Source organism: Physeter macrocephalus, chromosome 16, assembly GCF_002837175.3.
Source record: "Physeter macrocephalus isolate SW-GA chromosome 16, ASM283717v5, whole genome shotgun sequence".
NCBI classification, from domain to species: domain Eukaryota; kingdom Metazoa; phylum Chordata; class Mammalia; order Artiodactyla; family Physeteridae; genus Physeter; species Physeter macrocephalus.
The window spans coordinates 58,087,604-58,154,549 of NC_041229.1; the positions used below are offsets into that span (position 1 = coordinate 58,087,604).

At 49.6% G+C, this 66,946-nt stretch overlaps 2 protein-coding genes across 4 annotated transcripts in view; one reads left to right on the forward strand and one right to left on the reverse strand.

Annotated features, from left to right (window-relative positions):
- The window catches only part of RNF169 (ring finger protein 169), a 141,602-nt gene extending 136,076 nt beyond the window's left edge, over positions 1 to 5,526 (reverse strand). For both annotated transcript variants that reach the window (XM_028501627.1, XM_024131608.1), the window contains exon 1: positions 5,025 to 5,526. In XM_028501627.1, coding sequence (XP_028357428.1) covers positions 5,025 to 5,526 — 502 coding nt within the window. The remainder of the gene's footprint in view (positions 1 to 5,024) is intronic.
- Positions 5,527 to 20,261: 14,735 nt separating this feature from the next.
- On the forward strand, positions 20,262 to 50,191 carry CHRDL2 (chordin like 2). Of its 2 annotated transcripts, XM_007120970.4 has the most exons (12): positions 20,262 to 20,550; positions 31,007 to 31,119; positions 35,188 to 35,281; positions 37,555 to 37,697; positions 38,304 to 38,397; positions 40,097 to 40,152; positions 42,000 to 42,168; positions 43,105 to 43,299; positions 44,655 to 44,828; positions 45,673 to 45,727; positions 49,202 to 49,294; positions 50,041 to 50,191. In XM_007120970.4, exons 1-12 carry the CDS (start codon positions 20,469 to 20,471, stop codon positions 50,129 to 50,131), a joined length of 1,359 nt encoding a protein of 452 aa, XP_007121032.2. In that variant the 5' UTR covers positions 20,262 to 20,468; the 3' UTR covers positions 50,132 to 50,191. The 2 variants fall into 2 exon arrangements, with proteins under 2 accessions (XP_007121032.2, XP_007121033.2); XM_007120971.4 differs by lacking the exon at positions 45,673 to 45,727.
- Positions 50,192 to 66,946: the final 16,755 nt, after the last annotated feature.

Consider the following 66,946-nt stretch of genomic DNA (forward strand, 5'->3'; position numbering starts at 1 on the left):
GGGCCCGTGAGCCATGGCCGCTGAGCCTGCGCGTCCGGAGCCTGTGCCCCGCAACGGGAGAGGCCACAACAGTGAGAGGCCCGCGTACCGCAAAAGAAAAAAAAAAAAAAAAGACTGTCAGTTATCCCACTGTTCTATTCTTCTTGGCATTATGCATTTACCTCACTTACCACTTTGTATTATTATTTGATAAGGTGTGTTTCCCCAACAAGACTGTGGAATCTTAAAGGACAGGAACCATGTCTTACTCATCTTTTTTTATTGTATTCTCTTACACAAGTGTGTGCCCTAAATGCTCACTGAAATAGTGGAATGACATTTGACAAATATATCCTACAACCTACACTAAAGCAAACTCAGATTCGAATGAATTCAAGGCAGTCAAGTCTTCTAAGATTAAATGGAAGTTAGACAGGGAGTAGAAACATGAATGAAAAACAAATACCACCTAAATTCCTGCTGCTCAATCCCGAATTCTACAGAATGGAGCTATTCTGTCAACGGTAACTAAGGCTTAGTTTATGAGGTAATCTCATCCTGAGTTTTAAAAAACACAAGGCAAATATTTCCACATTAGTAAAACACATAAGGACACTCAAATTCTGGAATATGTGTTACTAGGATAAAAAGTTGAGTCATTTTATACATTTTAAGACAAATTCCTTCAGACAAGGGAAATTCCTGTCCTTTTACACTACAATCACATGATTTCATTATTCATTAGTCCTACATGCAATTTAGGTTTGCACACATAGCAAACATTGTCTGCCAACTGAGTAATAAACCAGAACTACTTGTTTTTCACAGAAAGAAGAAATTTTTTTAATGGATAAATGTCAACCCTAAGTGAACAGGGAGGTTGGGGTGGGATAAAGGGAAGGAATAAATGGGGCACTATTCAATTTTTTTTGAATTATTCAATTTTTGAAATGCACTTTTAACACTACAAATAGAAAAAAAATTAAACTACCAATTTGAAAGATTCATCAGCCTTTGTCTAGCTTTTCTCTTCAATTATTACCCATGGTAAAAGGAAAAAGAACTGTCCTAAAAAGGTCTTGGTTTCAAGTTCAAAGGCAGCATAATTTAGAATGATCATCCTTGATTTCAAATCAAAAGACCAAATGAATTCTTAAAATTAATTATTATCAATGAGGCTTGGGACTTCCCTGGTGGCACAGTGGTTAAGAATCCGCCTGCCAGTGTAGGGGGACACAGGTTCAAGCCCTGGTCCGAGGAGATCCCACATGTGGAGCACCTAAGCCCCTGTGCCATAACTACTGAAGCCAGCATGCCTAGAGCCCGTGCTCAACAACAATAGAAGCCACGGCAGTGAGAAGCCCACGCACCGCAATGAAGAGCAGCCCCTGCTCGCTGCAACTAGAGAAAACCCGCGCGCAGCAACGAAGACCCAACGCCCAAAAATAAGTTAGTTAATTAATTAATTAATTTTAAAAAATGATTATCAATGAGGCTTAAATGTTCTTATATTTGCAAATCTACCTATGTATGTCTGTATGGTAAATCTTCTTTTTTAAAAATCAATGGACCAGGACTGTTTCTAAATTTAGAATATAAGCTCTAAGAGGGAGGGAGGATCTTTGACTATTTCATTCACTGATGTCACCCAAGGATCTAGAACAGTGTCTGGCACAGAGTAGGCACTCATTACATACTTGCTGAATATTGCTCAATATGGTCCAAATACTTAATATGTCAATACATACAATGAGCTGCAGATCCTCAAAGAACATACAGTTGAAGTCTAGGTTCATCTTGAAATGATCACTGACTTAGCCTTCAACACACACTGCTGCACAAATTAACTGATACTGTATCCAGAAGCAAATTGACAGTGTATGTAAGAATAAAATAAAACACTTAATACAGACGTTATTAAGGTTCTGAACTTTAAATCTTGCCAAGAAGCTGACAAAAAACAAAAATATCACCAGCACAACCAAAATTTTCAACACACACAAGCTCTTGCACTTTTTTCAGAAAAAATTCCAAAATTCAATTCGATTCAATTCCAAAAGAGCCATGGGACTTCAAGAAATTTAAAAAAAAAAAAAAAAAAAGTAAGAATTTCACTTAAATACCAGTGAATTTACTACAAAATTTTATTTCCAGTTTTATAAAGCAGGTCTGCCCCTTCTTTTATCAATTGACCTAATTATGCCAAAAGAATACTGCTAAGCAATATACTTCTATATTTACCTAAAATTGCTAATTTTGTTGCTGTTTCCCACTCATAAAAGTGTGATGTAATTATTATGAAACTGGTATTTTTACTCTATTACAAACCATCATGAACATTTAACTGTGAATTAGGTTATGTTTTAGCCCTTATTTAAGGGTTAGCCTTTCAGCCCTTGTTATCTGCTACTAACCCACAATGACCTGGTCACTCTCTTCTCTGTTCTGGGCCTCAGTTCTCTCTTCTGTAGAATAAGGGAACTGGGTTAAAACAAAAGTTCTTAACCTTTTTTTTTTGCAACCCTTGGAGAATCTGGTGAAAGCTACAGGTGAACTATTCATAAAAATGTACATATACATTGTAAAACAATTTTATAAACAATAATTCATAATGGCAAAAGACTGGAAACAACCTAAATATCCACCAATAGATGATTAAGTAAATTATGTTACATCCATTCAATGAAATTCCTTGTAACTATAAGTACAATGAAGAAACCTTCTATGTACTGATATGAAAAGATATCCATCATGTATTGTTATATGAAAAAAAGCACCAGTGCATATAATATATAACCTTTTATGTAAAAAGATCAAAAAATAAAATAAATATATTTGAATTTCCATGTATAAGCGTAACAAAACTGTGGAAGAATTAACATGAATCTTTGGTGAAAATGGGAAATGAAGAAAGGAGTAGGAGGAACCTTTTCATTGTATACTTTCTTATATTTTTGTTTGAATTATGTGAATTGCCTATTAAAGTTTTTTGTTTTTTTTTGTTTTTTTTTGTGGTATGCGGGCCTCCCTCTGCTATGGCCTCTCCCGTTGCGGAGGACAGGCTCCGGACGCGCAGGCTCAGCGGCCATGGCTCACGGGCCCAGCCGCTCCGCGGCATGTGGGATCCTCCCATACCGGGGCGCGAACCCGGTTTCCCTGCATCGGCAGGCGGACGCGCAACCGCTGCGCCACCAGGGAAGCCCCTATTAAAGTTTTAAATTAAAAAATATTGCATATAAACTCAAGAGGTCTAGACAACTTGCTAAAGCTAGAAGATTATTCCCAAACCCTGTTCAGCAATACTCTTCTATAATGTTTTGACTTAACAAGCATGTAATTATATACACTCAATGATCCAACAATAAGAACATTTAAGGAAAAATATTTTTCATGACGGTCCTCATATAAACATATAAAGTAATTGGTGGATATTCAGTGACTCAACAGAGCCTAATTTGAAATCTCATTTTATATTGTTTTTCTTAATCACTGATACACAAATTTCTTCAAGGAAAAAGTCTGCACAAATCATCAAGTCATACACCCTCTCATGGTTCAAATCTCAGACCTGATATTCCACAAGGGAGTACAGGCTTCGGAAATAGAAATTTCTATCCTATGTGACCATATAATCAATAGTACAAGTATGGAGACCAAAGAAATACTGTCTTAATTTTTTTTACCATAATCTCAGAATTAGAAGCAAATTAAATAGCATAGATGATGTTTGGGGAGGCCTTCATCCCTTTTCTGAGCAGGAATCAGGTGGAACTGGGTTTTCATCCTTGGGCAACTTACTTAACCTCTCTTGGCCTCAGTTCCATCTATAAAATGGAAATAAAAGTACCTATCTCATAAGGATGCTATGAAGCTTAAAAGGAATAATAAGGAACACAGAAAGTAAGACAGAAGTAAAAATAAGGTATCCTAGGACAGTGGCAGGTGTCTGACTGCTTGAATCAAAACAGACTGCATTCTGGAACGTGTAGTTTCTAGTGACTGCACTTTCATACACAAGCAATGTCTCCTTTTCCCTACTGAAAATAGCACATGGCAGAATTCCCAACACAAAAGGTGCAAATATCTGTCCTTTCCTAATTATGTTTCTTGAAAAATCTCTTCTTAGGTAAGCTTTTATCAAAGAACTCTAGCTGTTGTGTTGACTGGGTGTGTCTCAAAGAGTCCCAAGTTATAACAGTTTTGCTTTGTGTTTTCAACAGGGCACTTTCTATGTCAAGCTCAGCACCAAAGAGTGGCAGGCTGCCGGGGGGGGGGGGGGGCAGGGGGGGAGGCAAAGAAGTTGAAGACAACAGTCCTTCAACGGACTCCTAATTGCCAGGAAAATAGTAGGAAACCTACACTGCCATCGAGATAGAAGCAGCCCCCGCCAACCAATCTCCGCTTCCAAAACTTTTAAACCCCATCCATCTTTTTTTGCAGAGCACTGCTGGAGCTTATTATTAGTTATTATAAATATAAATAGCCATCATTTATTACGTCTTCTCCACGTGCCAGGCTCTTGCGTTTTTCAAGATTTTGTGAAAACTGCACATATGAGCTCAGACGCTTAAGTCTGAAAAGCTCCCTTCGCATCCTCAAAATCAATCTAATCTGCCCCTCAAACCCCATATATGCCACGCTTCTCACTGACCCATTCAGGCCCAGGGATCACATCTTTACAAGCAATTCAACCCCAAGCTCTTCACCAAACACTAAATCAAGCACTTCTCGGATCCTCCACTGCCCCTACAAAGTTCGGTACCCTCCTCCACTCACCAATTCCAACCTGGCCCTAACTTATTCCAAGAAATGCTATGGCTCCCTCCAAACTTCTGACTCCAAATCCATCGTGCCCGTACTTCATCCAGAAGTTCAAAATTCAGAAACACATACTGCACCTGGGCAGAGCCCGGTTCCAACCCCACGAGAACTCTCGACACCCGCTCGAGCAGGACCAGGGCCTGGGACCCTCCACCCCCTAACCAGGCCAGGCCGGGGCGCGGCGGCCTCGCCCGGGACCCCAAGGGGAGGAGAGGAAGCTCCACCTGGCTCCGCGGGCGCGGCGCGCGTCTCCTGCTCGGGCCTGGGCCCCGCGGCGGACGCGCCCCCGTCACGACGCGGGCGGCAGCGCTCGGGTGGGCCGCGGCGGGCGCGCTCGCCCAGCACCTCCGCGTCGGGCTGCCAGTTGCCGCGGGCCCGACGGCGGGCCCAGCCCGGGCCGCGGGCGCGGCAGCGCGGGCAACCCGGGCCCGCCGCGTCGGCGGCGCGTTGGGCGCAGCCTCGGCATAGCGAGTGGCCGCACGGCAGGGCCGCCGCTTCCCCCGGGGTCTCCAGGCACCCAGCGCAGTCCGACTCCTCCGGCCGCGGCGGTGGCGGCGGCTGCAGCAACGGCGGCGGCAACACCAGCAGCGCGGGGCCAGAGGCCGGGCCCGGGGTGCCAGTCTTGGCTGCCGCCATCTCGTCACAGCGGCCCCGCCGACCCCGTCGATTCAGAGCTGCCGCTGCCGCCGCGGAAGAGGCCCGAGTACTCGGACCTGCCGCCGCCATCTTGTTTCCCGTTTGTAGGGAGAGTCCGTTGCGAGGGAGAAGAGTAGAGGGCGGGGCAGTGCGCGGCGGGCACCGCTATATACATATTCATGAGGGGCGGGGCTCCAGAAGAGGGTCTCTCGGGGCATGGTTGGCGTGAGGTGAAACCTCATTAATATTTATTAGTTATCCTGTATATATCTAGTCTTCGGCCTCGCTTTCTAGTCTTTGCGATTTCCTCTTACTGGGCCAAATTAAGTTGAGGACTGAGGGGATTTATTTGGAAACTGAGCGATATTAAACTTTGTGAAATAGCTACACTTATTTATCCTGCAATACCCTGATAACTGAGGCTAATGTGATTGGGGAGTATGTGAATTACTCAGAACCCTGCCTCTGCTTCATAGCTGTTGTGACTGAGACCAGTCCTACCCTGACCAGCAACTAACTGCCAAAAATAGCAGCTTCTTGTCAGTCCACATCTCAGTATACTCTCTCTCCAGATTCCTTCCTGAAACTTCCCTCCCTTGGCTGGCAAAGCCACACTTTCCTTGGTTTTTTTTTCCCCCTCTCCTTTCTTGAGCTCTCCCCCTCATTTCAGACTTAAATGTGGGTATTCCTCTAGGCTCAGGCCTCAGTCCTCTACTCCTTTCCGTGTATTGCCCTCCCAGCCCATACCCCACCTCACATTTTCTTCCAGCTGAAACTCTCGGATTGATATCTGCAGTCCAGACATCCTGAGTCCAGCCCTGCAGAGTCAACTGCCTGATGGAAGCATCATCTTGGATGTCTGTATCCCTCATGTACCAAACTAAAGTCACTGTCTTCCACCTCCTTTCAAAACAGCTCTTCTTATTTCCCTCATTCCAGTAAAGGTACTATTCTCCCAGTTCCTCAAGCTCCAAACCTGGTAATCTTTACTTCTCCCTCATCTCCCACATCTGTCAGTTTCTTAGTTCTGTCAATTCTCCCACCGAAATGACCATTTTCCTACCATTTCCTATCCTCTCCTCTTCATCCCTTTCCCACTGACCAGTTCAGGCCTCATCATCTCTCACCTAGATTATTGCAGAAGCTTCTATAAATTGTCTCCCTGCCCACAGACTCTCTTCCTCCAATCCATCCTCCAAAGTTCTTAGAGTTACTTCCTAAAGGACAGCTCTGACCACACCATTCCTGCTTGTTTTAGTCACTGAGTGAGGTGCTCAGACTTTGGTGCCAGTCCCCTTTCTGGATGCAGAGGATACAAGAGAAACAATGGCTTCCCTCTGACAGACAGAAGGTTCTGCTACAGCAATTCTCCCACCCTTTGCTTTTTTTTGCACTAAAGTAGATTTGGAGCAGGAAGGCATTCAGCAAATGGCATTTCCTCTTGGGAATCTTTATAAGAAAGCACAAGTTTTGTAAGGAGAGCAAATTTTTAAAAAAAAGTAACATAATGTAATGGAACGCATCAGAGGCCCTGGGTTTCCATGAGATTGGCTGGAAACGGTACCTGAGCTGATAGTAAACCAGTCCAAGGCAGAGTGATTGGTGGAAGTCAGCAGAGCAAAGAAAGAAGTGGATTCCCAAAATGAGAACCAGATGGCTAAAGGACAGTGAAGAATTGAAGAAGGGTCAATGAGTAATCGAAACAAGGGCTTGTGTGCACAGAGGCCCAGACAGTCAGAATCCTGACAAACTCAGAAGTATGACTTCATCCAGGCTGTCCTTCCAAAGGTCCTCTTCATTTCACTTCCCACTTGAGGTTCTTGAGGATGCTTTGCCCAGATTCTGAAAGGAAGGCCTGTGGTCCAGAGATCAAGCCAATTACTCTTAGAGACGGGGCCCTTGGTATGGGCTGTTCACTCTTGACAGTTGGGGGCTCTCAATCTGAAGTCTACTTTCTATTGGAGAAGCTGAACCATAGCAGTGTAGCATGCTTTCTCGAATACAAATAAAGACAGGAAATTTCTTTTTGCAGAGGGAAAAAGCAAGAATTCTGAGTAATACTAGACCAAAAGCCAGGAGATCTAGGATTGGTCATGACCGCTTTCTCCATTTCATTAATTTGCATTATTTCAAACAGATAAATTCCCTCTGGACCTTAGTCACCTCATCTTTAAAACAAGTGTACTGGAATTCAGCAGTTCTCAACCTGGGATACACTTCAGAAAGACACACACATGCGCACACATGAACACACACATATATACACATATGCCAACGTCCCTTTTCAGATCTACTGAACCCAAAAACTGAGGATGGGATGCCAGCATGTAAATTTTTATAATGCCATAGGAATTCTAATGAATACTCCTAGATAAGACCACTATAATGCATAAATTCAAAGGTCCTTTCTAGCTCTAACATTCTAGAAGTCTGACTCCCAATTTCCAGTCTCTTCTCTCCTCTATGCTGTTGCCAAAGTAATCTTACTAAAGCAGTGTCTGTGACAGAAGGCAAGTCAAATCTAAGAAATTTGGAGAGTTATTCACTATGTGGGAAAATGAGGGCGATGAGGATGGTTTTAAAGTGTCAGGCCTGGGAAGCCTGAGATTATGATCGCAAATCACAACCAACAAAAGAGAGTAACTGGGAAGGAAAAGAAGTCTGAAAGATGAGGGCATGGTAGACATTTTGCTTTAGTTAGTTACCATCAGCATCCAAAACTTCCTCCTGTTTGGGAGAATGACCCATTCTGTGTAGTTTTGCTGAGACTAGGGAAGCTGAATCAGGGAGATAGCCTTCTCCCTGCCCCGGGGCAGCCAGAACATGAAATATGACCTAGGCTCGGCCACGTGGCCACTCCTCTCTGAACTTTGAATCTTCAGGGGATGACACAAAGGCATATTGACAAGTTTAGAATTACTCACAGGAACAGAGACAGTACGTGTCCAACCACAGTGGGTCCCTTGGGGGTTGGGGTAGAGGGGGGAGTGTCCCTACCGTGGTGATGGTGGCCATGCCAGATTGTTCCTGAGGCATGAACTTGGCCATAGTGCCTGCTGCCTGGCCTTCCTAGGTTACAACCCATTTTCCACAATCCAGCTTGCCAGCCTTCCTGTCAACTCTCTATATCCTTTGAGTAAATGTCTTTTTTTTCCTTAAATTACTCACAATTTCTGTTGTTTGTAACAAAGTACTCTGACTGAGACACTGGTTTGTTGTTTTTAAAATGTCACCTGAAGGGACTTCCCTGGTGGTGCAGTGGTTGAGAATCCACCTGCCAGTGCAGGGGACAGGGGTTCGATCCCTGATCCAGGAAGATCCCACATGCCACGGAGCAGCTAAGCCCGAGTGCCACATCTACTGAGGCTGCACTCTAGAGCCCGTGAGCCACAACTAATGAGTCCATGTGCCACAACTACTGAAGCCCGCAGGCTCTAGCGCCCACGTGCCTCAACTCCTGAGCCAACGTGCTGCAACTACTGAAGCCCGTGCGCCTAGAGCCCATGCTCCGCAACAAGAGAAGCCACTGCAATGAGAAGCCTGTGCACCACAACGAAGGGTAGCCCCTGCTCACCACAACTAGAGAAAGCCTGCGTGCAGCAACGAAGACCCAATATGAAACCATCTGAGAAGCTTAGTCTGACAGCCTAGAGTAGAAGAAGCCCAAGTTGCATGTGTTGCTTTTTCCCGAAGCCCCCACCTGTACCACAGCCCACCTAGGGAAGAAGGACTTACAGGCTTACTCGAATGCAGTCATTGAGGATGCCAACTGGAACAGGTCATGGTGCAGCCACACCTACAGTGCTTCCTCTCCAGCTGTCTTTTCTCTGCCACTCCTGCCATACTTTCTGACGATTGCATCACTGCCAAAATGCCCTGCCATCCTTCTCATAGTGTGTCCCTAACTAGCACTCCATGGTCCATACCACCGCCATCACTTTAGCTCTCCTCATCCACATCACTGCAAAGCTACCCTCTTCCCTCCAGCTACTTCCTGCTGGACTGAAAGACTCCAATGTGAAGCAAAGCTACTTGGCTTCGTTCCAGGTGGAGACAGGCTGTTCCTCCCTGTGGGCCCCCAAACCCCTTTTTGCCAGCTCAGGCACTGAGTCCCTCCTGAGGCCTCAAACATCTAGGAAGGAGAAGGCTCAGTTCTTCAGACCCCACCAGCCCCACCTCTCCTTTGCCCTGCTCTTCTCTCCTGGTGGCCTCTTCTTCCTGTACTCTTCCTCCCTCAAGCCAGATTTCCCCTTGTGATTTTGCCCCCTTCCCTTTTGCTTTAAAGGTTCTTGCTACATTCTTACTGTCACTCATCTTCAGTTCCTTCCCTTTTGTTTCAGGGGAAGAAGTAGTTCTTTTTGCAAAGCTCATCCTTCTACCTGCCATCTTTCCAGCCTCCTCCAGATTCTTTCCAAATGCTCTACAAATACACATAAGACTTGGTTCCTGCCCCCCTCAAGGTCACAGCCTAACAGAGAGGCAAAACTATACATAAATAATTATCACAGAAAAAAAGAGACAATTATAACAGAATTACAAGTTCTAAAGCTGAGACACGTACAAGGTGCTATGGAAGCAGAGAGCAAAGTTGGTGGGGAGGGGGCAGTAGGAAAAGTTTCCCAGAGGAGGAGCCATGTGAGCTGTTTTGGACGGTGAGGAAGAGTTCACTAGGTAGACACAGGAAAGGCATTCCAGGCAGAGGGGAAACAAGAGCAGAAGCACAAACGTATGAAAGTTCAGGATCTGTGTGGAACTAAAGAGGAATTTGATGTGGCTAGAACACTGGGTTGGACATGAGGCTAGAAAATTGGAGAAGAAAAGGAACTAGAATTTATTGAGCAACTACCACGTGCTAGGCACATGCCCAGCAGTAATCCGTCTATCTCATTTAAACCTAAAGTAACCCTGTGAGCTGAGTACATTATTATCTCCATATTACAGAGAAATAAATTCAGGCTGTTGGGGGACCATTGAAAAGTTTAATATTTGGACCAACGGAGTGTTAGGTATAGATTTGTATTTTATAAGGATACCTCTCGATCGTATAATTACCAGTGAGGAATAAAAATAATCTAAGCAGACTTCATCCCACCTCCATGGAGTTGAGATGTCATTGGAGAAAGTACAGTGCACTTAACATTCATATATTCAACACGTATCTAGAGAGCACCTACTATGTGGTAGGATAATATAGGTGCTGAGAATTCAGCAGTGAACAAGGCAGGCAAGGTGTGGATGCTGGGCCAGCTTTGGTGGGACCAGCTTTAGGTACAGTATTTGGCACATTTTAGATGCTGTGGAATGAATGAATGTTATACCCTTAGTTATGTCTTTAGTGTTTAGCAAGGTTCAAAGAGCAGTGCATTGCCAGAAAAGAAAAAAATCTGTTTAACCAACAAGCAGGTTGGTGGAGAAAAATAATTCTTTAATTTCTTTAAACTCCCCCCTCTAGATACCTATAAATGCACCTAAAATCCACAGCTGGTTTCACTCTCTCTCTTTCGCTCTCTGCACCTCCCTCCCATCCCCTTGGTCCTGCTTCCTCTCTTCCCTACCCTCAGGCTCTGGCTCAAGATTCCAAGCAAAGAATTCCCTCTTTTATTTGGTTGTTCTTCTCTTAAGGGAATAGAGGTGGCTCTAAGAAATCCTTCAGGTTCAACATATAGAGAATAAGGAAATAAATGGCCTTTCTTAACTCCACTTCAGAGTGAGACACCTAAAAGGCAAAACTTTGGGGTCCATTGGGAGCCCACATAGGTCAAACTTCTGGGACACAGAACAGGTGGAGCAGTGTGGAGAGAATATCTGGAGAGGCAAACAGAAAATATACAGCACATTTTCCATCTAGTCCTGCCTTCTTCTATTTTCTATCTTGCAGCCAGAATGAATAATCTTTCTAAAGTATGAATCTGGGGGGCATGGAGGTGGAGGCGGAATTAGATGAAGGTGATCAAAAAGTATAAACTTCTAGTTATAAGGTAAATAAGTACTAGGGATGTAATGTACTACTTGATTAATGTAATTAACACTGCTGTATATTACATATGAAAGTTGTTCAAGAGAGTAAACCCTAAGAGTTCTTACCACAGAAAAAAATTTCTTTTTTTAACATTTGGTATCTATATGAGATAAGGGATGTTCCCTGAACTTATCGTGGTAATCATTTCACGTTGTATGTAAGTCAAATCACTATGCTGCACACCTGAAACTTATACAGTGTTGTATATGAATTCAATCTCAATAAAACTGGAAGAAAAATATAAAGCATGAATCTAAAAAATAATGATAGTAAAAGACAAACTTTTCTCTGCTATTATTGATTACCTCTTACAGTATAATGACATGTCTTACTCTAGTCTGTCTTTCTCATCTCATCAAAGAAATCCTTCTGCTACCTTCACTTTTTCTGGACCAAGTGCCCCAGAAGGAGGGGCTCATGGCCCTAGTCCAGGAAAAGAGTGGGAAGGAGCAAAAACCCTCATTTTGTCATAAGTAAATGGGTGGATAGTAATTCTGACCAGAATGAAAAATTTGCCTCTGCTTTGTTCTGGATGTTCAGTTGCTCTCCTGTAAAATATGTATCAGAAAGCCCAAGGGGGAGGGGTAGAGTTGGAGGACACTGGGGTTCAGGACTACAACTTCCAATTCATCTGTCCTTAGACTCGAATTTGGCCAAGAAGGACAATGGATTATGTACTCCTATCACTGTCCAATCCTTCTGAACCCAAACTAGCTGGAGACAAGAGGCGGTGCTCTAAGGATCGGTTTCTTTCCATGTGAAATAAGAACAAAGAGAGAATGGAGGAGTACAATTCCTCAATTATTCTGAAAATAGAAAAAAAAAATTGCCTCAGAGAGAGTATTGTGATGGGGGCAGAAGAAAAAGTCAGGGGGGCTACAAAAGGGCCTCTAAAGATTGACTTCCGCCAGTTTGAATGGAAACAGATATGAGATGGATTTAGCTGGAGGCCGAGAACAGAGAGCCTGATCTCCCAAGTTCCTTCGTCCTGAAGAAGGATAGGATTCTATACCAATCCACCAGTGACCAGCTGATTGGTTCTTTTCTAGAATGGTCATTGTTCCACAGTTCTTTGTTTACTAGGCTCTGGGCTCTGCTATCTCCATCCGGGAGAAAAGCCAGGTCTCCCAGGATTGTGATGTCGCTGAGCGACCACCAGGGGGCAAACCAAGACTACTGAGCTCTCCCCGCCATCTCTTCCACCCAGTTTCCATGGAGCCAAACTCGGAATGTCAGAGCTGGAATCCGCTTTAGAAACCATCCAAGGCTTCTGATCAAACATCTTTCTTTACAGGGAAGAAAACCAAGGCCTAAAGAAAAGAAATCATTTGTCAAGGCCACATAGTGAATTAATGGTAAAGTCGGAACCAGAAACTAAGTCTACTGGCTATTCCAGTCCTATACGTGTTCTACCACACCAAGCTTTCTCCTGTCTCATATTGAATTCTAGAATACACTGGTTTTTAATAACATCCTTACCATAAAAAGGACTTGTCTCTCTAATTAGATTGTAAATCCTTGGGGCCAGGGACCATGTTTTGCCCAACATTGTACATCTTCTCCTTCAGAACCTAGCATATGGCACTGTAGGCAGCCTATGCCCCTGTAGGCAGCCTATGCCCAATACCAGATGCAGGATTTCAACAGATATTGTGAAACTGCTAAGTGGTAGGCCCAGCAATGGTTCCTGAGAACACAGAGATGAAAATATATTGTCCCTGTCCACAAGGAGCTCACTATCTAGAGGAGAAGGCAGATATGTCAACAAATGACTATAATTCAGGAGATGAGTTTTTAACAGTGGTGTAGACAAAGTGAAGCACAAGAAGAGGAAGTGACTAACTACCTGGATGGGATACAAAATTGGGTCCTAAGGAAGAATGAGAACTCATCAAAGACAGGGAATGGGAATTCTAAATAGAAGGAATAGTAGAATAAGCCAACACACAGAGACATGAAGATATGGTGTGTCAGGTGAAAACGATTGGTTTTGAGTAACTGGAGCTTAGTATATATAAGAAGCTGGACTGGGGATGGAGTAGCAAATAAGACTAGGAATGAAGTTTGAGGTCAGCTGTAAAGTTGATATCTATTCATTCACTCATTCCCTCTACAGAAAGTAAGTACCCCCATGTGCCATGTGGCATTGTTGTAGGTTGTGAGATGATAATAAAAGTAAGAGCAGTAATAATAATGATGAAAATGCAAGCGTGGTTGAATTCCGAGGATTTGGAGTCTTGAGTTCAGGGTCCATTCCTCACAGGAATCAGATAATCCAGATAAGTATTCTATCCTCCATTTATTTTCATTTATTAAAAAAATATTCAGTAAGCCCCTTCTATGTGCTAGGCACTGTTCTACCAACTAGGAATAAAACAGAGATCAAGAATTAGGGTCCATGGGACTTCCCTGGTGGTGCAGTGGTTAAGAATCTGCCTGCCAATTCAGGGGACATGGGTTCGAGCCCTGGTCCATGAAGATCCCACACGCCGCAGAGCACTTAAGCCCCTGTGCCACAAGTACTCAGCCTGCGCTCTAGAGCCCGCGAACCACAACTACTGAAGCCCGCGTGCCTAGAGCTCATGCTCCGCAACAAGAGAAGCTGCTGCAATGAGAAGCCCGGGTACCACAATGAAAAGTAGCCCCTGCTCGCTGCAACTAGAGAAAGCCCGCGCAGCAACAAAGACCCAACACAGCCCCAAAAATTAATTAATTAATTAATTTTTTTTAAAAAAAAGAATTACTGTCCAGGCTGTTATAGAGCTTTCATTGCTCATGGCAGAGGCAGATAATATAATAATGAAGAAATACATTGCAGATAATGATGTGACACAACGGAAATAAAATAAGGCAATATGATAGAAAATGACGGGAAGGGACATCATTAGACAGGTTGCACAAAGGAAACCTCACTGAGGAAGTGACATCTGAGTTGAATATAGTGTCATCTGGGGAAAAAAAAGCTGAGGGAAGAGCTTTCCAAGCAGGAGAAACTTCCAGGCCAAAGACCCTGCCAAGGGTCCAGGCAGCTTGGTGTACCCAGGGACAGAAAGAAAGCCAATGTACTAGAACCTTGCAGGCCCCGGCAGGATGGTCTACAGTTAGAGGACAGGCAGACGCCAGGTCATGGAGGGGTTTTCAAAATATGACAAAGGGTTTAGATTTTATTCTAAGTGCAATGGAGAGGTTTTAAGCAAGAAGGTGACACTGAATGATTTACATTTTTAAAAGATAACTCTGGTGGTTCCTCACTCTACCTTTGGGTGGATACAGTGCCTGCCACTGTCTGGCTATAGAACCCAAGTCGTGTGGCACTGTTTACTGGTGCTCTAGCTACATCTTCACAGACCTATGGAAAGAAGTCTCTGAGGACAAACTGCTTTTCAAAAGTCCCCCTGAGCTTGGAGGAGGTAGGAACAGAAGATCCATTCTCCTTGGTGCTTGGTTAGTGATGACGCCAGCAGTGGAGGAGGCCTCTGGTCGGTTGCAAAGCTTAGGACCTGGATGAAGGATGCTCCCACTCCATGTCTTCCATTGAAGACACTTTGTCCCCACTCAGTATCCCTCATGAGGGCTCTGTGAAATTAAGGGCTATGTGTTCCCCCATCCTGCTTTCCTGATACCTCCTCCATCAGAATCTCTGTGTGCAGGCTGTCCTGGGAAGAGATGGCCCACTGACGGAGGAAAAAAAGGACTTAAGAATATTCACATAGCCACGTAAGTACCCATACAAATAAATATGGGTGAGCCTCACGTTCATTCTACAAACATTTATTTAGGCCGACTACATGCACAGTATCTGGAGATCCAAATGAACATGTCCTAAAATAACAGTAGGTCTTAAATAAATATTTTTTACATGGATGAATAACTCTGACCTGGCTGAAGAGTAGAAGTGGAGTGGGGACTGTTCACTTTACAAATAACATCAACTTTAACAGCTCCTATAAATAAGACTCTCCTCTTAATGTATCTAAATTGGACACAACTTTCAAGAGTCAATTTGTTCACCCTTTTCAGGGCATCACATAAAGGCAATGTACTAGAGTTGGCTTATAAGGGCTTGGGAGAGCCCAGTGGTAAATTTTCAGGAACTTTGCAAGCTGATTGTTAAACTCGATCGTTACTAAACAGTAACTTATATAAATTTACAGTTAAATAATTTATATTTAAAACATTCAAATTATTGCCTCCTAATTATTTTACTACATTTTACTATCAATGTTCTTGAAGTTATTTACATTTATTGTATCTGCATGATAGAAGCACTGCATAATGGTGTCCTACTGTGCATCTCAACTCCGCATCCAATGATGCCCATCAGTAGCCTGAAATTGGCCCTGATGGGAATATTTACACCATGGAAATTGGCAAATGCTATAAACCAGGACTTTTTTCCCTTGGAGAACTGGTTGTTAAACATTTATCAGCATACCACTGTTGTAGTATGTATTATGTAGTCCTCTTATGTTGATTCTTATATGGTAAATCTGCTTTTAGAATCTTACTTACAGAACTAAGTTGACTGAGTTAAGAAAACTTTCCTTGACTCTGAACTCTATGGTCCTTATTGCTATATTAATTTTACATAATCAAGCAGCCTGCAGTCCAGGAGGAGGCCTGTTGGCCACAAATAACAAGTCACAAAAGGACTGTTTGAAAGAACAAGAATTCTGTTCAACAAACCTTTATTTAGCAGCTACTATGTACAAAACTGTGTGCTGAAAGCTAGGGAGGATATTAAACAAATAACAGTGAACGTTCTCACTTTAGAGGAGGTGACATAAAACCTTTGGTGATACAGTACGACAAGGGCTATAATGGAGATACAGAAGCATGGAGGAAGGAAGGCCATTAGAGAGACTTCAGCAAGAACCTGGACTATAAGCATCAGTGTCTGTCTTGTTCTCCACTGTGTCCCTAGCACCTAGCACTGTGCCCAGCGCAGGGTTGGCTCTCAATAACTATTGGATGAATGAAGGAGGTTACCTTGATCCTGGAAAAATAAGCCAGACAGATAAGAGTGGGTAGAGGGAGGTGTTAGAAAAAAACATACTGTGCAGAGGTGTAGGAAGAAAAGAGCTCAGCACATCTGAAGAGAGAGAAAATTTAATGCAGCATGAGGGGTCCAGGGGTCAGAACTGGTAACGATGAGCGTACGGAAGAGTTCTCTGCCTCACATCTCTGTAGAGATCTCAAAAGACCAAAGGACTTGGCTTGTTCTGTGCAGCCCTGAGGGCAGAGCTAAGAGCAATGAGGGGAATCTCAGAGAATCAGATTTCAGTTAAAGAGCTTTCTAACAGAGCTGTCCAACAGTGCAATGGGCCACCTAGGAAGGCTGTGAGCAAGTTCCCTAAGGCAGAAGCAAGCAGGTGCCAGACAAACTTGGTGCAACATATTGCTATGGGTAATTTTTTTTCCTGACTAGATTTTGGAAAAATTTATCAAATCTCCTTTTTAAAAGGATATTAGATAATATATGGACAGCCATCCTCAACAGCATTTCTACAGATGACACAGAAACTTTCCTCAAGAGCTTGTTTCTTATGTCAATAACTGATTAAAGCGGAGGGCAATAGGGGTGCTGAAGGCTCTCGCATGAGAGAATAATATCACTGAGGTCTTCATTCCTTCATGAAGCAATTATTTACCCAGTACCTTTGTGTATCAGGGACTTTGCTAAATTCTGGAAATATAGATATAAATGAAAACAAACAAACAAACCCTGCCCTCAGAGTGCAGGGTAGAAATGAAAACATTTACACTTCAACAGTTAAAATACAAATTGCTACCAAAAATTCACTTTGCCTGGGGGACTCAGAGAAGGCCTGAGAGAGAAATGACTCAGAGTTGACTTTTGAAAAGTAAAACAAAATTCACTAGATGAAGGAGGAGAAAGATAGTCCAGGCAGAAGGAAAACATACACAAAGCTATGGAGGTATGAAAATGCACGGCCAGTTTGGGAGGTGAGTGGCTGGTGAAAGTATAGGGTAGGTGGCAATGGTGAGTAGGAGCCAAAATATGTGTGGTCTTGAGTCCAATGCTAACGATTTTGGATTATAATCCATAAATGATAGGAAGTCAATAATGTTTTATACTGTTATATATTTAATAAACTTTTTATTTTGGAAGCGTTTTAGATTGACAGAAAAGTTGCAAAGATAGTACAGAGTTTTTATCGAAGAACCATAGATCTTTCACCCTGTTTCCCCCAATGTTATCATCTTACATAGGCATGGCACATTTGTCAAGACTAAGAAACCAATGTTGGTACATTACTATAAACTAAAGTATGGACTTTATTCACCAGTTTTCCCACTAATGTCCTTTTACTGCCCCAGAATCCAATCCAGGATATCACAGTGCACTTAATGTTATATATTTTTTATTTCCAGTAATGGGTTTTAAGTGGGAAAATGATGTGATCAGATTTGTCAGTAGAAATGATCAACATAATCCTTATGGCAGGTGTGAAGAAAATAGATTGGAGGGACCACGCTAGGGGCAGAAGACTTGCTAAGAGGCTGTTAAGAAAGTCCAGTAGGCGATGAAGATGGCCTGAACCCTGAGGACAATAAGGATGGAGAGGAGTGTTGAGACCTTTTTTGTCTCATGGTAGAGACCTTTCCTGAAGTAGAATGGACAGGATGTAGGGGAGGCCAATCTCAATCCACCTCTTTTACCTAAGACATGAATATATGTGTATAGCAGACTTTAAACAAAGATGGAGAAAGGAAAAGAGCTCTGTCCCAAGTCCTTGGGATGAGGTTATTTCTGCAGTTAAACACTAAAATGGGAATTCCCTGGAGGTCCAGTGGTAGAACTCGGCACTTTCACTGCCAAGGGCGAGGGTTCAATCTCTGGTCAGGGAACTAAGATCCCACAAGCCGAGCGCAGAGTGGCCAAAAAAAGGGGCGGGGGGGGGAGGGAGGATGCAATTAAACACTAAATTTAACTCTGAGTTCCCTGAAAGCCTAAGCAAAAAGGGAAACTCAAGGGAGAGGAAGTGGCTGGCCATGTTGGAGAAGGAGAAATTAAGCTTGAAGGGCACCAGGGCACCCAGGGGCAGATCATGTTTGTCTCTATTTCGGAGAGCCCTGGGGAAGCTCTGCTTCTGGGATCACTGGTTCCTCCAGTGCTCTCTGTTCTTGGAGAGCATGGAGGCAACACAGTAGATGGGGAGCACAGCCATAGCCCAGGAAGTTATCTTTACAGACACAGTCGGAAGCGTTTCAACCTGGAAATGTGATTCCCTACCAGAGTGGGATGTGATTCAAGATCCCATCTTATCTCTTACTCCTCGCAGTCTTCTCCCCTCCAACATTCACTGGAGTTTCCAGCAGCTCTACAAGAGAAGCTGGGCAGGAAGCTGAGGTCCAAATTGGCGGTGGATGAACTTACACAAGATGTCCAAGCTAGGGAGACAGCCAGGACAAGGGCCCTGCCCTTTTGAGTTCAGATTTTGAGTGTTTCTTATCTGGACAGAGCTGGTGGTTCTCTTCATAGGTCCTATTAATTCATACACTCATTCAACACGAGGTATGGAGCACCGACCATGGGCTGGGGTGGGGATCTCTAGGCTTTGCTCTCCCAGAACTCACCTTCTGGTAAGAAAGACAACACTTTGACAAAAAGCTCTTACTCAAGAGGACTGAGTATGACAAACACTCTCAGAGAGGTGCAGGCCTCACCTGCAGAGGCAAAGGAGAGATTGTGTCCTGCTTCAGGACTGGGAGGGGGAAGCAGAGGAAGACTCCCAGAGTAAGGACCAAGGATCCCTCTGGGCTGGATTTCAGCTTGGGCATGGTGTCTGTGGGTTGGGGTGGGGGGTAACTGGTAAGAGCATTCCAGGCTCCTGGAATTAGGACCCCTTCCTTTTGAGATCTGAGTGCTTTGATGTTCACTATCTCATTTCATGTTCGAATTGTGGGAAGACATTAAAATATCAAAAGATACTGAAGATACTAAGATCCCAATTTTAGTATCGGGATCTGGGAAACAGACTCAGGTGGAGTGGCCAAGTCCACAAACAGAATTAAGAACAGCAAGTGTCCCGATTTCATCCAGAGGCGGAGTTCCGTGCACGCACCGCCGAGTTCCCTAACCTGAGCGCCTCTCGGTTCCTCAGCCCGCTTCCCCTCCCCGACTCGACATCTCGTCCTTCCCCACCCCCACGTCCCACCTGAAGCCTAACTGGGTTCGGTCCTCCTGCACTCTGGGCGCCGCGGGGAGTCAGGGGTTAAAACCCGTGGCCCGGGTGGCTCCTTCCCCCTCCCCAGCCCCCTCGCCTCCTCTCGGCGCCGCGCCTGGAGCGTCTGTCCCAGAGACCGGCACTAGAGAGGAGGGGGAAAAGTGGGCCTGTTTCTCGGGTGGCCAATCCACCGAGCCCGCGGTGCCCCAGAGGAGGCGCCAGCGCTAGGCCAGCGCCAGGCCGGGGCTGCCTGCTTCCCGCGGCAAAGTACAAATGCGCCCGAGCGCGGCGCCTGGCGCCCTTGGCGTGCACAGCCGGCCCGCGCGCAGCCTCCCCCCGCGGCCGCCGCGCCATCGCCGCCGCCGGTACCGCCGCCCCGCCGGGCCCCAGGACCCCGCGGCCCGACCCCGAGCCCAGCGAGCAGAGGGCGCCGGCCGCTTCTAGCCCGCACGCCCGGAACAGCCCGCCGGTCCCGCGCGCCTCGCCCAGCGCTGCGCGCTCGGTGGACCCCTGTCCTCTCCTGTCTTTCTTCTCCACCCCTCCCTCTCACCTTCTCCTTTGCTTTAATCGCTTTCCCCTCTTGCATACCTTCCTCTATCCCTCCATCTCTTTCCACCTTCCTCTTATTCCCACCTTGGACCTCCCTTTTTGTCCTCACCACCTTCTTCTCGACTCTTCTCTGAATCTCCACTGTAGCAGCCGCCCTCCCTGGGTCCGTGCATTGCTTTGTGGCCCTGTGCCTCAGTGACCCCCTCATCTCACTTTCTCCCGACTCCCCCTCCCGGCTCAGCGCCTGGGGGCCTGGCCCTGGGGAAGGAAGGATGGTTCCCGAGGTAAGGGTCCTCTCCTCCTTGCTGGGACTCGCGCTGCTCTGGTTCCCCTTGGACTCCCACGCACGAGCCCGTAAGTAGCGGGTGGGTGTGCTGGATGGCAGAAGAGGGATGGGACAGCCGGGATGCGCGGGAAAGTGCCAGGACTTGGGACCCCAGACTGTTCTGACAGCCATCCAGGGAGCACCTGTACCGGGAGGGTGGAGACTTCTCTGCGGACCGGTATGGGCTCATGAGTCTGGGAGACTGGAGGGAACTTGGCAAGACTCAGAGCCAAGGGGGCTGCAGCCATGGACCCGAGGAGGAGGGAACTGAGAGCAGTGGGAGAGAGGGCAGGGCACTGTGCTTTTTGTGGGGGAGGGGGTATGCTTATTCCTAGTAGGGAGTCTGGTATGTTTGGCTGCAAGGGTGTGATGAAGACGTAGAGGCTATTGCATTTAAAGAGAGCCAGTGGAAAGAAAAAAGATCTAACTAGGAAAACTTTCCCATTACTTTTCTCTTTTGATGCTCACAACACTCCCATGAGGTGGGTATTATCATTTGCATTTTACAGATGAGAAAACTTAGGCTGAGAGAAGAAACGCGCTCAAGTTTACAGAGGTAGTGAGCTATCCAAAGCCAGGACTCTCCAGTTCCAAATCCTATGCCTTTTCCCCCGTGTCCCACAGCATGTGGAAGGAACCCTGATTTGGAGTTGTGAGCCACTGGGAGGTAGCAGGGCACAGTGAGATAGACCAGGGTCTTCACTATCCCAGACCTGTTGAATACCAGCTGGTAGGAGGCAGGCATGGAGGGCATGTCTCGGAGCCTCAGTTTGCTAATCTATAAAATGGGAGTGAAAAATCCTAGGACTGTTCTGAGGATTAAATTCAAGAAAACATGGAAAGCAACCAGCACCAGCAGCTAGCTGGTCCATGGTAGGTTCTTGAAAAACATGTTCCCTAATTCATGCTTTTCCACTTAGACACAGCGTAACCGCAAACAGTTTATATAATCTCTCTGAACCTCAGTTTCCTCACTGTTTCCACAATAGGCTGGTGGACCTCCTCCCCATCTTCTGCCAATCTCTTGGAATGCTGTGAGGATGGAAAACAAAACCAAATATTCTCTTATAAAAAAGGAAGGAGCTTAGTTCAAACCCTGACATACCCAATAAAGAAACCGAGGCCCAGGGCAGTGGTCTGCTCCAGGTTACACAGGGCGGAGCCTAGGATGAAACCCCAGTTTCCCAGCCTAGAGCTCTTTCCTCTCCACAGCTCAGCTCCCCCATCTCTGCCTTCTTTTGCACGTGACTTTCTGGAGCCGGCAGTGCTGGATTTTGTTTCATTCTTGTCTCTGATCATGAGGGCAGGCTGCATGTCTGGTTGTCTCTGGGCTGCCAGCAGCATGAGACTCATAGAAGTCCTTAGTAACAAGTCCTGAAAAGAGCCCAGGGTTGGTTCAAGTCCTGGCTCTACCTCTTAGTAGCTGTGTGACTTTTCATAAGTGACAACTTCTCTGAGCCTCAATTTCTGCATCTGTCTAAGACCCATACTCACCTGGAACCTGAACATTTCATGGGAGGATTAAAGGAGGTGACTGTGTTAAATGCCCAGCACAATGCCTACTACTCAGTCAATGTCTCCTCCCCCTCCTGGATCCCTGGAGGTTTCCTCCTAGTACCTTCCTGTTGCTTCTTAAAAGAGACTTAGCACAGGATGCCCTCCATGCCTGCCTCCCTTCCACTTGGCATATGGCTCTTAACCCCCAAGGCTTTTCTCCAAATTTCGTTGCCCTGGATGTGTCTTAGAAAGATGTCCTAGAATCAGATTGCTCATGCAGATTGCTCATGTCCTACCCACACCTCTCCTCCTTGCCTCCCACAGTTTGTCAGCCCTCTACAGCCTTGCTTAGGTCACACCTCTTCCAGCAAACTCTCCCTGCCGCCTGATGCACTCTGATCTCCCCTCCTCTGTGCCTCCACTGGCCTTTGGGCCATGTTTCTCACTAGGTGCTGCCAGTATTCCATCTCCCCTAGTCTGGAGCCTAGTTCCCGACATGCAAGAAAAACCTCAGAGCAGAACTGTTGAGTTAATGTGAGGTGGACTGGTAGTCAGAGGGATGTAAGATTCCAGGATGTCAAAGCCAGAAGAACCTTTGAAAATCTTCTACCCCTCGATGTACCAATCCTTATAGTTAAACTGAAGCCCAGAAAGGGGGAGTGACTTGCCCAAAGTCACACAGCAAACTTATTAAAGCAAAGAACAGAGACCTGGATCCTAGTCCCCGATTTGTCACTTACTGGTTGTGTGAATTAGGACAAATCACTTTCCTTCTCTGAGCCTCATTCTGTGTAGTGCTAACAACCTATGAATCTAGAAACAATCCTATAGTCATTTGCCGAGGTCTTATTTGAAGATCTCCTATGAAGACCCTCGTCTTAGTTTAGTAAGTTTAGTTAGTAAGATCTCGGGCCTGTTATAGGTAAGAAATCTCCTGGTGACATCTTAGGTGCTTTCAGAAGTGATACCAACAGATGGAAATTCTCAAGCCCGTGTGGTGTCTGACTCCTGAGGTGGCCCAGTCCTGCAGAATGCCTAGGTCCTGTGAACATGCGTGGCAGCTTGCTCCTTATTTAAAGCACAAGGGTATTCAAACAAAGGTTATTCTATCCTTGGCTCTATTTCCAGCCACAGATTGAGCCTTGATCCTAGCCCAAACTGAATCTCAACTCCAGCCACAGGCTGAGGCCTAATCCTCAAACACTACCACAGATCAAACCCCTATTCCATTCCCAGCTAGAACCCTTAGCCAGGGTGGGGTCCCTGACCTGGTCACTGACCAGTACTGTTGCCAGTCCCAGGCTGAGCCACGTGCATACATGATGTCAGTCGCTTTGGGAACCCATCCCTCCCTTTTGTCTGTGGAACCTGCCTAGTACCTTGACTCCCTTTCCAGTGCTCTTTCTCCTATGTCAGCTCCTCTTCTTTGTGCTCTTTCCTTACTAATTGTGCCCTCCCCACCCCCCTTTAAGGTGTCCAGCACACTTCTGCTTTCTCATCTCTCCCTCCAGCCAATCCTGACTTCAGGAGAGAGTCAGTTATCAGGTAAAAACATCGGCCCCTCTATTCTATCTCCAAGGGTTATATATACTATGGGAATCAAAGTTTTTGTTCCCAGGTGACAAAACCCCAGACCCCATAGGCAGAGATTGGGCAGGAAGGGAGCTCCCATGGTATGATATGGTACAGAGGGCAGACTTGGAGTCAGAAGGTCAGGGCTCCAGCCCTGGCTCTGCCACCAATTCCAACTGTGACCCAGGGCAAGTAGCCTTTCTCTGCCCCTGAGATTTCCCCAGCTGTAAAGTGAGATGGTTGGAGTCAAATAGATAATCACTGAGGACCATTCCAGCTTTAACATCCCATGAATCTAAGACTCTAAGACCCAAAGATGCTGTTGCCATGGTTCTGAGTCTGCTCTGACCTTTGGAAAAGGGAGTTGGGAGAGTGTGGGTCTGCAGCCTGGTACTCCTGCCCTGCCAGGGAGGAGTGGATAGACAGACTGATTCTCAGACACCAAGAGAAAGTGACTAGGGGGCCTGGCACAGTGAGTACAGAAGGCTGACATCTGGCTCCAGTCAGGCCCCTCTCTGGGTCTGTCTAGGAGGTTCTGCACCTCCTCTCTCCCACCAGTAGAGGTCTCTGTCTCACTCACTGGCTTGCATGCTGCCGAGCCGAGCAGGGCAGCAGCTGTGCAGTTGCTCCAGCTGTTGCACCTGTTCCAGGACTGGCCTCTCAAGTTCCCCCAGCCGCTGGCCACGGTGCCAGGCTCTGGGAGAGGGACCTTGAATCCCTTGGACTCCCAAAGAAGAGGACTGGCATATGGGAGCAGTGCTGCTGGGAGGTGCAATGCAGAGATCATTGCAGGCATCCCCCTGCCTCTGGGCAGGATCCCATCCCAGAGAAGGCTGTTCCACACTCTTCTGTTGCAGTCAGGATTCTTCCTTGTGTCTCAGCTAAATCCTTTTGTTTGCAATTTAAAGCCATTTCTTCTGATCCTGTCCCTTAGGGTATGGGTTTTCCTATAATCAGCCTCCACCTACCCAGATCTGAAGACTGGCATTGGAGTTCATGCTGGCAAAAATCAATGATCTTAGACAAGTCCCAATCCCTTTCTGGGACTCAGTGTCCACATCTGTAAAATAGGGGATTGGACATCATCTCTCAATCCCTAACTTTCTAAGATTCTGTAAATCTATAAATGTATATGTCCAAGGCAGAATGGAATGTAAATAGGGTCTTCTATGCCCCCTGACCTTTGCCAGGCAACAGAGCTGCCTTTCCTGGTTTGATGACTCTCTCCTTTGAGGTCCGTCTATGCTCCTGAACATCTGCCATGTGCCAGATACGAATTCAGCTTCAGGGAAGTGAGGGCCCTTTCCCTAGGTTGCACAACTCAGCCACTGAGGAGCGAGGTTTTTACTTCTGATTCCCTTAGGAGACCTCCCCCATCGAGTGCCAGTGCCCAGAGCAGAGCTTATGTCTCAGAGGGGAGCAAGTTTGTGTGAAAAGGGAACTATATATAAATAAAGTATGGCTGATGGGGCGTGAGGGAAAAGATGTGAACGTTCTCACATTCCCTCGCAGGCTGGCTCTCTCTAAGGTTTCCTGAGTTCTCTCAGGCTGGGGACAGGCCAGCCACAGTTCCAGCCCCAGCTCCACCTGGTGCCATTTTTGTGGTCTTATCCAGCCTCTCCTGCAGCCCAGAAGTTTCTTTCTTGTCTTTTCTGTCTCTTTTTGGAAGAATTCCCAGCCACACTACCCACTCCTGACTACTCCATAAGAGACCTTTATCGTAGCATGAGGGTTTCAAGGCAGAATGTGCATTGACCTTGGATGGGGCAGTTTGGGAATTTTGACTTACACGTGAAGATCATGGAATCGCTCAGCCGCGTACCTCCCCAGGCTCCTGGCCTTTTTGTACATGGTGCTTGGTTTGGTGGGCAATTTGGGAGTTCAGATGATGGGAGATGGAAAGGGGAGGTCAAAGGCTAATTCCCGTTAGGTGGCAAGATCAAAGTGCCTAAAGAGATTTGGCTCTCCTGTCACATCATGAATTTCCCTTTTTGTTAAAGCAAGAGGTTTCCAGGATTAAGGACCAGCAATCACCTCCTCTTCCAGAACCTCCTTCAACTCCATTCTTTCATCATGCATTCATTTATCAAGTGCCAACTCTATGTAGCCTCTGCACAGAACGCTGGAGATACAAAAATGAATGAGATCTGGTCCTTGCTCTCAAGAAACTCACAGTTTAGTAAGGAAGAGCAATCCATTCAATAAGTATTTCTAATCTAGTATGATGAAAATTGTGACAGAGGGCTGAACTCAGTTCTGTGGGACCCCACAGGAAGGACTGGCCAGTGGCCCGGAAGGTTTGGGTGACTTCACGGGGTGGCATCTAAACAGGCTTTGGAAGAATGAGGAGTTGGTCAAACGTTGGAGATGGGGGATCACATTCCAGGTGGAAGAAACAGCGTGTGTAAAGGCACAGAAGCCTGAAGGAGTGTGGGTGGGGGCTGGATGGGGGGAGTGAGAAATTTAGCAAGAGGAGGTGAGGCTTGAAAAAGGGCCACCACCAAGAGTTCTGCTGGAAAAGCAGGTGGGAGCCTGCTCGTGACAGGCTGGGGTGACGTGATAACATTGTGACAGATACCAGAGTCTGTCTGATAAATGTTGCTACCCTGAATTCAGATTAGGTCAACCCGTCTCTACCTTGTTAACTCCTTCAAGGTCCAGGTCAGGCACCTTCTCAAGGAAGCCTTCCCTCAAGCCCCCATGCTTCCACTATTTTAGAACTTGTCAACTGTATGTATCATATCTATCTGTCTTCTTCATTAGGCTGTAAGCTCCTTGAGGGTGGGGAGGGTGTCTTATTTAGTTATGTACCAGGCCCATGGACATGTATGACTTGATATACAAAATGCTCAATCAGTGAATGAATAGAAGGAACTAATGTTACTATTACTAATGATAAAAATACATCAAAAATAAGGACAATAACATTTACTGCCTGTTGTGCTAAGAACCCCACATTCACCTGGTTATTTAGGCCTGAAACCTCAATCCCATCCTTGACTGCTCTTTCACCCTCTCCACCCACATCAAGTCTGTCTGAAAGCCTACCTACTGTACCTACTTAGTGTTCCTCAAATCTGTACATTTGCCAATCAGCACTGCTCCTGCCTTGGTCCAGGCCAGCATTATCTCAAAACAGATTACTGTAACAGCCTCTCCCTGGTCTCTCTGCCTCCAGTCTTGCTCTCCAATCCATTCTCCATTCCTGCAGCCGCAGTGATGATTCTAAAATGAAAACCTGACCATGGGCACACCCCAGTTTAAGGCCTTTCTGTGGCTTTCCTTTGCCCTCAGGGGTCTCAAGGCCCTTCGTGAGCCTCTGCCTCTTTCTCCAGCCTGATCTCTGGCCTCTCATCCCTGCCCTCCCATTTTCTCCTCCAACCTTTCTGACCACTTTCATGGCTGTATCCCAGCCCAGATCTGTGTAGACAGAGGTGGTATTGAGGGAGTCTGGCTTGTGAGTGGGGCTAGGAGAGTGCAGGGAACCACAGGAAGCAAGGTTGGTGAGGTTGAGACCTGGGAGATTTGACTTTAATGGCAGGTACCATGATGTTCATGCCCTAATAGAATTCTGGGAGTAGAAGGAATACCATGAGAAATGGACTGTTAGGGAAGTTTGGGGTCAGCACCCAGGTCTGCTTTTTGTCTGTTTGTTTTTAACCTACCATTTAATTGAGCATCTAATATGTGCCAGGCATTAGGCATATTACACATATTATTTGATTTAATTCTGCAATAACCCCCAAAGATTATTACTCATCTCATTAAACAGATATGGAAACTGAGGCCTGGAATGTTTAAATCGCTTGTCTAAATGCAGGCTGCAGATAAAAGCCAAATCCAGTTTGAACCCCAGCCTATTGGACTCTGAAGCCAGAGTTTGGAAACTACATACACACTGGGTGAGGGGTTTTGAAGGGTGTGAGACCTGTCCCACTTTAATTCTTCTTTGTCTCTCTAAAGCCTGGAACAGGGCCAATCGTCCTCCTCAAACAAAAACTTGCTCCACTAATGTCTTTTTCCTGGGTTAGACATCACTGGAGGGGCACATTAACTCCGAAAGTCCCCCGAGGGAAAACACAGTTGGTGGAGAGAAGAAGCAGGGCAGGCCTCAGGCCAGGGCTGGAGCGGGAAGGCCACAGAGGACCAACAGAGAGTGGATGGGAAGGGAGGGGATATGAGAAACAGACTTTGCCTCCTTCTCCATGTCATCAGGATCGGCTGCACTGACTGCCTGAGCCTCATCCCAGCCCCCCTTGGAGCCCCTGAGAGCCTAGGTGTATGGGACCATCAACACATCCAAAATCATGGAAGCTTGAAATGATCGAATCTTAGAAGCACAACATCCTACAACTCTAGAAGCTTTGTGTTCTAATGAAACGTAGAATCTTAGAAACCTAGAACCTTGGAATCTTAGAATTTTGAAATCATGGATTCAGAAACTATCTGTACAGTAAACCCATGAAGATCCAAGTTCACCCCCACCCCTTATTTTGCAGATGGGAAACTGAGGCTCAGAGAAGGAAAGAAAGAGTCTTCCTCAACATCACACAGTGATATCGTGGCATAAGGAGCTAGAGCCCCTTCTACCCGCCACGTGCAAGGATGGGGCGAGTGCCAGGACTGCGGGGACGCAGGCAGCCTGAGGTCTTGACAGTTCTTCCTCCTGCCTGGTTTTGGCGTGGCCTTGGGCACTCACCTCCCTAGAAGAAGAGGGAGCTCTGGGCAGTGCTTCTCACCTTGGAGGGCGTGGTGGGCCTGGGGCTCCTGGGGTTGGGGGACGGCTTGCCAGGCCTCCACATTCTTAGCTGCTGCCAGGTCCGTCTGTGGGGGGAAGGGACCTCCTGGCCTGGGCATGGGCTGAGACATTCTCTCTGTCTTCATGCTCTGAGCCGGCGGGGAGGGGGAGGGGTTGCCAACTGGCACAGGGGCCGGGCTACAGGGCCACCCCAGAGAAGGTGGGACAGGTTTTCTTCAGCAGCAAGGCCTTAGCGGTGTTGCAATCGCTCCCTTCTCTGGTGGGGGAGGGACTGAGGAAGAAAGACATTATTCAATCCTCGGAGCATTGGGCTGGCTCTGCCGAGCACCCCAGCTGGGTCTGTGTCCTGCCCTCTCTGCCAGCAGCGGCTGAGAGATGAACACAGCTCATTTGATACGGGCCAGCCGGGGCCTTGCTGGGAACGGGATCTGCTGTCTGATCCCCCCCTCTACCATGCGGGGCTGGAGAGTGGGTGGGGAGCAAACCAAGCCTTGGCCGCCCCAGTGGCCACTGAAGCACAGACTCTGAGGGCATCACGACCGCGGCCTCAAATCCTTGTTTTGGGGAGGGCAAGAGGCAGGGCAGAAGCAGTGCAGAGAGCCAGGGAGGCTGATCTCAGCTTCTCACAAGGGAAACTTTCTAAAGGTTCGCAGAGGCCCTTAGCTTCTGTCCCCTGCTCCAGGCCACCCCCAGCACGGAGAGGGGATTCTGGCCTCGCGGGTGAGCTGCCCTTGCTACTGTACTGCTTTCGATGCTCTGTGATTCTGTGAGCTTAAACATCTAAGAGAATGATTCAGAAAGTGTGAGACTCTAGAAAGTGTGCAGGAGGAGGCATGAAAGGCAATCTCTAGATTCTAGACCAATAGGGGACCAAGAGAAAACAATAGCGAATGGGGGATGGCGGCCTGCGGGACCAAGAGAATAAACCTCTAGGCCCTGAGTTTGAGCAAAAAGCCATGGCAGGTGAGGTGAACTAAAGGGATCTCCGCTTGGGAACCTGCGGTCCTGGGTTCAAATCAATAGGTGGGTGGCCTCAGGCAAGTCACTCAGTCTTTGTGATCCTCAGTTTTCTCATCTAGTTTTCTTATAATCATGGTAAGGATCCCAATGACCCTGCAAAACTAACCTTATCCTCTTGAATCTCGAACAGATGATAATGTCCATCTTGCAGGGTCATTGTTACCGTAATTATCATAATAATAGCATTCAACTAAGTGTCAGGAACGGGCTAAGTAAGCACTTTCCAAGCATTATTCAATTTAATTCTCAAAACATTGATGTTAATAAGATAATTAAGTAATTTACATAAATAGAATATCATCAACAAATGTTGGTTTCTTTCTCCAAATTTCAATCTCATTTAATTCAACACGTCTTTATGGATACTTAGCTTGTGCTGGGCCTCCCAGTTTCCCCCTGAAAGAGCTTAGATTATTCTTTGGATAATGGAGAGGTTTTTGTAGGAATGATAGCATCCCTTCTGGGTTGTAAAAATCATCAGGTACCTGTATGGAAGAGGGTTGGCAGGGATAGGGCCAGAGGCAGAGGAACACAGCAAGGGGCCCTCAACGCCTGACCAGGAGCCCTGCCCTGGGGCTAGGTGCTGAGCTGGTGAGAGGTGAGAACATGAGTGTTCTAGACAGAGCTCGAAAGACTGGGCAATTGATGGACTGTGGGAGGAGAGAAGGGGTGGAGGTCTCAAGAAAGAAGGATTGCAGGAGAGATATCTAACCCACATAAGGAAATAAACTATTTTAGTCATTCTTAGAAGCATTCATCTACATATTGACGACTGATACGCAGATTACAAAAGTAATCAGGTGATGTGCAGTCACAGTACCAATGACTATTTTTAAGGATACTTAAAAGTCAGTTTTCTAACAACCTTTCACTAGGCAGCACTTTGTTTTCCCAATTCAAGCACTTTCCATCAGAGCTTAGTGAGATATAGGGACACAGTAGAGTATGAAAGCAAGAAAGCTGCTGTCAGTGGCTTTATTAGAAAGATAGGTCACATGGCCCAGAGAAGGGGTGTGTGTGTGTGTGTGTGTGTGTGTGGAAGGGGTGTGTGTGTGTGTGTGTGTGTGTGTGTGTGTGTGTGCGCGCGTGTGTAGGCAGGGGAGCAGCAGAGGGCAAGGGAGGGGAGGGTGCAGAGATGTAGCAAATAAATAAGCAAAATGGGACAAAGGAAAAGGAAGCAAGTGTAATTATGAGGGCAGAAGGAGCACTGCATTGTGAGTCAGGAGACTTTGGCTGTCATCCCTGCTTGATTACTGACTTACTGTGTGTTTTTCGAGGTGTAGTTTGGCCTCTCTGGGCCTCAGATTATTCATCTAATTATAATAACTAACATTTACACAACAATTTAAATCTGTAAAGCATGTTCACTGCTTAATCCCCTAACCACGCTGTGAGAGAAGTGTTAAGGTTCAGAGAGGGACAGTGACATGCCCAAAGTCACACGGCAAGTATGTGGTCAAGCTGATATTCAAACTCAGACATTCTGGCCCTCTGACTAGGAGAGCACGTCCCGTGGATTCTCTTTCACTTGAGTGGTCCAGATGACATCCTTCCTAGAGCCAGAAAGAAGGAGGGATGAGGCAGGGACTTCAGGCTGGAGCCTCCCGGGACTGATAAAGCACTGGTTGGTTTGCCAGGCCCAGACATGTTCTGCCTTTTCCACGGGAAGAGGTACTCCCCTGGCGAGAGCTGGCACCCCTACCTGGAGCCCCAGGGCCTGATGTACTGCCTGCGCTGTACTTGCTCCGAGGTAGGTTCCTCTGGCCACCTGTGACAGGTATGTCTGGGAGACCTCCAGTGAAGGCACCCTGGAGGGAGGGAGGACAGCCTGACTCTGAGGGTTAGGGGCACTCTGGAACTGGGCCCCCTAGAATCGTGCTCTGTCAGCAGCAACTGAGGGACTTGAGGCCACACCACTTCACTACTGGGTATCTAATACATAGGCATAGATGCCTACTGTGCGCCTCCCAGAGATAAATCACACAGTGGGTCAGTAGCTGGGCTGGGATGAGGACCCAGGCCTCCCATCTCTCATCCAGCCTTCTTTCCTGCTGGTGCCAGCCTCCCTGTGCCCATGCAGCAGAAGACAGCCTTCCTGACCTGACCTCCTAATCCTTCATTTCCTCGGGCTATCTCCTCCAGCCACCTCTCTGGCCGCCCTACCTTAGGATGCGTTCTCCCAACACCACTGGTCCAAGTATTTATTCTTTGCAGCTTCACCCAAATGCCACCTCCACCAGGAACCTTACTTGATCCCTCACCTGGAAGTATTTTCTTCTGGGAGCCCACATAAGTTTCTCTGTCGCTTTCTCCTGACCACTGTTGGCAAGTAAAATGGTTGTCTGTGTCTGTTAGTTACTGCCTCGCCTAGATGGAGCCCTGGGAGCAGGTCTTCCTAGGCATTCACTCATGCCCATTTCGGGGTCTTGCAGAAGGCTATACCAACTGGGGCAGAGACCAGATCTTCTGTTAACCTCTGTCTCCCCCCAGCCCACCCCAACCCAGCACCCTCCAGAGGCCCTTGTACAGTCAACTGGGTGGAATAAATGAGACCCCCATGTGGTCCAGAATTCCCAGGCCAGGTATGGGGTTAGAGGATGGCGAAGGAGGGAGTGATTTAGAACAGGGGTCCGCAACCCACGGTACCGGTCCGCGGCCTGTTAGGAACTGGGCCACACAGCAGGAGGTGAGCGGTGGGCGAGTGAAGCCTCATCTGCCACGATTCCCCATCGCTCGCATTACCGCCTGAACCATCCCCCCCATTGCTCGCATTACCACCTGAATTAATATTCCCGCCCCCACCCTGCCCGTCAATAGAAAACTTGTCTTCCACGAAACCGGTCCCTGGCACCAAAAAGGTTGGGGACCGCTGATTTAGGAGGCTTGAACCCCCTCGGCCCTGGCTCAGCTGCCGGTGGCCCAGTCTCATTGGTGTGAAGTCTGCAGCTCTCTCTGTCCAGGCGAGGGTGCTGGGGGCAGGGAGTACCTAGCTCCCAGCTGGAGCCACAGCCCCTTAGCTCCTCTTTTTCCCTGCACAGCCAAGGCTGTGAGAGCCTCCCTTGTTAAAACAATCCTCAGGGTGGGAGCAGAGAAGAGCTTCTGAGGAAACACTGGGACATGGATGGGGGGTGGGCCAGCCCCTCTCCTGACTCTGACCACTGGGGTCTCACTCCTCCTGGGGTCTTTCCCTCTGATCCCCCACTGCTTCTACCATGCTGGCCCCTGGTCGAACCTGATGCCAGTGGGAGCACAACCCCCCATCCCTGCTTCCCCTTGGTTTTCCTTAGCACATCTGAGGCCAATCAGCTTTTTCAAAAAGAACTTTGTGAAATATAGCCAAAAAACAGGAAGGAAACCATAACAGAAAATTCCAGACATATCATGTGGTCCAGTTGACAAAGTCCAAGTTTTGTGATCCAGTGGAGTTAATTCATTTCTCCCTCCCCAGAGTTCACACATACACAGTTTCCTCACCCCAAGGGGCTGTAGCCGGCATCCCCCCAATACACCCTGAATCCCTTCCTTCTCTCCATCATCACTGCTCCCCCCTAATCTAAGCCACCTTCCTCTCTCACCTAGGCTGCTATGTGAGCATCCCATGAGGTCTCTCTGTACCCCTTTCTAATCTGTCCTCCGCACAGCAGCTAGAAGGATCTTTTCTGAACAAAAAACTAATCATGTCATTCAAAAGCTCTTAAAACCCTCCAATAGCTTCTCGCTGCACCTAAAGTAAAATTCAAATTGCCTGCTGTGGGCGCTACGTGATATGACTCTGCCTTATTCTCCAACCTCATTTCCTACCTGCACCAACACTTCAACTCATTCCGACTTGTTCCTCCACCTGGAATGTTCTTCCCCCAGATCTTCCCAGGAATGGTTCCTTCTCATCTTGCAGTTTATAACATAAAGTTGCCTCCTTATGAGGCTTTCTCTGTGGCTGTTTCTAAAATAGCCTAACCTTGTTAATGCAATCACATTACACTGTTTTATTCCTGTTATAAATTTAACATCTGACATGATCTTGTTCCTACTTATTTATTTTTTATAGTCTGTCTCCCCCTGCTAGGGGGGAGCTCCGTGAGAGCACAACTCTTGTCTCTCACTCACTGCTATGCCCCTAGTGCTCAGGAGAGGATGTGGCGCCCAGCTGTCATGCAGTAAACATTGAGTGAATGAATCAGTCCACACGCCCCCTCCACCAGAGGCACTTTCATGGAAAGTGCACAGACCCTACACAGTGCTCACCTGCTGTGTGTCTTAGGCAACTTGACCTCTCAGAGGCTCTTTTCTCGTTTTGAAATGGTGGATAATAAATAGTATCTCCCTCTAGGGTTGTTGAGAGGATGAAGTGAGAGAATGCATTTCTATATAACATAATGCCCGCACCTAGTAGCCACTCAATAAATGGTAGTTATGACTTTCCTGAGAGGCACCCTTTGGCTGCAAGGCCTCCTGCCTTGCCCCTGCCCTTTTGCCCCCCCCAGCCTGTCTCTGCCTTACTTCCTGCTGCATGTCGCTCATCATCTCCACCCCTTGGTTCCTTCAAGGCCAGAATCAAGAGAGAGATTCTAACTCTTCAGACAACACAGTTCCTCATACTCTACCCTGGTTTCTCACCTGAGGGGCTCCGTTCACCCTCTGGACATTTATCAAACACCCCCGTGTGCCAGGCCTCTAGAAGGCCCCTTCTGGAGCTCAGACCAATCCTGTGGACTCTAGGATGTCCCTTAGCACTGATTAGTCCTTGTGATCGCCTCTGGCCATCACAAGGGAAGCAGTGAGCCCAGAGAGACTAAGGCCTGCTCCAGGGTTCTCCATGGGGCAGGAGGCTGCCTTGGGAGAAGTGTTTCGGGGGCACTCAGCTGGGGCTGGAAACACACTTGCCAACTCCAAGGCTTAAACAAAGCTGGCTCTATTTGACTAAGGGAGAGACCTCCTTCCCCTCCTGGCTCTCATTCATTCACTTATTCGTTCATTCGAACTTCAGCGGGCACTTGTTTGGAGCAAGGCCCTGTGCCCACAACTCACAGATGAATAGAGTGAGGCTTGGCCCTTGTTCTTGGGAATTCGCGGTTGGATAGAAGAGACAGATGTGATGGTTTGTTACAACACAGGGCAACGCCCTTACAGCAGAGGGAGAGGAAAGTGTGGGGCGTCTGTGACAGGCTGACAGACTGCCTGGGAAAATCTCCAGTGGTGGCCCCCCGCTCCAGTTCTGTTTTTGCTCATCTCTGTGAATGCTTCTCTGCCCCTTCTCTCTCGTTTGCTGTATATGAAAAAGTCCAAGATTTCAGGCCCTTCCTCTGGTACCAATCCCAAGGCTTTGTGTGGGATCAACCACACCTCCCAGAGATTTAGAGAGCAGATCACAAAGCCCTGAGTCTTCTCCACATGCTGTTTCTAGCTGTGTCCCCCATCCCTGTCACCTCCCTTTGTGTGTCACACTCCTCTCTTAGCCCAGAGGCTCAGGTCCAGAGGTAAAAGAACAAAGCCCTGGAGTTAAAAAAGCACAGTCAAGATCAATGTTAGAATAACCCAGTCTTTTACTTGTATTTCTCAAATACCACAAAGGGACACAAAAGATCTGTGCAAACCCAGGCACACGGTGCCCTCCTCCGTGGTGGGGAGGGACACGGATGGGCGAACCACACAAATGAGCAGGGGAAGGAGAGAGACTGGACACACAGAGTTTATCACTTTTATCCCGTCGCAGGCTTAAAACGAGTACAGTGCCCTGCAGTTGGGAGGGGGTTTGGGGAGAGGATGGTGGGAGACAGTGGCTCCTTGGAACTAGGACTGATCCCTGTGTCCCCTTCAGAGTGCCCATGTGAACTGTTACCGCCTCCACTGCCCACCTGTCCACTGCCCCCAGCCTGTGACAGAGCCACAGCAGTGCTGTCCCCGGTGTGTGGGTAAGTAGCCGCGCTCCTGCCCTCGTGCCAGCCTCCCGCTTGCCCACTGACCCTCGACCCACTCCTGACACAGGCCTCCAGCTGAAGGAGACCCCTGGAATGAGAGGGGCAGTCTGCAGACACCAGAACTGTGGAGACACCAACGTGCTCAGGGGAAGACATCCTCCATGGATCCCCAAGGAGGGCTGGGGTAGCCACAAACTTCTCGTGCTTAAGTGGCTGTGTTTGGCAGGAAGACAGAGAGAATGTGGCAAATAGCTGAAGGAAAATGGGCATGCTTGGCCTGTTGACGACACACATGGTCTCCTATCACTCTTGCGCTGGCCAGAGCCCGAGTGAGTGGACGTGCCTTGTGTAAGTGCAAGTGAGTGAGCTGGGGCTGGGAGGCCCTGCAGGGTCACCCCAGGATCACCCCAGGATTACCACCAGGGGCTGGGACTGGCCGAAGGAGTTGAAGTACATGTACTCTGAGATTCCTCCCAGGGCTGGGGTTTAGGGATGCTGTGTGCCATGATGCTCAATGTCCGTGATTTTAAGAATCTGCTATAGGAGCCTCTGAGACTCGGATTCTAGGAAGCAGAGGTAAGAGAGAGGAGAGGAGAGGTGGTGAGAGAAGAAACTGGCATAACCAAGTGGCAAATGAGGAACAGCCAGTGGGGAGGCCAACTCCGAAGGCAGGGACACGTTGAGAGGAGCATCCATGTTTAGTAGCATTAAGGTGATGCATATAGCTGATTCACTTTGTTGTACAGCAGGAACTAACGCAACATTGTAAAGCAATTATATTTCAATAAAGGTGTTAAAAGAAAAAAGTTCAGGGTGAGAAAAAAAAAAAAAGAAGATGATGAAGGGAGGGAGGCTCCAGATTGTAGCCTCAGCTCCAGACTCGGGAATCACGGCTCTCCTGGGGAGCTGGGGACCGGTATGGAGTATGTATGTAGAGGGGCTCCTTTTCCAAGTGGGACCCCAGTAGGGATCTGACCATGACTCCAGCTTGGGTCATAGTTTCCTGATTCTGGTTTCCCTAGGGGAGCAGAGGCTTTGTGCTTCATCCTGCCCAGTGAGGGGGCATCACGCCTCCTCCCCGGCTGAGGCTGACCCCGGGAGTCCTGACCACGCCTTGAGGACTGTGCCTTGGCCCAGACCCCTTCTTTGTCACAGGCTCCTCCCTCCCTCTCTCTTTCCCAGCCTTGCCCCTTTCCCTGCCTGGTCTGCGTGTTCCTCAAGACTCAGCTCAGCCATCAGCCCCTTCAGGAAGCCTTCCCTGACCACCCTCCCCGGCTGAGTTAGGGGCACCTCCTCTGTGCTGCCACAACTTCTGTGCTTCCATCGCCCTAGCCCATACCACCCCAGTGTCACTGCTTGGGGCCTGTCTCTACCCAGTGAGACTGTCAGTTTCCTGATGGGAGGGGCCGGGTCTTATTTGCACTCCATTCCCAATGTGTAGCGTGGCGCCTGGTGCAGAGAAAGTGCTTAGTAAATATGTCTTGAAAGAATGAGCAGGTTGTGACCACCTGGAGGGGTGGGATAGGGAGGGTGGGAGGGAGACGCAAGAGGGAGGAGATAGGGGGACATATGTATATGTATAGCTGATTCACTTTGTTATACAGCAGAAACTAACACACCATTGTAAAGCAATTATACTCCAATAAAGATGTTAAAAAAATAAAATTAAAAAAAAAAAAAAAAAAGCATGAGCAGGTTCCCCCTGGACAGGAGGCTTACCCCCCTACCCAGCAGGGTGAGGGCCGGCTAATTGGCAGGTGATGGGGAGGGGGCTCTGGTGGCCAGGGAATGGCAGGAGCTGACACCAAGCTTACGCAAGCGCAGTCCATATCATACCAGCTGACTCCACTAGGATGAAGCTCCATGTGGGACCTTGTCTTGTTCACTGCTGTATCCCCAGCACCTAGAACAGTGCCTGGCACTAGGAGGTGCTCCATGGATGCTTATTGAATGTGAACTCACACAGGTCCCCACTGAGTGGGGCTCAGTATACCTGAAGCATCTGGCCTTGCCCTCTTGCTCTGATCAGCGCCAGCTCTGAAACTGAGGGGCTCAAAGGCCATGAGAGGGAGTGACATAGTCAGACATAGGTGTCCCGGGGACCTCTTTGTTCACTGATAGGAGGTCTGGCTGGGAAGTCTGAGGCCAGAGCTTGGTTTAAATGATAGCAAGGGACAGGATACAAAAATTTCAGAAATGTGACCCAGTTAGTTCTGGCGAAGCTCTTAGACCATTTTCTCCTTCCTCCTTCCCCTCCCCACCTGCAGAACCTCACACCCCCTCTGGGCTCCGGGCCCCGCCAAGGTCCTGCCAGCACAACGGGACCACGTACCAACATGGAGAGATCTTCAGTGCCCACGAGCTGCTCCCTTCCCGCCTGCCCAACCAGTGTGTCCTCTGCAGCTGTACCGTAAGACCTGCTACTTCCCTTTAGTACAGGCCAGTGGTCTGGGCCTGCAGAGCACAGTGGTGTGGACCCGGGGGGTAGGGGGAATTGTTCCTCCTGGTCAAAGGACAGTGAAAGTGAATGGGCTCAGGGGGAAGGGAACATCTGGGACTTGGAATGTCCTGCCTTTCTCTGGGCTCCCTGTTCTAGGCCAGGGGAGAAGGACACTGATAGCAGTAGGAAAAGCCTGAAGACTGGGTTCTAGTCCATTCTGCCCGGTTGTGTCTCTGACTTCAGAGGGTCCAGGCCCCTCCACAGTCCCTCCCCATCTGTAGGATGGGAGAATCTCACCTCGTGGGGTTGCTGTGAAAGCCTAGGGAGAGACTGGGTACAAAAACACTTTAGAAGCTGAAGGGTGACTGTTACCTCAGGGCCTGGAGTAAGAGTGGGAGGGGTACGAGGACCTCCGCTGAGATGGCCGGGCCTTGCCCAGGAGACTCTGCTGCTCCCTCCCTCCCCACCTCAGAGGGGACCTCAAGGCCATTTGCCCCCAGGGCAGGGCCTCTCCCAGCCCCAAGGCTGGTCCTCATCAGAGCTCATCTCCCAGCTCCTGTTTGCTCTGTCTGTCAGGAGGGCCAGATCTACTGCGGCCTCATGACCTGCCCAGAACCGGGCTGCCCTGCACCCCTCCTGCTGCCCGCCTCCTGCTGCCAGGCCTGCAAAGGTGAGTCTGTCCCTAGATCTGGCAGTGCCCGCCCATCCCACCGCAGGGACCTAGCCATGGACTGTTAGGGGGGAACCTCAGGGGACACGAAGCATGTAGCAAACCATTCTTTCCTCAGGGCGGTGGCTTAGCTGCAGCCTCTAGAAAGCTAAGCCTGTCAGAGGCTGACGTGCATTATTTTGTATTGCAATCTCAGGGAGCAGGAAGGAGGGGAAGGGAGAGTGAAGCAGGGAGGGAGGGAAAAACAACACAGGAATGTGTTGGGGAGCTGGCCTTTGCTTGATATCAAGTGTGACCTATTGCTCTAAGTGGCCTTCTGTTCCTCAGAAAAGTCTGGAGGTGATAGAGGAGGAGGAGGAATTTGCCCAGCAGCCACCAACTCTCACTGGTCAAAGATTCACCCCAAGGCGGGGTGATTCCCTCACACTCCCTGGTTGTGCTAGGCTGTCCTGGGAGCGGGAGGTGGGAGTGGGGAAGGGTAAGAAGTGGGGGCAGAGACATGGAGGAGGTGTGGCACGAGGGCACCCGCTGGCAGGTTGCGTCTGAGGGAAGTTGGCTGGAGCCCATGTGAAGGGGGTGTTGCTGCAGTGCCTGCAGTGAGGGGACAAAACCCCTGCAATCAACTGAGGCCAAGAGGATCAGAAGAGGCACAAGAGAGGGGTCTGTGCAGGCAGTGACCATGTCTCTTCCTGTCTTCCTCATGGCAGAGCTGGGCACAGGCCTGGGCTCACTGGAGCTCAGGGCACCTGTGTCAAGCAGAATCCAGGTAGCATCTCTGTATAGCACAGAAAGAGGCAACACACTGACGAGTGCGGGGCAAGCAGCTTGGGCAGAATGAAGTGCACAGATGGCCGGACTGTCCCCTGTGGGCAGGACTTGAGGAGGGGAGTGCTCCACTATAGAACGTTTCCCCAGATGTTGGCACTGTGGAAGGGCACCGGACCAGGAGCCAGGTGATCCTAGTTTAGTCCTGGTTCTTCCAGCTAATTCCTGCAGATTCCTTCCCCTCTCTGGGCCTCAGCTGTGCTGTGTGTGCACTGAGAAATTGGCCTTGGTGATTTCTAATGAACAGGCTGATTCCAACGTTCTGGATCTTTGAACCCAGAATGCTCAGTGGTAGACACTCTGTATGTGAGGCAGGGGTGAAGGGGAGAGAATCCCACTCAGGGATCTAGGAAGCTGCAGGACTCCAGGGGGTTTTGTGTGCTGGTGCCCCAGGGTGTAGGGGATGGAGGAGTCCTAGGCTGTTCCAGTTGGAGGGGCAGAGGGGCTAGAGGGCAACCACGGGAGGGTATAGTGTAGACCAAGTCTGGTGACTTCATGCGTGGCTGGACAGAGAGGCTGCCCAGGGGACTGCAGCTAAGCAGGCTCGGATTCAGAGCCCTTGGGCCATCCGTGATGACACTGAACAAGATGCTCTGGTCCAGCCAGGTGGTTCAGTCTTAAGTGACCAAGAAGCCGGTGTAGGGAAACTGAGGCAGTGGCCCAGTTGTAGGGACTTCATCAACCCAAGGGTGAGGCGACGTGGTAATGAGAAGTAGGAATAAGTCCCCACTGGGGCAAAGGGACCTACTGGTGTGGGGGGCTGCAGAAGTGGCAACAGGCCTTGGAGGGGCAGAGCCTAGAGGTGGTGGCCTGCAGGGCTCTGGCCCCAAAGCTGAGGAAGCGGAGGCTGACCCGACTCCCTTTGGGTTTCCAGATGGGTCAGGTGAGAAATCATCTGAAGAGGATGCCACGCAGTCACACCGTGGGGTGGTGAGTGCACAGCTTTAGGGACAGGGTGGGGAGAGGAGGGGAGGGGGCTGGTATCCAGGGCCTAGATCTCCTTGCTCTGGAACAGGCAATACCAGTTGTTGTCCTCATGTCTCATTTGTCCCCTGGGTCAGCTCCATTAGCCGCCACCAGGTTCCAGGCCCTCTCCTTAGACTTCCATCCTGGCTCCCACCGTGGGCTGGTGAGTCAGGAGGGGTCTGGGAAAAAACACCACACAGGGCAGGAGCAGGCCCCAAGCTTCCCGATTTCCCTCCTGGAAAATTCTGACGCTGTTCCGTCCAGAGCCTGTGTCTGTCCTTATTCAGGTCTCCTCTGGGCAGCATGTCCCCCAGGGGAGTGGCCTCTGACTTGGGCCAACCTTCCCCATCTAGCTCCTGAGGTACCAGTTCTTTGTCTGGGGCCACCTCACTGCTGCTGGCTCCATCTTGACCCCTCTCGATCTTGGTCTAGAGTTAAGATGAGCTAACCTGCCCAGCGCTCTCTGGTCAGAGAGGAAAGAGGTGGGAGAATGGGCCCACACACTGACTCACGTCCCTCTCTGCACCTGTGCTATGTCTATGATGTGAATAGCTCTACCTGCTCTTTCATCCTGGGTCACCTGGACCCTGGGGGACTTGAAGCGGGGGGGGTTCCCCTTCCCAGAGACTGCCCGGGGGTCTGAACGAATGAGCTCTCCCTTCTCCCCTGCCAGCTCACCCCCACTTTCCCGGCTGGGCTTTGTCTAGCAGGTCCTGGGCCACGGGACCTGACCATGTCATTCCCCTTCCTCCCCATCCTCTCCCCAGGAGGCAGCTAAGTGAAACCCACCAGACTTAGTTCCAGGCCCCGAGCAGCTACTTACTGACTTGCTGGATGCCGTGGGCAAGTCACCAATTAGGGGGCTGGGCTCTTCAATTCCTTTCTGCCTCTATTCTACTTGACAAGCATTTCCTGGGTGCCTCCTGTGTGCCTGGGCCTGTGCTGGGGCCTGGGACACAGTTTCCACTCTAGGAGCTCTTGTGGGCTCAGTCCAGCCATCAGAGGACTGACTCAGAGACTGTACAGTCAGAAAGGGGCTGCAGAAGAAGGCATGTGAGTGACTCAGGGTCAGTGACGGGGTGGTAAGCTCTGCCCCTTGCCCCCAGCCCACTTGCTCCTTTCCCATGGCCTGTGGAGCTCCCAATCCCCAATCTCTGGACTGGGGAGCCCCTGCCCTGTTAGGCTGCCTTCACACACACACCCTTTGTTCTCACTGCCAGCCCTCCCAAGACCTGACCTGGAGGGGTGGGGTCTCGGGATGTTGGATTCCAGGGACTCAAGAAAGGAGGCTCCCAAGACCCATCATCTCCGGTCAGGGTCTACTCTCAGTCCTCCTGCTTGTGGGATTCCGGGGCCTGGTGGGATCTTCAGAGGCCCATCCCCTGTCCCATCACCTAAATCTTCCTGGACAAAGAAGAATTTCCTGACTCTCATCCTCACTACATTCTCACCTTCCATTTCTTACATATTAAGTTCTCCAGGTCCCTGATCACTTATGTCTCCCAGATCAAGACCTCAGCACCCTTGCCCATCTCAGCCCCAAGGCTCTGGCTCTGCCAGCCTGAGAAGGGCTCAGTGGAGGCTGGATTTCCAAACCACTATCCTCTGAGAGTTTTCAAAGGCCCATTGCCTGGGAACATCTTCGACCCCATCCAGATCTTCTTTCTACCCAGAGCCTATGCCCTGTCTTCCCTGGGCCATCAGGCTCAGTCACTAGAGCCATCCTCAGGCCTCTCACCGCAGCCTCTGTCTGGCTGCTCCTGCACTGGCAGTGGCCTGTCGGTGATCTGCGTCCTTCCTGCCCTTTGCAGAGACATTCCCAGGATCCATGTTCAGGGGACGGTGGGAGAAAGAGAAACCCGAGCACCCCAAGCCCCACCGGCCCCAGCGCCCCCCTGGGCTTCCTCCCTCGCCACTTCCGACCGAAGGAGGCAGGCAGCACGACAGTCAAGATTGTTCTGAAGGAGAAACATAAGAAAGGTGGGAACTGGAGCCTCTGCCGACCCCTGAGGTGGGAAAGGGGGGCCCTGACTGCTCCCACTTCGATCCCTGCACCTCCACCGAGTGGTTCCCCAATCTCAACTTGGCCATGAGCTTGTAGACCCCTAGAACGTCGGGTCTAAACCCCCATTTGACAGATGAGGACACTGAGGTTCAGAGTACTGAGTTAGAGACAGAACCAGTCCTGGAACCAGGACTACGGGCCATACAACAATATTTTTTTAGCGTCTGCCATGTCTTCGCTGGGAATTGAGGGACACAGAACAGAGAGATGAAAATGGTCCCTGTCCTCCAGGAGCTCATAGACTAGTAGGGGAGGCAGACATGTACATTAATTATAAGATAAGGAAGTGGTGAGGGAAAGTTTTTGATGAAGGAAGGAGGAAGCAGAGCTGGGCTGCAGCAGGATGGTTGGGATGGGTCAGGGAAGGAGGCTAAGGGGACAATTGTGGCAGCAGAGGGGGAGGAAAGAGACCTCACTGCAGGGCACCCTGATTGGTGGAGCGGGAGGGGCTGCAGAGGCATCCATCCAGCCCCTCTCTGTACAGATGGGACACTGAGGCTGAGACAGGAGAAGGGACCTGACAGAACTCACATGGCCAGGTAGTGACAGCACTTGATCACAGGTCTCCTACTGTCAGGCCAACCCTCCCCATGCCCCACTGGAGGTGCCTGTGAAGAGCAGGGGAGGACTCTCCATCTTCCGCAAGAACTTACTGGCCCATCTCGGCCCTGAGTGCTGAGATGGGGGATGTCCGGGACAGAAGACTGGTTTACTCCCTGGCCTCCACTTCGCAGGCAGTGTGGCTGGGCCAGACTGGTGGAGCAGGGGCGTCCCAAGGACCTACTCCCAGCCATTATTGGACTCTGACCCGAGTCCGAGGCACTGACCCTCCTCCCTTCCTGCCCTCCCAGCCTGTGTGCATGGCGGGAAGACGTACTCCCATGGGGAGGTGTGGCACCCAGCCTTCCGCTCCTTTGGACCCCTGCCCTGCATCCTGTGCACCTGTCAGGACGGCCGCCAGGACTGCCAACGGGTGACCTGCCCCACTGAGTACCCCTGCCGTCAGCCCAAGAAAGTGGCTGGGAAGTGCTGCAAGATTTGTCCAGGTACAAAGAGAGCCTGGGGGCAGGGAGGGCACTGGCCAGAGTGAGCCATGGGTCTCTCTCCCCAGAGCACAGACACTTGGAACATCTCTGACATGGATGGGGCATGGACTCAGAGCCAGGGGATGTAGGGGTTATTACATGCACAGAATGTTAGAAGCACAGCAGTGAAAAATGCCCAACTCATAAAATATTAGACTTATGGAACCATCTACTGTTACAGATTCAGAGACTTTCAGACATACATAGAATTAAATAATGTCCTAGATTCTGTGAAGTCATAAAATCTTAGTCTATTAGGACTTTTAAGAGGAACGGCCAACATTTATTGAGCACTTACCATGTGCCGGGTAGGTATTTTGGCTGAATTCATGTAATCCTCACCAAAATGGACAAGGCAGGCATCTTTATCTCCATTTTACAGAATGAGAAGATAAATACCTCGTCCCAGGTCCCAAAGCTGTAAGTGACAGAGCTGGGATATGAACCCTGTCTGTCTTATTCCAAAGACAATGCCCTCTTTCTATTTACTTATTTATTTATTTTGGCCGCACAGCGCGGCTTGCAGGATCTTAGTTCCCTGACCAGGGATCGGATCCCGGGCCCACAGCAGTGAAAGCGCCGAGTCCTAACCACTGGACTGCCAGGGAATTCCCACAAAGACAGTGCTCTTGACCACTGCTGTCTTCCTTCAATCCTCATCAACATATGGGAAAACTGAGACCCAGAGAAGGGAAGGGAACTTCCTAAGTCACACAGCAAAACAGCAGTGGAGCTGGAACTGGAAATCCTTCTAGAACCTGTCCCATATCACACTCATCATCATCATTACTGCCATTGTCACCTCAATCCCTCCCAAACCTTTCATTCTACGTGTGTTCAGTGTGAGCCTGTGCTGGGTGGTATGAGTGACTCAAAAGACTTGGAGAACACGATTCCTGCCCTTCACCCTGTGGGTTTACTTTAGAGAGAAAACATACCCAAGTGAAACAATTACAAGGCAATGCAAGGCAGTGTGGGATTAAGGGCCTGAGGGAGAGACATAAGCAAGAAGGGTTTTACAAGCTATGGGTGGGAGGAAATGGTGCACTGAGCTGTTCCAGGTGGGCTGCCTGGAAGAGGTGGAAGGTGAGCTGGGCCCCGAAGGGTGAGAAGTTTCCTGACATGCTAATCAATGGGAGGTGAATGGGGGAGAGGCCCCCTCCCTCTTCCCCAGAGGCCCCCTTCTCTTCCCAGGGGCACCAGAACTTTCCCAAGGACCCTACTGACCCTGAGGGGGATGTCAGACCAGTGGCCCCTCTTCCTGGGCTACCAGGGGTGGGGAGACAGAGTGTTCACGAGCTCCTTGTCTCTCCCAGAGGACAAGGCAGACCCTGGCCACAGTGAGATCAGTGCCACCAAGTGTCCGAAGGCACCGGGCCGGGTCCTCGTCCACACGTCAGTATCCCCAAGCCCGGACAACCTGCGTCGCTTGGCCCTCGAGCGTGAGGCTTCTGAACAGGTGGAGATCTACCTCTGGAAGCTGGTAAAAGGTAAGCAGTGGCCCACTCCCACTCTGGCCTGTCCCCCTTCCTTTGCTCCAGACCGGCCAAGGGTGGTAAGGGAGTTTTGCTGATCAAGTGCCTCTGGCCCAGGAAGACCTGCCTTGGGCCACCTTCCAGCTTTGAGTCCCAGATTCCGAGATAGAGGGAGACTGATTCTATCTGACAATTCTGATAAGCTCACCCACTCTGAAATGCCAGGTCCTTGAAGTGCTCCCTCTCCTGGGGGAAAGGGGTTTTTACACTTTGTGAGGAGCCAGGACAGAGTAATGCCTACCCTGATAAAACAAAGAACTGTCTATTGGTAGAATTTCAGCAGACTGGGAGGAGAGATCTTTTCAGGCAGGAGGGCCCTCACAGCATCCTCAAATCCTCAAGGCTAGTCTCATTCAGCCTTTTCTATAAGGTGGATTCTATCCCTCCAAGGTAAGTCGAAATCAGGATATGTTTCTCATTCTGTAGAAACTCACCCTGTTCAGCAGGCTGCTCCTATCACCAACTGAAGGTCAAGAGTTTTCATTGATAAGGGAATTGCCGAGAGTTCAGTTTTGGGGCTCTTCTTGTAAAACATAAATGCCCTGGACAGAGTAAAACAAATTAAACCCTTTAAGTGGGAATTAGCTCTAAGGTCAATTTACTGATGTGTTTGGCTGGCAGTGGGGAGGTGGGGGAGATGGGGGGGTGAAAGAGGGGGTGATGATAATAAGAATGATGACAATGATAATAACAACCAATGTGTGAAGCACTTTGGAGTTTACAAAGTGCTTTCACGTTCATTATCTCATTTGATCCTCAACGATCCTGAGAGTTAGGTATTATTATCCCCATTTTACAGATGAGGAAACTGAGGCTCAGAGAGGTGAAGTACCTGGCCCAAGGCCACACAGCCAGTAAGTGGAGGACGGGAGCTAGAGCCCAGGTCTTGTGACGTCAGATGCGGCTCTTTCCCTGCTCTACTCTGCCCCCTGTCGTAGGAGGAATGGACGAAGAAAGCGGAGCTGTTCAGCCTGGAGAAGAGAAGACTCAGGGGAACAGGACCGCTGGCTTCATGGCTCTGAAGGACTGCCCCAGGCAGAGGGAGCAGTTGTGTTCTCAGTGACCACAGGGTCAGAACAACAAGCAGGGGCTTTGGAATCACACAGACTTGGGTTTGAATCCCGGCTCTGCCATTTCTTAGCTGTGTGGCCTTGGGCAATCACTTGACCTCTCTGGGCCTCAGACTTCTCTTCTGTTAATGGGGGAGAAGGGGTTTTGGAGGATTAAATGAAAGAATATAGGTACCACCCCTGACCTATAGTAAGTGCTAAAAATGTCAGTCTCCTTCTTATCCCGCCTCATCAGTTGGTTAGAATTGCAGAGAGGCAGGTTTCAGTTAATGAGAGGAAGCACCTTCTCAACCGTAAAGCCTTCCTGCAGTGGAAGGGAGGAAGCAAGTTCCATTCACGCAAGTGTGCAAGTAAGGGCTGGGTGGGGATTTGGCCACTGGCTGAGGAGTAAGTTCAGTAACCTTCATGATTGTTTTGAGCCTTGAGATTCCATCTTTCCCTGGACAGGTGGGGCTGCATGTTTACGCTGGGCCTCCTCCCACTCCTCTGTGACCACAGAGAGTAACAGGCCCAGGCTCTGTCCTCAGGACCCCATGGCTTTGTGCCCTGGGAGCTGAGCTGGTCAGGGAAGCCTTTGTGGAGGATGGGCCTGAGCTGGACAGGATTTAGAAAGGCAAGAGGGGCACACTACAGGCAGGCCGACAGTGACAGCCTCAAACTCTGGTGCCAGAGCCCATGTTTACATGCCTGGTGCTCTGTGATTGGTATTTAGCAGGTACTATATATAATGTGCTTCAATTCACCCACATGTAAGAAAGCTGAAGGGTATGTATTAATGCCCCATTTTGCAGATAAGAAAACTGAGTCTGAGAGGTAAAATGACTTGCTCAAAACCACACAGTTTAAACAGTAAAGCAAAGATTCAAACCCAGGTCTTACTGTCCCCAGTGCCGCCTCCACAAAGGTGACCTTATGCTTTTAGGGAAGGGCCTAAGGAAGGCCCAGGATGGCAGAGAAGGAGGCATGATAGCTCAAGGCAAAATCTCATTACCAGGCGGCCCAGCAAAAAGGAACAAGGTGGGAAGGACTCTTCAACTTCACGATGCCAGGCCCTGCCATCCTGTCACTAGCAAACCTTCCCCCACCCCCGCCCCGCTATCTCCTGAGCCTCTGGGTGCCTGAAATGCCCCATCAGCCTCCCTGTCTGTTACCTCCCTGTCCCAGACTGTGAAAGTCAAAATAAACTCTCCCAAGGTCTGATCGTCAGTGGGAAACCTTTCCTGTTTCCTCACCCAGACAAGTGGAAACAGTAGGCCTTGGGGGCCAGGAGAGGAAGAGGGCAATTGGCCTGGACACAAAGTGAGCAGGTGGATGCTGAAAGCTGGGCTGAGGCCACACCACAGTGGGACCAGCCCCAGGCCCAGAGTCTGAGCAGAGAGTTGGCGTAGGGTTAAAGGGCTTTTTAGAGTCTAGAATTTCAGAGTAGAAGGGACCTCAGGGGTCTCCACTCCCCACCCCCAGCAAGGAAGTCCCCCTGCAGCCTCCCTGATGGTCTCTAGCCCCTGACTGCGCACGCCCGCTCCCCACCTCCAGACAGGTGGTTCCCTTGCCATTCTGGGCATGGCTCTACCCAGAGAGGGTTCTTCACACTAAGCTAAGCCTGTCCTATCTCTTGGAACTCGACCACCACTGCCACCTCTGCCCAGGACACACAGAGCCCAGCCACTCTCAGGCCTGGCACGCCCTTCAAAGAGCAAGAGGCACAACCATGACCCTCAGGCAAGCTCTTGATTCCAGGTTCAAGATCTCAGACCTTTCAATCATGCTTTACAGGCAACAGCGCGGGGATCTGCCCTCATCCCCGTTACCTCTCCAATTTGTGTTTGGGGCTTTGTGCGGTGGCAGGACTGGAGCACCAGGACCTGTCCCCATCTCATGCTTATGATGTGGCCTGGGCCTTTGGAGCAAGTCTCTCCCGTATTCTGGTCCTTGGCATCTGGACCGGGGGGCCTGAAGACAGTGCTGGGCCTTCCCAGCTTGCTGGACCTCAGTCCCAAGACCAGGGCTGTCTCTTCCCCTCGGTGGGATCCCACTTGGATTCCCATAAGCAAGGCCAGTTCTTGGTTTTCTTGAGGGCGGTGCTGGCCTAGCAGAGGTCCTGCTGTCACATCTGTTCTTTCTGGCCACAGACCCCGGTGGTAACAGCCGGCACGACATCAGAGCCCATGTGCTCAGGGCCTCAGCGCCATGTGTGGTGCCTGTGCTCCCCAGGGGATGCAAACATCAGGAGATCCACCTAATACCTCATTCCCCCTCAGGGCCTGGCCTACGCAGGGTACACATATATTTGCTTCTCCATCCATCCATCCATCCATGGATTCATTCATTCATTCATTCAGCATGCCTAATGTGGGCCGGGTGCAGGGAACCCAAGAGGAACACCCTCCCCGAGTTCCCAGTCTGGTAAGGGAGGCAAGAGCAGACACAAGGATAGCACATTAGAAATAGGAACAATCACAAACAGAAGCCAAGAGATGTGGGTAACCCAAGGAGGAAATTACAACTATTTGGGGGAAGAGGGAGAATCGAGGAAGCCTTCCCAGGTGAGGCTGGGAGGATGAGTAGGAGTTCACCTGTGGCAATAGGAGAAGGTGTTTCAGCAGAGGGGGCAGCATCTGTAAAGGCTTGGCCCCCTCAGGGACCTCAAGTAGCTGATTAGGACTGGAGCACAGGCGAGGCCACTCAGAAGGATGGGGTAAACTGAGCCTTGAGCTGAAAGGGAGACTACAACCCTAACACCTGTAGTGCTTGGGTGTCTGAAGCAAATCACCTATTGATTTTTATCATACGTTCTATGTCCAGAAAAAAGCTTGACCAGGCCCTACAGGCCTGGCAGCTTTTCTTCCTTCTTTCCTCCCTCCCTCCTGCCTTCCCCCTCTCTGCACTGTGGACAGGTGAGTGGTGTGAGAGCAGGAAGGTGACGGTGACAGGAGCAGGGTCACGGAAGGGGAATGACGGGGTAACATGCATATTTTCCAATGACCACAGCCAGGATCATAGATTAGAGGCAGGGTTAAAGGGGTCAGAAGTCTAGTGCAGTGACCCAGGCAAGGCATGATGGGGCCTGAATGGGAAGGGTGACAGTGGGGATGGGAGAACAGATTCAAAATATTTAGGGAATTTAGTCCACAGGATTTGGTGTCTGGTCAGAAAGGGGGAGGGGAGGGAGGTGACGGAGTCTGTCCCAGGTCTAAGTCACCCTGTTTCACTGACCACACACCCTGCCTTTCCTGCTCATGCCCTTGTCTCTGCCCTCAGGAATCTTCCACTTGATTCAGATCAAGAAAGTCAGGAAGCAAGACTTCCAGAAAGAGGCACAGAACTTCCGGTTGCTCACTGGCACCCACAAAGGTGGGACCCTGGGCTGAGGACTGGGGCCTGGGAAGAGAGCCGGGCTAAAAGCTGGGGCCTCCTGGGGAGTTCCAGGCTGCTGGTGCCGGGAGGAGGGCGGCTGTCAGCCACAGACGTCAGTTCCCGGCACAGGAATCCAGTGGGCGTCTGGGCCAGAGATTTCCCAACTCAGACGCTTGGGAGCTTGGGAGCGGGAAGGTAAAGCAGAGCCAGCTGGATTTGGTCTTGGGGGTGAGGGAGACAGGGCTGTCAGAGGTGGGGCTCTGAGCCCCTAAATCCTGGTGCTGCTTAGCGTCTCTCCACTGGAACCTTTCCCACTGAAACCTTCTAACCGCGTTCCTTCTGATGCCCTTAAGTTGCTCTACACTTCCCTGAGGAAGATGGACCCAGGTGGGTCTTCAGGTGGGGGAGAGGAAGTCACAGATTGGGGGGTCACCAACAGGAGTCAGGATACCAAACAACCAACACATGTTGGTTGTTTGAAGGCGGGGTCATGTGTCAGAACCCTTTGGGATTTGGGGAGTGATGGGGTCCCCACCTCCCTCCTCCCTGTGGGCTCCAAACCCAGGCTAACAGTCCTCGTCGTCCTAAGTTTGCCCCACCCCAGTCACCCTGTCTCTGTTGTGCACACGCATGCACACGCACACACCACATACACACACACCACACACACACAACGCCTGCACATACACATACAGCACACACCCATACACACACACGTGACTCTTCCTCTTTTGTCCATGCAGGTCACTGGAACGTCTTCCTAGCCCAGACCCCAGAGCTGAAGGTCACGGCCAGTCCAGACAAAGTGACCAAGACCTTATAACAAAGACCTGAACAGTTGCAGATGTGAGCTTTATTATTTTTGTTGTTATATATTAATAAATAAGAAGTTGCATTACCCCTCAACCCTGCCTGCTGAGTCCATATCCAGTCTCCACGTGTTCTCACAGTGACTGCAGGCAGGCAGTCACTGTGAGAACTGTGGTTATCCCCATTTCACAGGGCTGGAAACTGAGAGGCAGAAGAGGCAGAGACTGGCCCGTGTCCTCACGGTGAGTTGTTATGAGAGCCAGGGCTAGTTCCCCCAGCCTTCTGACCCAGACCCTTGTCTGCCATCGTGGCCTCTCCCCTGCTCTGTGCTGCTTCCGTGCCCAGCCCCCAACTACAGCGCCTCCTGCTTTTGTAGGCCGTCCCCCTCCCATAGCTCTTTGGCAGTGAGCCTAGGAAGGGGGACCGACTGGAGTTAGCCAGCGGAGGGGAGTGCATGGAGCCTCAAAGTGCTTTCCCAGCAGATATTCCAGGGATCCTTACAATTGTCAGCTACGCTTTACAATGAGGACGCTGAGTTTAGGGAGGAGCAGTAATTTGCCTGAAGCCACAGAGCAGGGTGGTAGCAGATTTGGAATTGGATGCCCGGTCTCTTGCTCCAAGCTAGCACTCGTCCCCGTTCCACCGTGACCAATGTTATAAACGCAAATATCCTCACCTCAGAGGATTTCCAAGACTTGGCAGTCAGATTGCCAACCCTGGCACCACGGTCTGGGAAGAAAGCCTAACAGTTACAATGAAAGACAACATCAGTAATTTATCCTGCCCGCGTGTACAATTCCTTGCCATTTCAAAGATGTTTTAATGCCCATGATTCTACTTAAGATGAACTAGTATAGGAATTACCCCCATTTTAGAGAGGAGAAAACAGAGGTTCAGGATCGGCCACTGTGTTCCCCAAAGCCTCACAGTGATGAGTGGTGAAGCCAGAACCAGAATTCAGACCTACTGACTCCTAGACCTGTGCTCTCATCCCACGGCCAGGCCCACTCCCACCCCACGCCTGATTGGAAGCCATGGAGAGACAGTGTCAAGTGGCCTTTTGGTTGGATTCTGCCACCTGCAGCCACTTAGAGGGCTCTGCTCCAAGCCCTGGTCTTGTACCTGGGCGTCTGAGGTCTGGGAAGTCGTCTAAGCAGCCTCCCAATGCTGCTCTTACTGAGCAGGGACAGGTATCACCCTCCCCAGACTTCCTCTGCCAGCTCCCAGGGGGCCTGGTTTGAGAGTCTGGGGTTTGAGGAACATGGACGGAATCTCCCCCTCATCCTCTGAGTCAAAAGACATCCAGCTCCTCACAGCCTCTGCCTGTCCCTCCTGGAGAAGACTCGTCATTCTGGCCTTGTTTGCTCACCACGTGGGGTTAACTTGGAAGTCCAGGCATGGCTTCTGAGGCTCCGGAATTTAAAGCATAGGAGCCAGCCATTCACACCATGAACTGGTCATCCTTCAACCTAGCTCAGATGTCTCCTGTTCAGTGGGGCTCTTCCTGCCACGCCACCCCCACCCCTGCTCCTGCACAGGGGCCCCTCCCCGTGGCTGGAGAATGGGGTGGAAGGCAAGGCTCTGTAATCAGAGGCATCTCCGGGGTCTCAGGACAGGAATGACTTCCCTGTATACTTTTCCTGGTGTTGCAGGCCAACTGCCTTCCTGGTTTCTCTGATGGACTTATCCGAAGCCTGTGATGTTCACCCCAGATCTTTCCCACCATGGGAGCATGTTCAGCCCATCAGCACCTCCGGACTTTGGTCCAGACTTTTCTGAGCGTGTCAACATAAGGCTTGTCTTGGGAATCTCTAAGCAGCTCTCCCAGGGCTTTACATCACTCTGAGTTGTCTTCTCCTTCCCTGGATTCATTCATAAAACACTTCCTGATCTACACTGGCCTAGGCCTTGTGCTAGATGACTGACACGGTGTAAGGAACCAATATGGCCCTGCCTGTCCCTAGGGAGCCAAAATCTTGAGCAGGAGATGAGGCCTCACAACACCATGAGTACTAGGGCTGTGACATCAGGGCTGTGGGGACCACAGCCCCTGCCCAGATGGAGGACAGTTCAGCTAGCTCTGAGGGATGAGCAGGAGTTAGAAGGAAAGGTGGAGGCAGGGAGAGGCAGGTGGGACAGTGGTACAGGAAGAGACAGCTTCATGGAAGACGAAAAGCAGCATCTTACAAGGAGAACCACAAACAGCTCACTGTTGCTGGATAAGAAAATGTGAGGCAAAGAGCAGAGGGCGGTGAGGCTGAATGCCCAGCCAAGAAGCTTTGGCATCATCCTGAGGGCAGCAGAGAGCCCTGGAAGGGTTTCAGTGCTTTGGTTAGATTTGTGGTTTAGAAAGCTGGCCCTGCCTGCTGGGTGAAGCACGGTGTGGAGGAGAGAGGCGGAGACCAGGTAGGGGGCTGCTGTGGGATCTGTGGAATGGATGACAACGCCTGGGCAGGAGAGAGGCAACGGGGATGGGAGAGAAGGCAGAGCTGAGGAAGAGGGGGGAGTCTGGGTGCAGCTGGTGCCTCACATGGTGACTGAGGGGAGAACTCAGGAGTTTCAGCTGAGCTGAGTCTCAGGAGAGAACCCCAGCCCTTTGGGTATATTATGGTCTGGAGAGGAGGCTGGGCCAGAGACAAGGATTTGGGAGCTGTTGGCCTGCAGGTGGTAACTAACGCCAGGAGATGGGAGACATTGGCCTGTAGAGTGAAAAGAGAAGGGTCATTAGGACAGAGCCCCGGGGCATCCGCAAAGGAACTGCACGGAGGCGAGAGAGAAGCCAGGAGAGTGCACGGCTGAGAGTCCAATAGGTGAAACCTGGAAAGGGAGCTTCTGGTGACCATGGGCAATGTGAGGGGAGCTGGGAGGCAGGAGCAGGCTGTGGAGGGCTGAGGCGGTGTCAGGGAGGTGAGGAAGCAGACAGCCTTTGAAGAACTTGGGTGGTAAAAGGAGGGGAGAGAGGCAGGGCAGTGGCTGGCAGTGAACATGAGATGGAAGAATGGGGTTTTTCAGGCGGGAGAGATTTAAGCAAGTCTTGCTGATGAGGAGACCTCACAGGAGAGGGAAAAGTAGGAGAAATAGGAGTGAGGATGGAGGAAGGGAAGATTTAGGGACAAGTTAAAATCCATTCTTCCCCAGCCACTAACTCGCTGCACAACCCTGGCTGGTCTCCCCATGAGTGGGAGGGGGGAGAGGGATGCGGTGGTCTCCTGGGGCTGCCCAGCTCTATCCCTGATGGGGCTCCCTGAGACTGCAGCAGGGAGTCCTGTGGGATCCACTATCTTGGTGGCCAGGCTGGGCTCTGGATGAAGTAGGGACATCCCCTCCCACATGCACGGTCAAGTCCGTTGTCTCATCTAATCCCCGGAACAACCCAGTGAGGTGGGGCATGTCAACCACATTATGGAGATGAGGGAGAGGAAGTGACCTAATTAAGATCACACATTAGTAAATGGAAGGCTTGGATTCCAGCTGAGGTCTGGGATTCTGCACCCTGATGGATCCCAGAGCACTGGAGGGGCCAGGTCCTGGGCTGGAGCAGGTGCAGCCTCTGCTCCACTCAACCTTCCCAGGTAGCTTCCTGGCCCCTAAACTTGATCATCCTATTATGAGGCCACGCCTGGCCTCCAGATTTCCTGGAGAGGCTCCCTCCCCCTCCCCCTCCTCTTCCTCCTCCTTCTTCTTCTCCTCCTCCAGCAGCTGTGAAGCCACCTCCCCCTGTCCCCCAACAAACCCTGGGCTCTGGGAAATGGCAGTATTTCTGAGAAACAAGACATGGCCTGTGGTTTGGGACTGGCCTAGGGGTAAGGGAAGGCCTGGGGCCCCACCAGGCACAATGGCATCTCTCTCCAGGACAGGCCCAGCCACCCTCCTTCCCTTCACCCTGGTCCCTGGAAGACACCCACTGCCTGCCTTCTTCACCTGCAGGGTCAGTTCGTGGAAGATGAACAGGAAGCGCCTTAGGAGGCTGGCTGAAGTTGGGAGGGGTTGGGGTGGTGTGGGTTTCTGTGCACAGGGCTTTATCTCAGACCTTCTATAATGGGAGTTAGGACCTGGATCTCTGGTCCCCAGCTCAAGGCTGTTTGAATGACCACATGACACCTAATGTCTCTCCCCACCTTCATCCATCCCCGACACAAAACAGAGCCCACATAACTTGCCCAAAGTCAAACAGCAGTGAAGAGTTGGAGCTGTGACTGGAACCTGCAGGGTCTGGCCCCAAAGTCTGCCCTCTCCCTCGGCCCCATGATGTCCGGGATGAGGATGAAATCTGTCTTCTCGCCAGCTCCCCTACCACCAGCCTCTCCTCTCCACGCTTTCCCCTTCCTAGCAAGTCTTGCCTATCAAACCAGAATGATCTTTTAAAAACACAAATCTTACCCTGTCTCCCCTCCATTAAGCCCCTCCTTCAATGGCTTCCCCCTGCCCTCAGAATAGCATTGAAACTTCCTCTCCCGGCCCTTCAGGATCTGACTCCTGCTGCCTCTTCAGCCCGAATTTCCCCCACTTTTTCTCCCAGTTGCATCCCGGGGTCCGGTTTGCTGCCCCACCTGATCAAGTTGGGATGGGTGTGGGCTCTAGGAACACCTGGATCACAGGCTCCGACACCATCAGGATGTTCTCTCTCTGTTGCTCCCTGCCTATCAGCAATTTCTTTCCAACCAGCTCTTTCAAGAAGCAGATATACCGTGCACTGCTCAGTATCCTGATAGCTCTCAACTAGATAAGATATAAAGGTTCTTCCCTTCCAATTCCAATGGAGAGATTCTCGGGGTGGACTTGGATTGGTCCATCTTGGGTGATCAGGAAGGAGGTATTAGAATCATATGATTGGATTGGGGGAGCAGTCCCCCAAATAAGGGGGTGGACAGCACACACATGGTCACAAAAGGAATCCCTGTTCCCAGGCTGCCACTGCTACACCTTCAGACCATTTCTTAAGCCAGTGTCTTCTCTTCCACACCTTAAACATGCTCTTCCCACTTTCTAGAATGCTTTTCCCTATTTTCTGCCTATAGTGGTCCAGCTTAGACTTTAAGCCCTCCTCAGAATAGCCCTCCCTGGTTCCCTCTGCTGCCCCAGTATTACACACTCTTCTGTAATTGAATTCATCCTTTTGTACTGCAGTGATCTGTTCCTGAGCCTTTCTCCCACTGGTCAGTAAGCTTCTTGAGCCAGAGACCACATGGTGGTTATCTTTGTATTCCCAGCCCCTAGCATGGCCCTAATAATACGTACTTATTGAAGAAGGAAAGGAGGGAAGGAAGGGAAATAATGACGATGAAGACAATGGTGGTACAATGTGGTTGACTGCTGACCTATATAGTAGGTGCTCAATAAATGTTGAGCCCTCAAATAATCGCCACTGCCATTTTCACCACCATCACCACTAGTGCCACCACCATTACTGCCACCTCCACCACTAGGACTACCCCTCTCATTTGCAGGGCCCATCCAGGAATACAAATGGAGCCTATTTATCATATCCTAAATATTTAAAAACTATAAATCAAACTAACAAACCATTAAATAAATATGTTCTATCGGGCTTCCCTGGTGGCGCAGTGGTTGAGAGTCCGCCTGCCGATGCAGGGGACACGGGTTCGTGCCCCAGTCCAGGAAGATCCCACATGCCACGGAGCGGCTGGGCCTGTGAGCCATGGCCGCTGAGCCTGCACGTCCGGAGCCTGTGCTCCACAACGGGAGAGGCCACAACAGTGAGAGGCCCGCGTACCGCAAAAAAAAATAAAAAATAAAAAATATGTTCTATCTTCCTACCTTGACAAACATATTTTCTTAATGACCTGGAAGGCCAAGTTCAAATTTTAAAATTTCTGACTTCTCTGAATTCTTTGCCAGAGCATGGAAGCACAGGAAGACCAGCCCCCTGGCTTCTAGCTCCTGGCCCAACTCTCTTCTCATTGCAGCTCTGTCCTATGAGGGGCCTCATACACACATAGACTAGGTGGAGATACCCTAGTCTACATGTCTTTGGTGGTTTTAAAATATGTCTAGAAATGCCTTTATACTCCTCTCATTGAAAGGTGTGGCCCATGTGCCCTCCCCTTAAGTCTGGGCAGGCTGTGACTCATTTGTAACCCAATAGATTATGCTGGGTGGCTTCCAAGGCTAGGCCAGAAAAGTCAACGCAGCTGCTTCTCTGTTTACTAAGATACTTGCTCCAAATAAGAAATCCAAGTGCTCTGAGGCTGCCATACTGTGAGGAAGCCCAGAGCACATGGGGAGTCTATACATGGATGCTCCAGTCAACAGCCACAACTGGTCTCCCAGCCAACTACCAGCATCAACCATCAGATATACAGATAAAGACCCCTCCAGATGATTCTAGCCCCCAGTTACTGAGTCTCCCCAGCTGATGCCCCAGACATTATGGAGCTGAGACACACCATTCCCATTGTGCCCTGTCTAAGTTCTTGACTCACAGAATTCATAAGCATTAAAAAATAGTTATTTTACAAATAATTCTTAAGTTTGTATTGAAACACAAAATACCCCCAAATAGCCAAAATGAGTTTGAGAAAGAAGAACAAAGCTAGAGGTATCATGCTTCCTAATTTCAGACTATAATACAAACCTACAGTAATCAAAACAGTATGGTACTGGCACAAAAACAGACACATAGATCAATGGAACAGAATAGAGAGTCCCAAAAGGAACCCACACTTATATGGGCAATTAACCTACAACAAAGGAGGCAAGAATATACAATGGGGAAAAGACATCCTCTTCAATAAATGGTGCTGGGAAAGCTGGACAGCTACTGCAAAAGAATCAAACTGGACTACTTTTTCACACCATATGCAAAAATAGACTAAAAATGGATTAAAGACTTAAGTGGAAGACCTAAAATCATAAAACTCCTAGAAAACATCGGCAGTATGCTCTATGACATCGGTCTTAGCAGTATTTTTTTGGTTATGTCTCCTCAGGCAAGGAAAACAAAAGCAAAAATAAACATATGGGACTATGTCAAACTAAAAAACTTTGGCACAGCCAAGGAATTTATCAACAAAATGAAACGGCAGCATAAGTGAATGGAAGAAGATATTTGCGAATGATACATCTGATAAGGGGTTAATATCCAAAATATACAAACAACTCATACAACTCAACATCAAAAAAACAAACAACCCAATTAAAATATGGGCAGAGGATCTGAATAGTCATCTTTTCCAAAGAAGATATACATATGGCCAGCAGACACATGAAAAGATGCTCAGCATCACTAATCATGAGGGAAATGCAAATCATACCAGAATAAGATATCACCTCACAACTGTCAGAATGGCTATTATCAAAAAGACAACAAACAATAAGTGTTGGCAAGGATGTGAAGAAAATGAACCCTTGTGCACTGTTGGTGGGATTGTAAATTGGTGCAGTCACTATGCAAAACATTATGGAGTTTCCTCAAAAAATTAAAACTAGAACTACCATATGAACCACCAATTCCACTTCTAGGTATTATATTTATCCAAAGAAACAAAAATACTAATTTAAAAAGATATATGTACACCAATGCATCATTATTTATAATAGCCAAGATACAGAAGCAGCCTAAGTGTCCATCAATATATGAATGGATAAAGATGTGATATATATATATATATATGAATATTTCTCAGCCATGAAAAAGAATGAAATCTTGCCATTTCTGACAACATGAATGGACTTAGAAGGTATTATGCTAAGTGAAATAAGTCAGAGAAAGAAATACCGCATGATCTCATTTATATGTGGATTCTAAAAAAACAAACAAAACAAAAACAGACTCATAGATACAGGGACCAAATGGGTGGTTGCCAGAAGGGAGGGAAGTGGGTGGTGGGCAAAACAGGTTTAGAGGATTAAGAGGTACAAACTTCTAGTTATATCATAAATTATATTTATTTATTATGTAATATACAGCATAAGGAATACAGTCCAAATACTGTAATAATTTTATATGAGGACAGATGGTTACTAGACTTATCGTGGTAAACATTTCATAATGTATGCAAATGTCAAATCATCATGTAGTATACCTGAAACTAACATATTATACATCAACTATATTTCAATAAAAGATATTTAAAATTCCCTCCCAAAATAGTTGTCTTAAGCTAAGTTTTGGAGTAATCTGTTATGTACCAATAATAACTAGAAAAATGTCCAAGTTTCATTCAAACCCTTCCGCCCTCCCCAGGCAAACTCTCCCTCAGGCTTAGAGAACAGACCTAGGGAAGAGGACTGCACAGTCCTGGAGGCAGACTCAGGCTGTTTGGGCAGAGAATACCAGGGCCCTGGGTTCCCTGGTCTAAAAGGGGGGGGGGGGGCGGGTGGGCACACATCCTTTTGATCCCACAGACTCCCTGTGCTATATGGGTAGGGGTGCAGCTGAAAGGGGGTCAGACTGGGGTCCTCTAGAGGGTGTGGCCCAGGATGGGGTCCCCCTTGCCTGGGTCTAAGGGTTGTCCTACCCTCCACCATCACCACCACCACTATCACCACCCATTACTACCAGCACTGGTGATGCAATGGTCCTCTGTGTCCCAACGTACCCTCAAAAAGATCACAGTCTGGTGAGGGAGAAAGACATAAACATGACAATTGAGAGTGACAAGCACTCTGATAGAAGAAAGCACGGGGCGGGGGTGGGGGTGGGGGGCGGGTGCTGTGAGAAACCATGGTGATGAGGAGAGGGGTTTCAGAGAAAGCATCCTGGAAGAGGGGATACCTAAGTAGAGACTTTAAGGAAGCAGCCAGAGAAAGTGGGAAAATCACATTCCAGTCCCAGGAAACAGCATGTTCAGAGGCCTGGAGACAAGTAAGAGTGGTACATTCAGGGAGTGCAAGCAGAGCAGCCTGGCAAGACAGTTGGGCTGGGCAGTGGAAGCAGGCAGTACAGGCAGCAGGGAGTGGTGGCAACAGCCTCTAGAGAAAAGCCAGGAGAGGTAGGCAGGAGGCCAGCTCTTCCAGGGCCCTCAGAACAGGAATGGTGCTCAGGGAGGATGCCCTCACATGGCTGTCAATGCTGGCACCTTTTTTTTTTTTTTTTTTTTTTTTTTTTTTTGCGGTACGCGGGTCTCTCACTGTTGTGGCCTCTCCCGTTGCGGAGCACAGGCTCCGGACGCGCAGGCTCAGCGGCCATGGCTCACGGGCCCAGCCGCTCCGTGGCCTGTGGGATCTTCCCGGATCGGGGCACGAACCCGCGTCCCCTGCATCGGCAGGCAGACTCTCAACCACCGCGCCACCAGGGAAGCCCGCTGGCACCTATTCTGATTGCCCAGAGCCTATTCCAAATCGGTAATTATTCTGAATATCACCCCTTTTTTCTTTTTTCTTTTTTTTTTTTGCCTGTAAGTGCTTTCAGCAAGGAGGTGACTCAATCAGATTTGTGTTTTACAAACATCCCTCAGGCTTCTGTGGGAGAAAAAGCCTTGGAGGGAGCCAAGAATGGAAGCAAAGCCATCCATGAGTAATTTATCACAACTATCATGAGAGAGATGATGGCAGTAGGGACTAGGGTGTGACAACAGAGATGGAGAGAAGTTACCGGGGTTAAGCACCATTTAGAGGGTAGAATCAAGGGAAGCAAAGGTGAGTGAGACATGGCCTCTACCTTCAGTGAGCTCACAGTGCAGCAGAGAAGAAATGGTGTGAACATACATAGCAAATAAAATCAGCTCATTTCTGGGGATTTCCCTGGTGGTCCAGTGGTTAAGACTCCATGCTTCCACTGCAGGGGGCATGGATTCGATCCCTGGTGGTGGAACTAAAATCCCCCATGCCATGCAGTGCAGCTAAAAAGGAAAAAAATCAGCTCATTTCATCTTCACTATGAGTATCAGAGGCAGGTACCAAAATTACTCTTTTGCAAATGAGGAAAAGTAATGTTCTATGGCAGATGCTGTTGGTTGCCCACCTAGTAGCCATTCCCCAACCTCCTCTTTGCTAACAGAACCCCATCTGGATAGATGCTCAGCATCTGGAGTGAACCATGACTGACTTAAGTCAGCTTTGGCAACCCAACTCTCCTCTGCTGGTTACTGGTCTAGGGCTGAGCCCATGACCCCATTTCTGGTGGGGTGTGGGGTGGGGGGAGATTTTCCTCTGCATAGTAGAGGGTCACACGAGGAGAAAGCCTTTTTGTTGATGCCCTCCCTTTGCTTCCTGCTTCAAATGCTATCATTTAAGGACATGAGATGTGGAGCTGCAGCAGCCATCTTGTGACCATGAGGCCAAGGATTATGGCAACCAGCAATGCTAAGGAAGGCTGTAGAGAACAGACTCCTCAATGACACTGATGACCCACACTGAGCCAATCTGGGGATCACCTACATTTTTTTTTTTGCTAAGAAAACAACATATATCCTCATAGCTTAGGCCACTGTAGCAGTACTGCCAATGACCCTCTCATCCCTTTAATATTGCCATAGACACTGGCTTCCAATGTGCTTTCACTCCCAACAGCCAGCATCGGCTTTTCCTTGTCAGAAGACCGCCCGCAGGCTGCTGGAGCCCACTTAGCCTGTGAGTGTGGGAATTTACACCCCCACCCACTCAAAGGTGCCCCTTGACCAAAGATGGAATAGTATGGAGGTGTCAGTCCTCCAGCTGCCTTGCACTGATCTGTACAGCTCTGAGGAGTGATCTGTACTATCCCCAGAGGTCCTTTGCAAGATGGAGCCAAAATTCCCCCTTGGGGGACTTGGCTTAATATAATACTTGCCCTCCTGGCCCCACTTCTATACTTCCCTACTACTGGTTTGTCTTGGAAATAGTTCCTAATACATCACTTTCATATGACTCCTTGTCTCAAGTTCTGCTTCTAGGAATTCCAACCTAAGACAGTGACCACTGGTCAGGTTTCTGTACTTGCAGCCTAAAGCATCCTAACAGACATAACCCACCAAGGTGAAGGTCTCATAGCAAGTTTGCTCAAGTCTAGGTTTCCTGCTTGCAAATTCTACTTTTTTAATGCACTAATTAATAAGCTGATGATTAAAAACTTAATTTTGTAAAGTGCTATACTCTAAGCATAATAACAATGGCAACTAATTACAACCATTTACTGAGCATCTCCCATGAGCCTGGGAACAGGCTAAGGCTTTACCTTGGTGACCTCATTTAATCTTTACCAGAACGCTATAAAGTGGATACTATCAGTTTTCTAGGCTGAGTAACAAACTACCACAAATTTAGCAGCTTAAAACACATTTATTATGTGCAGGGCATTGGGCAAAATAGGTGAGAGGGATTAAGAGATACAAACTTCCAGTTATAAATAAGTTGCAGGGACATAATCTACAGCATAAGGAATATAGTCAATAATACTGTAATAATTTTGTATGGTGGAAGATGGTTACTCGACTTGTCATGGTGATCACTTTATGATGTATTTGATTGTCAGATCACTATGTTGTACACCTGAAACTAACATAATACTGTACATCAACTATACTTTTAAAAATACATTTATTATCTCACAGTTTATATAGGTCAGAAGTCTGGACACAGTTTAGCTGGGTTCTCTGCTTTATTGTGTCACCAGTCTGCAATCCCATGTCAGTAGGGGCTGTGGTCTCATCAAAGACTTGACTGGGGGAAAGATCCACTACAAAGCATTCTCAGGTTATTGGCAAAATTCAGATCCTTGTGGTTATAGGACTGAGGTCCCTGTTTTCTTGCTGACTGTCAGCCAGGGGCCACTCTCAGTTCCTAGAGACCACCACATGCCCTTTTCATGGGCCCTCGCACAACATAACAACTTACTTCTCAAAAGCCAGGAACAGAGAGTCTCTGACTCCAGGGAGGGTCTGGTTCCTCTTTTAGGAACTTTTACTTGATTAAATCAGGCCCAGGCAGAATCGTCTTCCTTTTAAGTAACTCAAAATCAGCTGATTTGGGACCTCAATCACATCTGCAAAATCCCTTCACCTCCGCCATACTCCACAGGCCAGAAGCAAATCACAGGTTCCACTCACACTCAAAGAGAGGGATTATACATGGTGTGAAATCATGGGGGCCACCCTATGATCTATCCACTACATGAATATTATCCAAATTGTATAGTTGTGGAAACTGAGGCAAAGAGGGATTTTAGGAATCTTACCCAAAGTCATACTGCCAATGAGTGGAGGTGGAATGTGGTTTCAAACCCATGCACTCTAGTTCAGAACTCACAGTCTTAACCATGACGCTGCAGTGACTGCCCCAAGCACTTTCCCTTTCCCTATGTCCCTGAATCCCCTCAATAATCACAAGGAGGAAATAGAGTCTCAGAGAGGTTAAGGAACTTGCCCAAGGTCACATGGTGGTACAGTCATGGCAACAAACTAGGTTTATCAAACTCCCAAACCCAAGATCTTAACCAGTGTAGATGATAGGTAGTGCTTTAACAGAGGACTAAAGAGTGCCGGAATAGTTCATAGGAGACTGAGGCAGGGGTGGGGTGGGGCAGGGCAGGAATGGAGGAGGTAGCCCTTCAACAGGGCAATAAAGAAATAACAGAATTTATCTATTTGAAAATGGGGGAGGTGGGAGAGGGAGGAAGTGTATGTCCAGCTGGGACGAAGGCAAGGAAGCAGGAAAGCACAGCTGTTTGGGACAGGGTGGGGAGGGAGGGTTGTTCCAGACCAAGATGGGGGACTGTGAGAAAGGAGGCTAGAGATGGGGCCAGGACCCAATTTGGAACATTAGGCTGAGAAGTCAGAGTTTTATTTTGAAGGCAATTAGGATTTACAGAAGGGTGTTGAGCAGCAGCAGCTGTGCACAAAAATGCCTTTAGAGAGGTTGGTTAATGGCAGTGTGTGGGAGAGGGGACTGTTTAGAGTTTTCTTGCCCCTAATAGCCTTTTCCACAAAAGGGCACCTTTAGTCCTCCCAAAGCCCAAAAAGGGAGGGTGGATGAGCGAGTTTGTGCCATTTTATGGGCAAGGACACTGAGGTCTATTGAAGGACATGCTGCTCTATGAGGGGAATGAGACTCAGTAGTGGGGCCCAATGTCCCACTTCAGGCACGGCGCCAGGGAAATGGGGCCCAAGGATTATATTTTTTTCCCTACAGACTATGGCTCATTCATCCTCTGCACATCCCAGATTCACCCACGAGAATCAACATGGGGATCGTTTGAAATGTGGATTCTGGGACCTAAGGCCATAGGTTGTGATTCAGCAGGTGTGGAGTAGGGCCAGCTTTGGGTATTTTAAACAAGCATCCCAGGTGGACCCGAAGGTCCTGGCTACCCTTTATGAAACCCTCAAGAGTGTAAGAGTCTAGGACTTCCCTGGTGGTGCAGTGGATAAGACTCCGCGCTCCCAATGCAGGTGGGCCCGGGTTCAATCCCTGGTCAGGGAACTAGATCCCACATGCATGCCACAACTAAGAGTTCACATGCCGCAACTAAGGAGCCGGCCTGCCGCAACTGAGCCCCAGCACGACCAAATAAATAAATATATTTTTTAAAAAGAGTATAAAGAGTCAAAACCTAAGATAGAAGAACGCTGCCCATGATGGGGCCTTCCCCCTCTAAGCCCCCTCCTCCCATTCCTCTGCCTCAGCCCGTCATATCCGACCTCATCACGTCATATCCGACCTCATCACGAGCCACTGCCTCAAGTCCCAAACCTTCAACCCCTCCTTTACAGGGCAGTCCAAGTGAACTTTCCAAAGAGCCAATCTGACCTTCTCACTCCTCAAACCCCTTCCACACAAATGAAAGTCCTTATCTCCCCGGCCCACCCCTGGAGGATGCAACACACCAGCCTTTTGCGACCCTGTTCCCCCTGCCTGGGCTGCCCTGATGTTTCCGTTCCCCTGGTGAACACCTCGACTTGCTTAAAGACGCAGCCTTCTCTCCCCTAAGAAGGGTTTTTGATGCCTTGCCCGCAGGCTCGCCCGCCTATTTTCTGATGTAAACACCCCCAGCCACACGTTAAGGGCTGGCTGACCAGGTGAATGCTATTATTAATGGGGAAACTGAGGCTCAGAGCGCCAAGAACGTACCCCGGGTCCCTCGGCTGTAAAAGGCGAGATTCGAACTCGAGGCGGCGGCCTGGGAAGGCTCCACTTCCCGCGGCTGCCAGCAGGGGTACGCGGAGCCCGGGGGATCTGGGAGGCAGGAGGCGGGGATGCTGGAAGAACGGGGGCTTTGATTCCCATCTGCCGGCGCAGACCCAGACACTAATTAAAATCGCCTGGGCCACGGGGAGGGCGGGGCGGGCACAAAGCCGGCTTTGACCGGGCGGCGGCGGCGCTGGCGGGCGCGCGTCCGCGCCGCACAGGGGCCGCTTGTGGGACGTGTTTGTTTTTGCTCGTAAAACGCGGCAGCCGAGTGGTGCCCCGGCGGCGAGGCGGGGCCCGGAGCCGGGAGAGGGCCCCTGAGGCCACGGCCGACCGCCCCCGCCCGGCCTGCTTTGAGATCGACGGCCCTTGACCCGCACCCCACTCTGGGGGCCACCTTGGACCAGTCCCTTCCCTCTCAGAGCCTCAGTGTCCCCATGTATTTATTACGTGATAATGATGGTAACCGAGTAGTATCACTAAGAATTAATATTTATTGAGCGCTTATTGTATTCCAGGCCCTGGGCTAAAGCTTTTCCCACTGCATTTTATTTCTCCTAACTCTGTTAATAGCCCCATTTTACAGATGGAGCCCAGAGAGGTTGAGTGCCTTGCCCAAGGTCACAAAATTCTAAATGAAAGAGCCAGGCCTGGAATCCAACACTGGGACTCCAGAAGCTAGACGAGGCTGCCTCCCAGCAGAGGGAGACCAGGGCTAGGGCTAGTTGGGAGTGTCACAGGAAGGTGGGTTTCAGCAGGAAGAATTTTCCTGGTCAGAACCTGCTCACTGCCTGTCAAGCTGCCTGTCAGAGTGAGCTCCCCAGAGCTGGGGTATTCAACTAGAGCCCTAAACAGGAGCAGTGTGGCTCTCTGAGGTCCCTGCCTGGCCGGGTCTCTAGGATCCCCTGCATATGCACCAGTGGAACTGCCCTGCTGGGGAGGCACCTCCCATCCTGGGCTGTACTGGGTGGTGGGGTGAGATGGGGTAGTGTGTGTGCCTGCAGGGGTGCAGGTCTGTGTGGGTCGGTGGGGACCAGGGAAAGGAAACCAGAGCCTCCTCCTTGGGAGCCCCTGTGTTTGGAAGGATCCCCTGGCCGCTCAGGTCATAGAATCACTGAACCGTAGGCTCACGTTCTGGGCCTTTACACCAGGGTCTCCTGTGATGAGAACTTGCTCCCACCATGTGGATGTCCCTTCCACCCACTTTTCACCTGACTTCTACTCATCCTTCATTTGTCAGCGCTAAGCAGGTTGTAGTCTCAGCACCCACAGCTTCTCCTTGGGTAATGTTCCACCCCACGCCCTGACCCCGACCCCAATTTGGGGAGCTCCCTGTGGGGAACACTGTCCCCTCCAACCACAGTGGTAATGATGTGCACAGGGTTGCTGCCTCCCCTGCCAGACTGGGCCCCTGGGGATGGCACTGTATGGGCCTTGCTCACCTCTCTGCCCGCAGTCCCCTCCCTTCATGAACTAACCCTGGGAAGATACCCTGGTTGAGAAGTATTTCCTCTGGTGCCTCAGGATCAGGGCTCAGCCTAGGCCAGAACAACCTCAGTGAAGACCTGGCAGGGGACTTAGGGTGAGGGTGGGTGCTATCAGAGAGATGCAGAGCCTGGTGGGGGCCTGAGTTCCCCACCTGGGGGGGTGGGTGACAGGCCAGGCAACTGACGATTTCCATCCAGTGACATGAGCGCTGACGGAGGGGTCCTGTGTCTGGGGACCTCCCCTCTGAGACTGGGCCTCTAACAACCTGAGCTGTAAGCCTCTCCACCTCCCTTCCCCCCACATCCACCTCCCATTTGCCCTGTGTCTGCAGATGGATGGCTGGGGAGGGCTCCGACCTGGATGGGAGTCCTCCACTGATCCCAGGCACCTGTGAGGAGACGCACACTAATGAGGAGGAGGAGAAGAACAAGGAGGGAAGGAGGGAAGGAGGGTTTCTTGAAGACTCTTTCCCTTCCTAAGCCCTGGGAGCCAAAGCTTGGACAGAGATACTATTAACACGGAACTTGCAAACATGGCTTCTAAAAATAACTCCAGCTGGCAAGGCCCATCTGGCACAGGCTGCACCTTTGCGGCTGCTGGCCCACTCCCCTCAGAGCGCCGCCTTGGTCTGTCAGCGAGCGTGTCACTCTGCCCTCCCCCCATCCGTCGTGAGGGCGGCCACAGCCCTGGGTCCAACCCAAGGAAGGAGATGAGACCTGTCCGGATCTGATGGGGGAGCGGGATGTACGGGCTGAGGGGAAAGACAGTCTTGCCTATTAGGTGGTTGGAGGAGCTCCCCAAATCAGAGTAGAGGTCAGGGATGAGGGGGCGAGGGGGGTAGAACACATCTGTACAAAGAGACCAAAGTGGTGTTTAAACTCCTGCAAAAGAAAACAGCCCAATCAGAGTAAAAAATACCAAGATGAAGGAAGAAAACAGGAGGGGAGGAGCGCGGGGCCAGAGGAGTGGTTCATGGATCCAGATGTGGGTGAGGACGCGGTCACCTCTCAGCAAATCCTTGGGCCCTCAGAACCGAGAAGCAGCCTGAGAGCTCCTCTTGTCCAACTCCTTCATTGAACAAATGAGAAAACTGAGGCCCAGATTGGTAGTCTGACTGGCCCTGGGTTCCTCAGCAAGCCAGTGGCAAGCCTGGGTCTGCTGGCCCGATGCCCTTTCCAACAGGCCTCTGGCCTCCCTTTCTGCTGGCTGATGGAATGACCATCGTTAATAATGAGTCTTGGGCTTCCCTGGTGGCGCAGTGGTTGAGAGTCCGCCTGCCGATGCAGG

Excerpts from the sequence above, each read along its gene's own strand:
- CHRDL2 (XM_007120970.4), top strand. The coding sequence starts at position 20,469 with ATGGTTCCCGAGGTAAGGGTCCTCTCCTCCTTGCTGGGACTCGCGCTG. Across the intron at positions 31,120-35,187 it reads TGCGCTGTACTTGCTCCGAG|AGTGCCCATGTGAACTGTTA; the intron begins GTAGGTTCCTCT and ends TGTCCCCTTCAG. Across the intron at positions 49,295-50,040 it reads GCTCACTGGCACCCACAAAG|GTCACTGGAACGTCTTCCTA; the intron begins GTGGGACCCTGG and ends TTGTCCATGCAG.